General features: G+C 37.8%; 4 protein-coding genes across 5 annotated transcripts; 1 reads left to right on the forward strand and 3 right to left on the reverse strand.

Annotated features, from left to right (window-relative positions):
- Nucleotides 1-726: 726 nt before the first annotated feature.
- LOC113774162 (putative late blight resistance protein homolog R1B-17) lies at nt 727-4,182 on the reverse strand. The gene has a single exon (XM_027318729.1). The coding sequence runs from the start codon at nt 4,180-4,182 to the stop codon at nt 727-729; it is 3,456 nt and encodes a 1,151-aa protein (XP_027174530.1).
- Nucleotides 4,183-23,366: 19,184 nt separating this feature from the next.
- LOC113774163 lies at nt 23,367-27,137 on the reverse strand. The gene is made up of 4 exons (XM_027318730.1): nt 25,634-27,137; nt 24,242-25,575; nt 23,894-24,124; nt 23,367-23,798 (listed from the first exon to the last, which is right to left on the reverse strand). Exons 1-4 carry the CDS (start codon nt 27,135-27,137, stop codon nt 23,367-23,369), a joined length of 3,501 nt encoding a protein of 1,166 aa, XP_027174531.1.
- Nucleotides 27,138-33,915: 6,778 nt separating this feature from the next.
- LOC113774164 lies at nt 33,916-34,651 on the reverse strand. The gene is made up of 2 exons (XM_027318731.1): nt 34,262-34,651; nt 33,916-34,173 (listed from the first exon to the last, which is right to left on the reverse strand). The coding sequence occupies exons 1-2, from the start codon at nt 34,649-34,651 to the stop codon at nt 33,916-33,918; spliced, it is 648 nt and encodes a 215-aa protein (XP_027174532.1).
- Nucleotides 34,652-63,352: 28,701 nt separating this feature from the next.
- LOC113775759 (DNA-directed RNA polymerase III subunit RPC10-like) lies at nt 63,353-65,903 on the forward strand. 2 transcript variants are annotated; one of them, XM_027320762.1, is made up of 4 exons: nt 63,353-63,588; nt 64,747-64,900; nt 64,992-65,085; nt 65,507-65,903. In XM_027320762.1, the coding sequence occupies exons 2-4, from the start codon at nt 64,787-64,789 to the stop codon at nt 65,629-65,631; spliced, it is 333 nt and encodes a 110-aa protein (XP_027176563.1). In that variant the 5' UTR covers nt 63,353-63,588; nt 64,747-64,786; the 3' UTR covers nt 65,632-65,903. The 2 variants fall into 2 exon arrangements, with proteins under 2 accessions (XP_027176563.1, XP_027176564.1); XM_027320763.1 differs by having other exon boundaries at nt 64,823-64,900.
- Nucleotides 65,904-72,089: the final 6,186 nt, after the last annotated feature.

The following is a 72,089-nucleotide window of genomic DNA, read 5'->3' on the forward strand; positions in this document are numbered from 1 at the left end:
AGTCAAAAGAATTTTCACAACTTCAACAGGCCCTACCTAGAGCAGGAGGGATTTGTTAAGTGCAGGTTCGATGATCTAAAACACTATGATGTATCATTATTCTGCTGGATAAGAATCAGCAAAACTGAAAAGATGGTTCAAGGATTGTATGTGACCATTTATGCTCTTTAAACTTAAAGGAATAGCACGTTCAGAACCCCTATACATGCTTAAACAAATTATTGATATGGAAGCATTCAAGCAGTTCCTTTTAAATGTCATCAATAGGTAAACAATATTGGGAAAACAAAAAATTAACAGGGCTTACTTCAGTTCGGACTTGTTCACGTGAGACTAGCTATAATGTGTTGCTAGTGGAGTATAGTCATGGTACAAGACAATATTAGTACACAAGAAGTAATACTTCAGATCATGTAGCTAGAATATGAAACAAAATAAGTTCTTGGAATAAGAAAGATATGCAAATAAGTCCTCAGAGACAATATGAGATATACCTTTCAGAAGAAAATTCTGAAATGCAATTGAAGGCAGATATGCATACCACGGATTTCAGATATAGTACCATCTAAACCCAACTTTTCCCCTTATTCCAACCGATATGCCAATTAGTAGCGCAAATATTAGTTATACAGAGTGTTCATTCTACCACGCATTGACAATGACAAAATTAAAAGAATGAGTTTACCTCTCAACGTTTGACATGGATTCTGCCCTAAAGATTTCTGGCTAGTCAATGATCTTCAGATTCATATTTCCCCAGTCCTTCTGCTTTTTCCCAATTTTGTGTACCAACTTCTTAAGAGACTTCGTACAGTCCCGTACTTCAATCTCTTCAAGAAGTGGAATCCACTGTAAACGGGAAGGGACCTTTTCCAATAGCAAAACCCCACTCAACCTTAACTTCTGAAGACCCAGAAAAGCATCACCACTATCTGTTGCGTCTTCCCATTTGACAACACCCAAGTTTTCCAAAATCAAGCACCTGAGTTCACGGAACCCTCCTGGTGTCAACTCCCATCTTTCTCCGACAAATGACAGCCTGAGTAATACAAGGACCTCAAGGTAGCGTAGTTCCTCAATCACTGAAATTCTACTCCAGGGCAGATGCAATCCTCCAAGGACCAACTCTTTTAAACGTAGGGGGAAAGAAAACTGAACAGGATTCGGTGGTGATGACTCTGCAAACACTTCGAGTGTTTCTACATTTGTAAGGTGGCTTATGTTGCAGTTTCCCGTAGAGCACCCTCCCGCTGAGAGTTGGATTTTCAGTTGGCGGACATTTGGAATCTTTCTCATTATATTTTCCACTCTGTCATCTAAAGACACAATCAAGGTGGAAAAAGTGTCTAAATTCCAGAGGTCAGAGGTGTTTCCAAGATTTTCACTCGGCAAAGAACAACAAACTTTCCTGCCCACCACATGTAGATGCCTCAACTTGGTCATATTCCATATGGTATCTGGCAATGAAACAGTACCAGATTCAGCAATCACAACAAAAGTTTCTAAGTTGGAGAGCTTCTCTATGGAGGGAGGAATGGAACTCACTGCACCCTGAACACCCAAGTATCTCAACTTAACAAGAGCTTCTACTTCTCTAGGAAAGACCTTACACCGCAGAAAAATTTGCTCCAAATCCAACACTCGAAGGCTTTTGTAGATGCAAAAGACAAATGATATATCAGCCATGAATGAATCAGACTCTTCAATCTGACTAAACAATAGTAGACTGCATATTTGTGGACAAAATAGCATTGACTTTTTAAAATGCTCTACCTTGGACCAAATGGACAACCTCTCGATGCAGGAGTGCTCATTAAAAGTGGAAAGTTCACCATAGCCATGCAACACCTGTAGGAAATTTTCTTCTTTGGCTTTTTCCTTACAAAACTCGTGTAATAGACCATGAATGCGACAAGTTTTGACTCCACCAATATGTCTTTGTTTGGCAACCATGACTAGGTTTCTGCCAATAAGATCCATCATGTATTCTTCTGCTAAAGCCTCTATTCTTTTTGGCTCTGTATCTAGCACAAGCCCTTCAGCAGGTACAAAGCCTTCAGCTATCCATAGCCTCATCAACTTCGCAGTTTCAATTTCTTGATCTTCTCGAAATGCTCCGAAGTACAGAAGGCATGGCTTCAAATGATGTGGTAAGCGTCTATAACTCAGCTCCAATGTATTCTTGCACTGGTCTGTAGCATACACAATGGTTGAAGTTAAACTATCTGCAACTTCACTCCAAGCATCATCCTTTATAGTTGACAAAATTTCAGCTATGATGACAATAGTAAGAGGCAATCCCTTGCAATTTGTTGCTATTTTCTTCCCAGGCATACATAGTGGTTGAGGACAATCTGCTTCTCCAAACACCTTCCTCTGAAATAATTCCCAACTCTCTTCTTCAGTAAGTATGCGAAGATTGTAAGGTTCCACAGCAAATTGTACCTCTGAAGCTACGTTAGATTGTCGACTTGTAATTAGGACTCGACTTCCATTCCTATTGTCAGGGAATGAAATGCTCAAGCCATGCCATACCCTAATGTCCCAGACATCATCTAAAACAATAAGATATCTTTTCCCCATTAACATTTGCCTGAGTTTTTGTGCCAAATCATATTCATCCAGAAGTTTGAGCTCTTCATTCACCCTAGACTGTTTACCATCAGAAGATAAAATTTGAACTAACGAATTTTTAGTGTCATACTCTTGCGAAAAAGAGCACCAAAGACGAATATAGAAGTAAGCCTCAACTGAGGGACTATTGTAAACTTTTTTGGCTAAAGTGGTCTTGCCAAGTCCAGGCATTCCCACAATGGGAACAATTTCCAACGTTGCTGATCCTCTTTTGAGTCGGTTAATCACTTTTCGTGCATCATCATCGAAACCAACTACAATTTCATTGGTTATTGGTACTCTACCTCTTGGTGGCTTGAAACGGGTAGTCTTGCAAGCTTCTTGTCCTCTGAAGCTATGATAGGAGGGAAGACTTCCTGAGATGCTTGAACCCCTTAGCTGAGCCACAATGAATGTAACATTCTTGTTGGTGTTGACCAGCATAGTACAACAATCAGCAGATTCTCCAACCACTAAGGAGTCAACATCCACTTCTTTCACTCCATTCAGAAAGAGCGAGAAAATTACAATTCCTGCCTCACTAATGACAGCTACAATTTTATCATTTAGCTCATTCATATTCTCCGGCAGCTCCTTTAGAATGCTTCTCAAGAATCTCAGTCCCGCATAGAGTTTTTGCATTTGATCTTTCACAGAAACCGCGAAGCTGGTACTGGACCCTAGTAGCTCCCAAAGACTACTTCTGAGAGAATCACTAAAATCCTGCAGTATTTGCATATCTGTCTGCGTGGCAAGCAATGATTTTGGGGACTTCGAAACTTTAAGGACTTTGACATATGTCTCATAAACTTGGAGGTCAACGGGGTTAATTTTCTCCAGTAGCTCACTGATTATGGAGCACATCTTGGGATCCTGCATCTCTTCATCTTCCTTGTAAAACAAACACTTGTAAGTGAGACCTGCGGCATTTAGAGCCACAACTTGAATGTGAGCCAACAGATCTTCCAATTCACGTTCTTCAACACCCAGAAATTTGGCAAAGCCAATGAAATTTTTCAAGAATGTAAGCTTGTCTTCAAGGGCCAAAGCACTGTTGTAATCTTCCATGGACTCAAGACACCGACGGCTGAGAAGATTCACCAGATTCTGTAGAACAGAGTCTATGAAGTCCACAAGTTCACAGTCTCTTAAGCGGGAGCGGGACTCTGATGAACTGCAACTCGACAAGGTTTCGTATATGTCGATGATTTCTTTATTAAAGGACTTGATGTTTCCCAGCAAATTAGAGACGACGCGTTTCAAATCTGTGAACACGCTTTTCAAATCGAATACACGTTTTGCCCTAAGATAGAGGATTTTTATATCCATCCCGGGTCTGTTTACAGTAGCTTCAATCTTGGACAAGAAAGATCGAAGCCTTACCTCCGATTGGTCATTGCTCCAGATTCCGGAACACAGAAGAAATGTTTTCAGGAACAGCAGATTCAGCTTGAGGGTCTCAAAATCTTCACGCAGGTGAGAAAATCCAGTTTCATACGAATCAGGTTTTTGGAGGTCGTTCTGGATCAACTCCAGATTATGCAAGACAAATGCAACACCATTGTCCATATCCCTATCTCTTTGCAGGGATCTTCCTCTTGACTATCGAATTTCAGGGCGGGCAAAGGAGAAAGAAATCCCAGCACTACAGCTAGCAAAAGTAGTACTATTTTCTTGCTGAACAAAGAGTGTGGAGTTCCTCATTTTGACTTTTTTTGCCGGCCAAAAGAAGGGGAAATATATGGTGTACCTGGTTTCTCCTCTGCTTAATCAACGTTGGGTTGCCATTATCCAACATTTTGAGAGCGGTTGACTTGGTGAAAACTGGAGTTGAAAAAGGAAAGGATAATTTCAGTCATGGAAAATTAAAAAAAAACAAGGAATTTATTCTGAATTTTTTAATAAAAAATTACTATTGAAATTGACATACATTAGATAAAGAGATGATTAAAAAATATGTTCATAAAAATATAATAAATTTTTTTAAAAAAAAATTACAATTCAAACACACATTAATTTTGCATTTACTCAAGAATAATCCACTTAACCTATTCGTGTTTTTCCTTTTTTTTTAAAACCAATTTGCCTGTTGCAGAATGCCTGGTCCAGACACACCGATCTTTCGTCCTTTTTTTTTTCAAGTAACGCAAATGATGATGATATGTCTACAGCACCTCTCTTATTTCCACACCAAAATTTTGTTAAAATGTAATAATAATTGTGCCCCTTAATAGTCACAGGTTGGATACACTTTAAAAAGCATGAACTTGTTATTACAAAAGAAATTTTGGATAGGAATTTGTTTAGACGATTTATTTGAGATAATATTATTAATGTGTTTGGATTGTCTATTATTTCATTTTATTTATAGATTATTTACGTATATTTATTTGCTTGCATCATCAACAAATTTTTCATTCATCTTTTATCTCACATATATCATATCAAAAAAGTGTTACAGTATTTTTTTCATAAAATTATTTTAAATAATTTATAATCCAAATACACTATTCTATAATATTTTTTGTGATATAATATATGTGAAATAAAAAAAATAATTAAAATTTATGAATTAAATTATTTTATCTTAAATCATTTCAATCAAAACACGCTCAACTGGCTTTGCTATTAAAAGGTGTACCACGGCTACATTATCGCTGGATACCCTCGAAAAAACAAAAGGGTGTGTTTGGATCCTTGTTTTTGGGGCTGTTTTTGAAAAACTGTTTTTCACATCCCAAATGCTACAGTAAATGTGTATTTCTAAAACAACTCCAAAAACACCGGCTCCGTTTGGATTAGCTGTTTTTGGGTTTGTTTTTCAAAAACACCACTGTAGCATTTTGAATCTGAAAAACAAGTCCGTTTGGATTAGTTGTTTTTGGGGTTGTTTTTCAAAAGCTATATGAAAAACTTTTACTGTAGATTTTTTTGGATTATTTTTAGAGGTATTTTTGAAACATATTTTTGAGTATTTTTAGAATATTTAGAATATTTATATTTTTATATAAATATACATTTATGCATTTATAATACATTTATATTTACAAATGTATAGATGTATATTATTATAAATGAATAAATTATAAATGAATATTATATAAATGTATAAATTATAAATTATAAATTTTATATTTTTATACAAATATGCATTTATAATACATTTATAGATATTTATAAATACATATATTTATATATTCATATAAAAATATATAAATGTATTATATTATATATAATACATAATATAAATATATTTATAAATGTATAAGTGTATATTATTATAAATGTATAAATGTATAAATTATAAATGAATATTATAAATATATTATAAATTATAAGTGTATATTATTATAAATGTATAAATTAATATATTATAAATATATATTAATATTATGTAGAAATGTATTTATATAATTAATATAAATGTATATATGTATTGATATTATGTATAAATGTAAAATTAATATTATGTATATTAATATAAATGTATAAATGTATTATATTATATATAATACATAATATAAATGTATATTTAAATGTATAAGTGTATATTATTAAAAATGTATAAATTATAAATGAATATTATATAAATATATAAATGTATAAATTAATAAATTAATAAATTATAAATATATATTAATATTATGTAGAAATGTATTAATATAATTAATATAAATATATACATGTATTAATATTATGTATAAATGTAAAATTAATATTATGTATATTAATATAAATGTATAAATGTATTATATTATATATTATACATAATATAAATGTATATTATAAATATACATAAATATTTATATATTATGTATAAATGTACATTTATATAAATGTATAATATATTATATATTATATTATATATAATTTATATAACATATAATATTTATGTAAATATATTATAAATAAATAAAAATATATTATAAATAAAATAAAATATTTATAATATGTATGTATAAATATATAATATTAGAAATGTATAATATATATAATATACATTATTATTAATATAATTTATGTATAATATACATAATTGAAATATACATATTAATATATATTAATATATATTATAAAACAAAATTGAATAAATATATTAATAAATTTATATATAAATAAATGTATTTATATAAATATATAATATTTATTTCAATTGATATAATATATATAATATTATACATAATTGAAATAAATATATTTATATTAATATAATATATATATAATATACATAATTGAAATATACATATTAAAATACATAATTGAAATATACATATTAAAATATATTAAAATATAATTGAAATATTCATATTAAAATACATAATTAAAATATACAAATTGAAATATACTTATTAAAATATACAAATTAAATATACATAATTGAAATATATTTGGAGTTGTTTTTGATATATTGTTTGGATATGGTGTTTTTTAAGTTGTTTTTGAAATACACATTACTGTAGCATTTGGAATGTGAAAAACAGTTTTTAAAAAATAAGTGCAAAAACACTCAATCCAAACGCAGCCACCATATCCAAACATTATATCAAAAACAACTACATATGTATATTTCAATTATGTATATTATATATATATATTATAATAATATAAATTGAAATATACAAATTGAAAATTATATATATTATATATTATATAAATATTTATATACATTAATATTATACATAATATAATATACATAATATGTAATATTGTATACATAAATGTGTAAATATTTATACATAATATATTATGTACATTATATTATAATATATACATTATTAATGTATAATATTATTATGTACATTATTGTGTATAATAATGTCTAATAATGTTAGGTATAATATATAATATACATAATATGTAATAATGTAATAATGTATATTATATATAATATATTATATTATGTATATTATATTATATATATACAATATTATGTATATTATACAAATTGAAAATTATATATTATATATTATATGAATATGAATATTTATCTAATGAAATATACAATAAATATTACAAATTGAAATATTATATAAACACCATATTTATAATATTATAATATTTATAATTAATATTAATGTATATTATATATATTAAATATTTATATATTTATTTTTACATATTATAAATATTTTATTTTACTTAAAAAATATTTTTACATATTTATAATATATTTATATGAATATTATATATTATATAAATTATATATAATATAATATATATTTTTCATTTATATAAATGTACATTTATAAATAATATATATATTAATGTATATTTATAATATACATTTATATTATGTATTATACATAATATAATACATTTATAATACATTTATATTAATATACATAACATTAATTTTACATTTATACATAATATTAATACATTTGTACATTTATATTAATTATATTAATACATTTATACATAATATTAATATATATTAATAAAATTATAATTTATACATTTATATAATATTCATTTGTAATGTATACATTTATAATAATATACACTTTTACATTTATAAATATATTTATAATATGTATTATATGTAATATAATACATTTATATATTTTTATATAAATACATAAATATATTTATTTATAAATATTTATAAATGTATATTTATATAAAAATATATAATTTATACATTTATACATTTATACATTTATATAATATACATTTATAATTTATAAATTTACAATAATATACACTTATACATTTATAAATATATTTATATTATGTATTATATATAATATAATATATTTATAATATATTTTTATATTTTTATATAAATATATTTATTTATAAATATTTATTAATGTATTATAAATCCATAAATGTATATTTATATAAAAATATAAAATATAAAATTTATAATTTATACATTTATATAATATTCATTTATACATTTATACATTTATAATAATATACACTTATGCATTTATAAATATATTTATATTATATATTATATATAATATAATACATTTATATATTTTTTAGCGAATATATAAATATATTTATTTATAAATATTTATAAATGTATTATAAAAGCATAAATGTATGTAAAAATAAAATTATAAAAATACCCAAAAATATGTTTTAAAAATACCTCTAAAAATAATCCAAAAAACATCTACAGTAAAAGTTTTTCATATAGTTTTTGAAAAACAACATAAAAAACAACTAATCCAAACGGACTTGTATTTCAAAAACGAAATGCTACAGTGCTGTTTTTGAAAAACAACCTAAAAAACAACTAATCCAAACGGAGCCAAAGTGTAGTAATAGCTGAAGCCAGTCTAGGAGTTGGTGGTTGTTTTTGACTTTTTCAGTCGTACTTTAGGTTTTGAATATTCTTTTAAAAATTGCCGCAATAAAAGAAAAAGGGATAATATCAGAAACCACCCTTAAGTTTTTTTCCTAATATCACTTTGCATCCTTAAAGTTTTAAAAATATCACTTACATTTCTAATAATTATAAAAGGACTATATAATCCCTTACTTTATATTTAATTCACATATCAAATAAATGGAAGTAAAAAAAATAAATAAAAAGAAGAAAAAAGTCACTATCTGCTCTTTTCCTTTTTCTCCAATATTCTTTTTTACTCAATTTTTTGGATGACTATGTAATTTTTCATTTTTTAATTATAGTAAAATAAATTTTGTTTATTGTTTACTCTTTCTGATTATAATAGAGTGGGATGTAATTTTTTTTATGTATTTTGAATTGATTTTTACAATGATTATTATAATTTAAAGACTCGAGCATTAGGTTAAGAAGATGTTGAAAAAAATATAAGATTCATAAGAAATCAATTTTCAGCATATAGATTTAAATTGATGCCAGTATATTTCTTTACAAATATCTTTTTTATTTTTCAAATATATATTTTTAAACTTTATGCTATAGTGGTACCATTATAGTTTTTTTTTAGCTGGTGATTTTTCTTGGAGTAAACATAATGTTTTAAAAGTATTTTTATTTAGCGAAATGAGCAAAAGATTAGTTTAAAATTTTTTAAAATGTTGTTACTTAGAAAACAAAAGTAAAAGAGTTAAGTGATATTTTTAAAATTTTTAAAATATTAAATGATATTAAGAGAAATCCCAGGACAAGTTATGCAAAGGAAGAAAAGGTTCCCCGCAACCCTCTGTTTTTAAACTCGGACCGAACTTGTTGGTTCGACCGATCAAACGGGGAATTGGCCAGTTGATCGGTTCGAGTTAATCCTAAAAATCGAAAAATAAAAAACTCGATCAAATCAGGTCAAAACCCGGTCACGATGGCCCAGATCGTGGATCTAACCCAGGCCCATCTGCATCCCAAGTGGGCTACAATATTTCTGAGGAGCAGTTGGGCCATTTTGACCCGATTTGACCGGAAAAATGAACCCGATCTATCTTTTTTTTTTTTACTTTTTTTGAAAGGTCAAAATATTTTTAATATGATGTTTTGATCCTTAAGTTGTTAAAAATTATTAACATATCTCAAATATTTTATACTTTATAAATGTTGTCTTAAAGTTTGGTGTTATTTTTCAATTAAGTCCATAATTTTAATTCTAAACTTGTTAATGCTTATTAAATAATATAAATTGCTACTTAATTGCTCTAATTTATTTGTATTTTTATATTAAATATATTTGAAACCATCAAATATATATGAATATATCTTTATTAATATTAATATGTTATTAAGTATTTTACATATAATATTTTAATTTTTAAATAAATTTTATTTATGACATCATCTGGTTCAACTCCTATTGAATTCGATTGAACCCATTAACTCCTGACTCCTGAACTCGATCGCATTGATATCCGGTCGGGTTCTGAAAACATATCCGCAACCAACACGTGATAGACAGGAAAGGCACTATGGCTGCTGCTGAAAAGCTTTACTACACCTGCGTTAAAAAAGTACGGAGACAGGACATGGAGTTGTCACGTGAGAACACTTTTTGGAATAGGCTACCTGTAAAGCTAGTTTTAAAAAAATTTTCAAAAATTCCCAATTCATCTCTCTTCCACCCAACACCTACGCCTCGAAGTTCCTCCCTCTTTCAAAAATTTTTGTAATTATTTTTTTATTTTACATATATTAAATTATTATAAAATAAATTATTATAAAAATTTTATAAAATAATTTTCTATAAAAATTCTAGAAAATAATAATACAGACTCCTCTAAGTTCTGGATATGGATGCCTTCAAAATTGTTTTGAAGGGATTACTTTGGCGCACTAAGGCTGGATGGGTGTTCAATTTGTTGGGATATGCGCAAGGCAGGCTGAAAAATTTTTCGATCTTTTTGCCTCAAGGGATCGATTATGACCTCCTATTTATTGTCAGAGGGTTTCAATTGAAGACAAAAGAAGGCCGTAATCATGAATAGAGCGAAATGGCAAAAAAAAAAACGGTTTCCTGGGCAAGAAATAGCCTGATACGCGGTGGCAAGTGGTGATGGAACTTGGGTGACTGTATCTGCTACAGCATCAAAAGGGAAGATGACTATTTCTCAAAATTGCACTTTAACCTACTAAACTTATTGGTCAAGTATTATTTTGGCCCAGAAAGTACTCAACAAATTGCATCTTAACTCCAAAACTTAGTTTCATTCAGATATGATGATTTTAAAAATCGCTCGTGAGATATTTAAAATCTTACTTACTTCTTCTGTCAAGGTTGACAAGACTAAATATTTCTATATATAAAGTATGAGCAGGTTTGGTGTTAAACATAAGTGTCATTAATTAGTTTTCTGAATATATTCTTCCAATATTCACTATCATTTCATCTACATCTTATTTGCTAAACTTTCCACTCCTACATAACTATCACTATACTCTGTTACCCTCTATATCACCAATACAGTTTTCTCTCATTATTTATTTTTCCCTAAAGTATGCACACACATTAAGTATGCCTCACCCAGTAGTCCCTATTAAATGTTGCAAATTAAAAATGAGTATTTTTGGATAGAAGATTATTTGGGATATTTTTTTTTGAAAAAAAAACTGTGGCACTTTTTTATGTGATGTATGTGGGATAAAAAGGTGATTGAAAAATATATTGATGATACAAGTAAGTCAATATATGTAAATAAGGTATAGATAATGTGCAAACCAAACACACTCATTACTCTTGCACTCTTAATAACTATTTAACCAAAAAATAAAATAAAATAGAATGTTTAAACAAAAAATGCAGAACATTGGTCCATATCTCTTTGTATCGAGGTGGTTTTTGAGCGGCAAAAAATGTGTGTAAATTAAATTAAGTCAAAGTGAACTACATAGAAGAATTTTGTTAAGTCATTAAGACCTCGAAAAATTTCATAGATAGTTATAATGAAGTCACGAAATTTTTATAAAAATATATTTTAATATAAGATGAAGTTTAAGTTATATTGAAAATTAAAATAATTTTTTCATACATGTGATTTGTAATATAAATCATACTTATAGAAGAATATTTTATAAATAAGTCAGAATTAAAAATTTTAATAAAAAATTATCTAAAGGAAATATGAGTCTGTTGACATTCCTCTTAGACATATAAGAGGAATGTCATTTTAATGGTTAACATGTCAAAAACCAAAATAAACAACGAATGACAAGATAGTATTGTAGATTTACTTCATGATATCTTCGAAGGCCTACATATAGTATTATAATTTGTTGTACTTGTAAACACGTCATTACGATCTTCATAGCCTAGAATTAATAAATGTTTTTGAGGGGAGGGGAAATATCTAATGGTTCACATCCAACATATTAACATATAATGACACATTTATCATCCTTAAACTTGCTATATAAACACACTTGCCAAATTGGTGAACCTAAAAGATATCAGGGATGCTTTTGAAATATTTTATTGTAATAATGTAAGTGAAAAATTTTTACTATAGATATTTTTAATGGTGTTTTTGGGACGTTTTTGAAAATAGATTTTGAGATATTTTTAAAATTTAAAATTTTAATGAAATATTTTTAAAATTTTATAAAATCTTACAATCACCCATTACTACTCCACCCTTCCACTTCCCTCCTCCCCACCCTCTCCTGCCACCCCTTTCCCCTTCCCCCTTCCCCTCCTCCTATCTCTGGTCACAGGTCATGACTAGAGAGGGGGAGAAGGGGAGAGGGGTAGTGGGAGAGGCGTGGGGAGAAAGGAGAAGGAGAGGGGAGGAAGAGGGGAGGAGAATGAATGAGGAAGAAGGTGGAGGAAAAAAGCGAGGAGAAAGAGGAGGGGAAGAGAGAGGAGGAGGGAAGAGAGAGGGGGAAGGGCCAGTGGGTGGTGGTGTGTTTTTGGTGGTTGGTGGGGGTGTATTTATATATATATATATGTATATATATATTTAGAGTTGTTTTTTTATATATTGTATGAATGTAATATTTTTGGAGTTGTTTTTATTTGTGTATTACAATATAATTTGAGAAATCCAAATGAAGCTTATAATAAGAACAACTTGATCAATTTTTTTATGCCAGTACTTAGGTGCTTGTTTTAATACATATAAGGATTTAACAAGTTTACACATCTTGTCCTCTTGACCATGCGTAACAAAACCTTCTATGATTTTGAACCAACTAGTAAATTTACCAAACTTTCTTTAGCCTATTTGTTTGTTTATGAACGTCGAGTTGATCAAAGAACGGAGATTTCTTGTATGATTCTGTAATCTGGTCTTTTTTTTGGGAAGCATTCTTCTCCTTTTAATATGTTATAGTATATGACTACGAAGTTACAGTAAATTGTTTAGATTTAAGTATCAGTGGGAACTACATTATGGTGTTTGAATTCTGAACTTTTTGGTTGCTAAGTGAGTGCATATTCTGAAAATATAGTGAGCTTTCCTAGATAGTTGATGTCAGTAAAGCCATTGGCATTGATGTTAATGATTTTTGTGAGCTCTTCTTTTGTCCCTTGTCCATTACTGGGTTGTCGGCACGACCCGCCGTCACTAAACGATCATTGACGAGTCGATCCTCAACCCCAATAGGACGGGTTTCTTCTTTTGTCCCTTGTCTTTTCTCTTTTTTTTTTTGTTTTAATTTTTGGCTACATAGTATACAAGAATTTTGGAAGGAAAGCATTAGCAGGTAACTACTCATTGTATAGAACTAATCTATCATTTTTAGCATCTCTTAGAAAACATGGCTGGCAAGCTCATTTGAAGATTGAGCACCTATGGAACAAGTTCATCCGGAATTCTGGAGTGTAACTTTTGAGTGTTGGAAGGTCTTGCTGTAGAAAATTATTGTCTTATACTTAGTTTATATTGTAAAAGTGCACCGATTTTTTGGTCTAAGGTTTAAGAAACAGGCATAAGTTCTTTTAAGAAAATTATTGTCTTATACTTGGTTTATATGGAAGCACTCTATTTTATCCTCAAGGATATTTCTCCTTTTATTGCACTAGATAAGGGACAAATATAGCTTTAAGGAAAGTGTACATAATACACAACTTGGTTATAATTTTCTTCTACTGGCATACATATTTAAAAAATTCCCTTTATTTCTATTTTCCAACAATCTTTAAGACTATATTTGAAGAACTGCTAGTTCTTTGAAAGAGTTGGCAACCAACATCGTGAATATGGAGATGAAGGAAACTCCGTATGTTGACAAAAAATGATGAAGGTTGTATGTGTCTTGACAATACCACAACTTAGCACATAAGAAGACGAAAAATCTCTAAAGAAACTAAAAAGAAATAAAAATGGGACAATGATTATTAAATTTAGAGAGGCCACATCCTTAATGAAATGAGCGATGAACTCTTTGATATTTACCACACGGTGACAATTCAAATCCAAATACATGCAAGAGGATACTATAATTAAGATCAGTTCTTTGTTTCTCCTTTTTAACAATTATAAAATAGTAGATACGAGACCTTTTATGGTACAATTTGCAGAAAATTTGAGAAATTTTTGAACCGTTTTACTTAATAATATATGCATATGGATGAAATCATTGCTGTGAGTTCCATAATAGACAAATTGTTTCCAACATGAAAAGATTTCAAGAGAAGTTTGAGATATAAAGAGAGAAGACATCTGTCTTGAAAGTGTTGCCAAGTCCATAAAGAGTCGAGGGGGAATTTCGCATGCAAAGGAGGAAAGATTCTCAAACACAAGATGAGAACCAAGATTCTTCTACCAAAATACAAGTCTTAGCCTATATGCTTTAGGCATTTTTAGAGATGAGGAGAGAACTTTTGCTATTCCTTAAATGTCGAGGTACACGTTGTATAGTTCTTTGGACCGTTTCTCAAATACTATAAGTTTTTTATCAATACAATCACCTATCATTTCCAAAAAAAAAAAAAAAAGAAGAGGGACACTCGAGCAAGTCTCGAGGCAAGAAACTTGATCAATACAAGAATCACTAAAATAAAGAGAAAATGAATAAGAGAGGAAACTGCTGCCATTGCAACAAACCTGCACGCTGCAAGTCCAAATATAAACTTCCTAAGAAGGCTAAAAATGAGAAGTAAGAGACTTTCAATAAGAGAAAAATCCACTTTTCGTCCCCAAACTTTAAGATAGAGACGCATTTTGTCCTCAAACTTTTAGATGTATCACATTTAGTGCATGAATTAATTATTTTTTGCCACATTTAGTCCAAAAACAGTAAATTACTTGATTTGGATGGAGAAAGTCACGTGCTTGGCATGTGGCTGTTAAGTAAAAACAATTTCTTAGTCAGTCAAAATTGAATGACGAATGTGGCCCAAAATAATTAATTCATGCACTAAATGTGGTGCGTCTAAAAGTTTGAGAACGAAATGTGTCCCTAACTCAAAGTTGGACAAAAAGTGGATTTTTCCCCTTTCAATAATGCAAGAAAAGGGCTGGTTGCAATGATCTTCAAGGTGAACCTTATGGAAGATGGCTTTGCTTAGTTGGTTAATAGTACTAGGGCTATAAAACATATCTGCAAAAATAAAGAATTCTTCAAATCTATGAAACAAGCTCAAAATGGAATAGTTGCTTTACATAAAATATTCAGCCACAGCTCCCATTGTAGGAATAAGTGAAGTTGAAATTGGAATTACTTGTCAAAATATTATAACTCTTATTAATGTTCTTGATGTACCGAGAGTTAGGAAGAATCTTGTTTCCTATGGTCTGTTAAACGAGTTTCATTTCAAATTTCTATTTGAATACTGATAAGTTTATACTTCCTCAGACATGTATGTATGTAAGAAAGGGTTATCTTTGTTATGGTATGTTCAAACTTAATCTACTGCCAATCTACAATAATAATAAAGGAGAATTGTAGTTTGAGTCCCCAATGTTTAGCATATATGTTAAATTAATCCCTAGTATACTAGCCAAAACAAATTTGGTCTCCAAAATTTCTAATATTAAGCAAATTTGATGGAAATTCAACAATGACTAATGGTCAAAATCAAATTGCCATTAGTCAACAATTTTGAACTTCGTATTTTTGGTCCATAATGTTTGAAATTTTAATCATTTTAGTCACTTAAGATTTCAATAGTGATATTATGGGTTTCAGGATAAAATAAGATGCGAATTAAAAGGAAATTGTGTTAAATGGATACTAGGAATTTTAATTAAACCTTTTTTTATTTTTGGCACTAATTTCTCATAAATTTCTTCCTTTTTGTATAATCCATCCCAATTTTGGTAATATATATATATAATTATTGTTTTACGCTATTAGTAATTAACTGATAATTAATTGATAATGATTAAAAGCACTTGATATAGTATTTATCTTTACTAGATTTTATACTTACAATTCCTAACTATAGCAATTTAAGTCCTATGTACACAAGTCATGCAAGAACTTGTGTAGTAGACTAGCAATGTAATGATAATAAATTTTTATATTAATACTAGAATGATCTCCTTTTATTTTTTATTTTATAAATTATTCATATGTTGTCATCCGATTGTAATGTATTCAACAAAATTTATACTTTTTTACTTAAATGATGTTCTTGTGTTGATATAAAGTGTTTTCGTCTAGCTCTGAAAAGAAGTGTTGTCATGAAATTTTATAGGCATTTAGGAAGACATTTGTCATATATGTAATTGAATTCACATTTCATTTTGTCTCTAAACTTGAAATTTTATAGGCATTTAGTAAGACATTTGTCATATATGCAATTGAATTCACATTTCATTTTGTCTCTAAAGCCCGAATTATAACTACTTGAAATTTAAGGGACCACATTAATTGAAACATCAAACATTAGGGACTAAAAAAAAATGTCAAAACATCAAACATTAGGGACTAAAAATACAAAGTCAAAACTTTTGACTAAAGCCAACTTGATTTTGATTGTTAGTTATTGTGATTTTTCATTAATTATCCTAAATTTGCCTAAAATCAAAAGTTTTGAGGACCAGATTTATTTTGGCTAAAATATTAGAGACCAATTTAATATACAGGCCAAATATTAAGCACCAAAACTATAATTTGCCCTTATAATAATAATAATAATAATAATATTTTTGTTTATATGGTTGAGTCTCCTTAACTAGCCAATACAAACATGCAATAGGCTGAATTGATAGGCATTACAATTTCGCACGACATTGGTACATACATTGCACTAATTTGGCTCCGTTACGTCCGATCTCCAGTCCTTTCGTTGGCTAGAGTCCATGTTCAACAACCTAGAGTGAAACTTTTTGAGTAAAAGGTGGTCAGAGGCTCAGAGCCCCTTCATAGATACAGAATAAAAAATCTAAAAATTTTTGCACGGCCAAAATGCTGCTTTTGCAATGATAATATGTGATATGCAAAACAGTATGTGCACCTGATGGAGGAAAATTTTCGATCCCTTTTGAATTGTTATTTACTGTAGTGATTATATATATATATATATAATAAAATAATAATTAATATAAGATAAAATGGTGATTAAAAAATGTTTTCATTAAAAACGTAAGAATGGTGATATCAGTTTAATAAGTATCCCCGCCAAAAGCCAAAAGGGTAAAAGAAACATAAAGAAACACAATTGACGTCGGAAATGGTCAATGTGACGGCCAAGACCTCCGCTGTGAAACCCTACCTGTTGCCATTTCAGCACACTCAGTATTATTCGACATAGTCGCCGCATCCATATTCCTCCAATTGTTGCCACAGGCACTTGTTTTATGGAGATAAAAGCTTTTTCTAAGCCTTTTTTTGTCGCATTATTATAAACCACACTTATTTATGGGTGTTTTGGAGGAGATATCTGGAAAATTTGAACAAAATTTGGACTTGATACGAAAATGTTTTCGAGAGGCTTTGACTGAATTGGAAGCTAGAGAGAATCATCTGAATGGAGTACAAGGATCTCTTTCTGAAAGTTCTAGAGAACTTGGTCTAATGCTAGAGGCCATTGAAGCTCGGTCGAAGGAATTTGAGGAGAAGGAGAGAGAGTGTCATTTGATTTTGGAACAAGGGTGGAGTTTGATAAGAGATGATATTAGAGTTAGGGAAGTGAAATTAAGCAAGCTAGAGAAGTTGATAGGAGGGCTTTTTGAGAGGATATTAGAAGTTCTATTGATGAGGCAGGTAGCGGATCGTTGGAGAGAGCTCGAGTTGGTTGAGAAACAGATTGAGAGTAGAGAAAATGAGCTTGTTAAGAAAGAGGAAAAGTTCAAGAGTTTAGAGAAGGAGATTGAGGTGAGGGAAAAGGTCTTGGGTTCAAAACAGGGGATGCTTGAACCTAGAGAAAGTGAGCTAGAGGCTAGGGAAAAGGTTTTGGAATTACAGACGGTGCTTGACTTGAAACAAAAAGATCTTGATTCTGCTAAAAAAAGCAAGGAAAGTTGTTCTAGAAAACCTGATTCAATAAATCCAGTCCCAACTTGGGGAAGGGCAAAGAAAAGAAGGGAAAATGGAGACAAGGATGCATATGAGAATGACTCTGAACAACATGCTATCATTGATCAGATTCTCTTGATCAGGTCATTCAGGTTCAGGATGTGATCTAAATGATTCCCATTTGTTAAAGTGGTGTTGTCCCATGAAGAAGCGCGGAGCTTCCCCGGACCGAGCTGAACTGACGAGCTCGGGGTGTCGATGGGAGAGCTGATCCAAGACCTGCAAAACAAGTAAAAGTGATCTCACGATGGGGGCCCGAGGGTTGTCCCCGAGGGCACTCCGACGGCCAAGTTAGTTCCCCGGCGAATAATGTTCACTGGAAGTAGGGACAGTCGGAGGTTAATTGCCAATAGTGAGCGTACCTTGTACAGTTGATGTGTGCTACTATTTATACCTGTGAAGGAGTCCGACCTCCGTACGTTTCGGGACTTGCCCAGAATAGTCGGTATCCCGCACTCAGGGGGATTATCCCCGACCTCCTCGGGATGGACCCTCGCCTCCCCTGAGAGCCCTAGTCGGTTCGGCCCAGGGCTGCTGCCAGGGGTCTGAGGGCCGAGGCCCAACTCGGTTATTCCTGGGCTGCCACGTGTCCGGGCCCAGAACGGGGCCTCTGCACTAGCCCCCTAGATTAGGTAGGACTGTCAGGCAGACCTAATCTACCTCCGCCACGTGGGAGGCCAGAGCCGCGCACTACTCCGCCGAGGTCACCTCTGGTACAGTGCTGTCATAGGGACGCTGCGCCCGCGTCCTTTCAGCTGTCACGCCTCTTCGGTTTCCGTACCAGCATTAAATGCATTCACATGGGGGCCGGTTCAAATTCACGCAACCGTTTTCCCTCCACTCCTCCCCCTATAAATAGGGGCTGCCAAATTCTCATCTGTCCCATTTGCCCTTTCCGCTTCTTCTTGTGCATTTCAAGTTATCACTCTCCCTGTGCATCCACATTTCCATTTTCCAGCAACTTCCGGCGTCCTGTGCCCAGATTCCGACGAGCCTTCCGTCCTTCTTCTGCCATCATCAGTAAGTCCCTTTTCGCGATTCACCTTCCCTCTTTGCAGTGTCTCTTTTGCCTTCTGCCACCTCCCACTTTTTATGTCGGATCATTCCTCCTCCTCTGTTGCTGTAATTTCAGTCCGCCGCAGAGCCCCCCGAATCATCGTTCTTTCCTCGCCCTCACCTGCATCCTCATCACCATCCTCTCCTCCTCCCCCTTCCTCTTCTTCCTTCTCTAGCCCCAGCTTCCACACCTCAGACCTGCCTGAGCCTACCGACACCATGAGCTCTCCTTCACCCCAGTCCCCTTCATCCCATCCTTTTTCTGCCCGCGCTCTAGAGGAAGCGGCCGAGCTCGACGCCTACCTCGAGCGGGAGGCCGCAACCATCCCCTCCCCCCAGTCCCCTCACGACTCCCCCGGCGGGGCCCAGGGCGGAGCTGGAGAGGACAGGGACCCCTCTGAGGGGACCCCTGCTTCGGAGCAGGGGGATGATCCCGAATTCTCCTATGGTTATCCCGACCTACAGGAGGCCACCCTATTACCCCCGGATGTGGCCGAGCTGGCCCAGTCGTACTCCATCCCACCGGCCTTCGAGCCGAGGGCGGCCGGGCCCGACGACCGAGCCTGCTGACCTCCCCCCGGCTTCGTAGCCATCTACAGGGAGCAGCTCATCGCAGGGCTCCGTCTCCCCATTCATTCAGCTCTAACCGAGATTCTGACCTACTGGGGGCTCAGAATCACCCAGTTTCACCCCACCTCCATCAGGATCATCACTGGATTCCTGATCTACTGCCTTCTCTGCGACATCCCCTACTCTCTCTCCCTCTTCCGAGCCGCCTTCATCCTTAAGGCCTCCCTCCCAGGGTGGTATTACTTCTCCCGCCGTGGCCCCCAGACCAAGGGAGGGAAAGGGGCCCAGGAGTTATTCTTTGGCCTCCCCTCCTCCGTAAAGGATTGGAAGGAGGACTTCTTTTTTGTCAGATCCACACATTTTCCCCCTAATGTGTGGAAGGTTGGGGGAGTCAAGGCCGACTCCTATCCGGAGGACCTGGACTACGAGACCCTCGACCAGCTGTTGGGCTCCAAGGTGAAGCTCGATGTCACCAGGATCTCCACTGAGCAGATCTCCGTAGCCGGGCTGATGGGGACGTTGTCCGGATCCTCTGGGAAAGTGGCGGCCCCCCAGCCCCAACTCGACACCTGTAACGCTGGCCTTGCCCCTGTCACATTCATAGTGTATAGATTTTTTCTTTTTCCCTTTACTGTCTTGCATTTGGCTGATCCGGGTGGTGTTCGTTGCAGTGAGGAAGCTCTCCCAGCTGCTGGGCGCACCCCTCGAGGAGGTCACTCCCGATCCCCAGCCCGAGACTGCTCGGGGGGCCCCAGGTGGGGCTTCCACCCCGAGGGGCGGCTCAGCCCCCCAGAAAGAGACATCACAACCATCCCCCTCCAAGCAGGCCGCCAGCAAGAAGAAGGCGGCCGGACAGAAGAGGGGCAGAGGGGACGAGCCCTCTCAGGCCGGGCAGAAGAGGCTCGCCCTGGTCTCCGCACAGCCTCCTCCTCTTGCGCGGGTCTCCGAGGGACCAGTCCACCTGGGCGTGGGCTCTGCCGAGGAGCAGGTCCAGGAGTCGACTCCCCCGAGCTTGTGGCACTTCCGCCACATAGCTCCCCTGAAGCCAGGCCAAGCCCCCACGATGCACGACCCCCGCCACTTCTGTCCGTCCTGGAAACTCTCCATCAACGACCGAGCCCAGTTCCCCGAGGTGGCTCGCGAGCTGATGGTGGGCTCGGTCCTTCCTAGGGACAGGAAGTGGATGGAGCTGGCCAGCCCCTCCGAGCTCTTGGACGCGTACTACACCGCCCAAGCCCAAGTAAGTATCGCCCATGGGTTAATTTCACCCCCGTGTCTGAGTTAAGTGATGTGGCATGCTGACCTGCTTTCTTTCTTTTCCAGTCCAACGCTGCCGGTGCCGCCCTGGCTACCCACTTCTCCGAGCTGTCTCCCGACCTGAAGAAGTTGCGGAAGAAGAACCTGGAGGCGGAGAAGAAGCTGTCCCAGACCCTCAAGGAGGCAAGCTCCCTCAAGGCCCAACTGAGCAAGGCCGAGAAGGAGCTGGACACCGCCCAGGTCCAACTAGCCTCCACCAGGTCGGAGCTCGACCAGGAGAAGGCCGGTGTGGCCAAGCTGAAGGAGGAGCACGCTATCGAGCTCTCCGGCACCGTCAACCGGGAGCGGAAGAAGGCTGTTCGGGAGTTCCTCACTTCCGAGCAGTTTGAGGAGGACATCGCCCACCTCAACCTGCCCATCCTCCAGGTCGGCTGCACCCGGGCCCTGGACCAGGTGAAAAAACTCGATCCTCCCGGCCTCGACTTGGCGAGCTTCAAGGACTACAACCCCGCGGCCGAGGCGAGGCTGGACTGGCTCTTCGACGGGTATCGCAAGGGGCACTCCCTGAAGGAGCTAGCCGGCCGGACTGACACTGGGGCCGTGCTGGAGGAGGTTCCCTTGGAGGAGGGCGGGTCTCCTGGCCGAGCTGCCGGGAAGGAGCCAGTGGTCTAGGGCGGCGGCTACTCCAGGAACCCTTTCCGTCTTCTTATAAGGATGTGACCATGCTCCAATTGAAAATGCTCTTGGAGGTCCATCCAGGACGGAAGGGCTCCCCTGCTTCCGGGCTCCTGAATAGCCTTCACCATACGCCTCTCAACATGCTTAAGGTGTACCTTCAGCCCCCACCCCGGTCGGGCCACCAGCAGGTAGAACAGACATCGAAGGAGATGGCCAATTCGGAAATTTTGCGGTAGATAGGCAGGGCGCTTTGTAATAGATAGGCGGCTCAAAGACTCTAGGAGCCTTGTAATAGATAGGCTTTGAATGCATATATAAAACTCGAGGAGACTTACTTTGCATTTCTGGCCTGCTCCCAACTCCGCCGTGCCGACCTCTAGGGGTCGAGCATCAGCTTCCATCCAAGTTCTCAATCGTGCCGACCTCCTGGGTCGAGTACTGACTTGGAAGCCTTGGAGGGCTTAACCCATGTTGACCTCGTGGGATCGAGCACCAAGTAAGCCCCCTAAGAGGGTGTGCCAGCCTCTTGGGGCTGAGCACTTTAAACGCTAAGGACGCACCTGCCGACCTCCTGGGTCGAACACCTCACACCTCACCCCTTGGGGCTGAGTACTTTAAACATTAAGTGCGTTCGTGCCAACCTCCCGGGTCGAACACTTCACACGCCACACTTCACCAGCCTCTTGGGGCTGAGCACTTCAGACGCTAAGTGCGTTCCTGCCAACCTCTTGGGCCGAACACTGTAACTTTGATCGGCTGGAGGACTTAACCCATGCCGACCCCTTGGGGCCGAGCACGTCGGGCGTCGAGCTCCTTTCCGCCGACCTCCTGGGCCGAGCATGCATCGAACTCCTCTTCCGCCGATCTCTTGGGTCGAGCGTGCATTAGACCTCCTGGGTCGAGCGGGGAGTTTCTGGCATCCTTCCAAGCTTCCAAGTTTTCCTTCATCGTGCCGGCCTCCTGGGCCGAACACTTGACCTCCTGGGATCACACATCATGTGCCAGCCCTTTGGGGCTGAGTACTTTAAACATTAAGTGCGTTCGTGCCGACTTCCTGGGTCGAGCACTTCACACTTCACCCCTTACTATCTTGAGTACTCTAAACATTGAGTGTATTCGTGCCGACCTCCTGGGTCGAGCACACCTTACTACCCTAGCCCCCCACTAGGACATTGAGCGAGGGAGTGCTAAATGTGCTAGTGTAAGGTGCATATTTGAGAATTGTAAAATGAAATAAGTACAGGTGGAAATGAAAATTAGCTTTGATTGCATGAGAAAACAAAAATTCGGATTTCAGAGAACAGGCAACTGAACACCCTGGTCTAACCTATGCTACAAACAATCGTAAATTGGAGAAGTGCCAAGTCCGAGGTACTTCAGATCCATCCATCTTAGCGAGCCTGCAGTAGCCAGCTCGGCTCACCTCAAGGACCTTGTACGGACCCTCCCAGTTTGGGTCGAGCTTGTTGGAACTATGAGCTCTGCTGATCGAGTTCTTTCGCAAGACCAGGTCTCCTGGCTGGTACTGTATAGTCTTCACTTTGGCGTTGTGATAGCGAGCAAGCTGGCTTTTATACTTAGCCATTCGAATAGCCGCTTCCTCACGCCTGACTTCGAGCATGTCCAAGTTACACCTAAGCTCTTCTCGTTGGATGCTGCCACGAAGTTCTGTGTTCTGGGTGAGGGAAGACCAACCTCTGCGGGCACCACAGCCTCTGCTCCGTAAGTTAGGGAGAACGGGGTCTCGTGAGTAGCCGTCCTGGGCGTAGTGCGGTAAGCCCAAAGGACACTGGGGAGCTCATCCAGCCAGCTCGATTGGGCGGACTCCAATCTAGTTTTCAACCCTTGCAGAACCGTTTGGTTAGCGTTCTCCACTTGACCATTGGCCTGGGGGTGGCCAACCGACGCGAAGTGTTGGTTGATTCCGAGCTCAGCGCACCAGCTCCGGAAAGGGTTCTCGGCGAACTGGCGGCCGTTGTCGGATATCAGGACGTGCGGAATCCCAAAGCAACAAACTATGTTCCTCAAGAAGAATTTCTGAATCGCCTTTCCAGAGATAGAGACCAGGGGCTCCGCTTCCACCCACTTTGTGAAGTAGTCTATTGCCACTACGAGGTATTCATATCTTCCCGGGGCTCGGGGGAAGGGGCCCAGGAGGTCTATCCCCCATTAAGCGAAGGGCCAAGGACTGTGGATGGGAACCATCTCCCGAGCTGGCTGATGGCGCAGCGAAGCGTGCACCTGGCAAGCTCGGCATTTTTGGGCCAGATCTGCTGCATCTCGGAAGACGGAGGGCCAATAGTAGCCCAAAAGGAGGCACTTTTTGGCCAACACCCGGGACCCGACGTGTGCCGCACATATACCTTCATGGATTTCGCGCAGAACGTAGTCACCTTCCTCGGGCGTCACGCACTTTAGCCAGGGGGACAAATACGACCTCCTATAGAGCGTTCCCCCGGCGTAGGCGTATTTGGCAGCTCGGATCTGGATTCGGCGAGCCTCGGTTTTGTTCTCGGGCAGGGCACCCGAGCTAAGGAAGTCAATAAGGGGAGCCATCCAGGTGGCCGAGCTGTCTATCGCCAGGACCCGGACCTGGTCGATACTTTTCTGCTTCACCACCTCTACCAAGACCTCCTTGCTCAGGTGGGCGAACGAGGAGGACGCCAGCTTGGACAAGGCGTCCGCGCGCTTGTTTTGGGACCTTGGCACCCGCTCAATCTCAAAGGTCTCGAACAGGGCTACCACCTCTCGTACCTTAGCCAGGTATTTCTTCATTACCTCGTCCTTGGCCTCATACTCCCCACGGATCTGGAGGACGACGAGCTGAGAGTCGCTCCGAACCCGGATCGCGGTGATGCCCATCTGGTGGGCTATCCGCAACCCCGTCAACAAGGGCTCGTACTCTGCCTCGTTGTTGGACGCAGGGAAGTCGAACCTAAGCGCATAGGTCAGTTCTTCCCCCGCGGGCGAGGTGAGCAGCAGGCCAGCTCCGCTTCCTTCCTTGCTAGAGGCACCATCTACGAACAACACCCAGGGCTCCTTCGGCACTGTTTCCTTGTGCAGGGGGCTTAGCTCGGTTAGGCTCAAGCTAGCCCCCTCAGCAAGGAAGTCTGCCAAGGCCTGGGCCTTGATAGCTTTGCGAGGCCGATAACCGATGTCATGCTCGGCTAGCTCGACGGCCCATTTGGTCATCCTGCCCGAGACCTCGGGCCTGGTGAGTATCTGACGCAGGGGCTGGTCAGTCAGGACTATAATGCTGTGAGCCTGGAAATAGGGGCGGAGTTTGCGAGCAGCGTGTACCAGGGCCAGGACCAGTTTCTCCGCCGACGTGTACCTCGTCTCTGGTCCCTGTAGAGCTCGGCTAACGTAGTACACCGGTCTCTGAACCCCCCCATCCTTCCGCACCAAGACTGCGCTGATGGCCTCGTTGCAGGCGGATAGGTAAAGGAACAGAGTCTCCCCTAGTTCCGGGGCGGTCAAAGTGGGCAGCTCAGCCAGATAGGCCTTCAGGTCGATGAAGGCCTTCTGGCACTCCTCTGTCCAGTGAAAATCCTTAGGCGCTTTTAGGATTCGGAAGAAGGGCAGCCCCCTGACCGCGGAGCGCGAGAGGAACCTGCTCAGGGCTGCCATCCTCCCCGTTAGCCGTTGAACCTCCTTTACGTTCCATGATGGCCTGGAGCTTATCCGGGTTGGCCCGAATTCCCTCCCGGGACACCAGGAAACCCAAAAACCTTCCTGATCTGACCCCGAAGGTGCACTTCTTCGGATTTAGGCGCATCCGGCTTTCCTGTAGGATGTCCAGGATCTCTCTCAGGTCGGGTATGAGCCGTTGGTCAGTTCGGCTTTTGACGATCATGTCGTCCACATATACCTCCATGTTTTTGTCGATCTGATTTTGGAACAACTTGTTGACCAGGCGCTGGTAAGTGGCTCCCGCGTTCTTCAGTCCAAACGGCATGGTCCTATAGCAGTAGGTTCCTTCCTCGGTGATGAAGGAGGTCTTATCGCGGTCCTCCTCAGCCATCTCGATCTGATGGTATCCCTTAAAAGCATCCAGAAAGCATAAAACGTCAAAACCCACAGTAGAGTCTACTAACCTGTCGATTCTAGGCAGGGGAAAGCAGTCTTTCAGGCAGGCTTTGTTAAGGTCCGTGAAGTCTACACACATCCTCCAGGTCTGGTCGTCCTTCCTGACCAGAACGGGATTGGCCAGCCAGGTCGGGTAGTAGACCTCCAGGATGATCTTGGACTCCAGCAACTTGCCAACCTCTGCCTTGATCACCTCATTCCTCTCGGGGGCAAAGCTCATTTTCTTCTGTTTCACTGGTTTGAAGTTAGGGTCCACGTTGAGGTGATGGACTGCCAGGTCTGTAGGGATCCCCGGCATGTCCTCCACCATCCACGCGAAGACCTGGGAGTATTCTCTCAATAAAACCTTCAAGCCTTCCTTCTCCTCGGGGGGCAGTAATGCCCCGATGCGGATGACCTGATCGGGTCGATCCTCCCTTAGGGGGAACTCCTCAATCTCATCCTGGGTGCCCAGCTGTTGGGCCTCATCTCCTGGGATGTAGGGCTCCAAACAGGTTGTCTGGGCGACCACCTTCTCCTGCCCCCGGAGCGTGGCCAGGTAGCAAGCCCTGGCTACCTCTGGGTCGCCGCGCACCTCGGCTATCCCTCCAGGGGTGGGGAACTTGATGCTGAGGTGGAAGGTAGAGGGAATAGCCCGGAGGGCGTTCAAAGCAGGTCTCCCCAGGAACACATTGTACGGGGACGACTGCTTGACCACCACAAAGTTAACGGGAACGGTCCGGCATTTGGGAGCCTGTCCTACTGTGACCATTAGGGTGATCATCCCTTCCGAGCTGATGGGTGGTCCGGTGAAGCCTACCAGAGGTGTCCGGACCGGGGTCAGCTGGTCATCCCTTAATCCGAGCTCCTTGAATACCCGATAGAACATAATGTCCACCGCGCTACCCTGGTCGATATACACCTTTTTCACCCGGTAGTTGTTGGTGACAATGTCTATCACGATGGCTTCGTGGTTCCCGGAAGCCAGGGGGACGGCATCCCTTGGTCTGAAGGTAATCTCCTCGTCCATGCGCAAGCGCTTCAAGGAGTCGTCCCCTTCGGGGGGCGGTCGCTTGTTCTTCCGAGCTGCATGACTGTCCCCCCCGTGGGGCCTCCAGCGATGGTGTTTATCACTCCCGCCAGGTTCTGGGTGTCCTGGTCGGGAGAGTGGTTCCGAGGAGCGTCACGCCGCTCGGGGCGGTCGCGACGCTGTCCCTCGCGCCTATCTCCGTAGTGGTTGCGTCCGAACTCCTGACCTGGTGGGCGTACAAACCGACCCAGAAAGTCGCGCTTGATCAGGTCCTCGATCTCCTTACGCAGGGCCCAGCATCCCTCCGTGTCGTGTCCGACGTCACGGTGAAAGGCGCAGTACCGGTCCTGGTTCCTTTTGTTCCGAGGCGTCCCCATCTTGGGCGGCCGATCTCCCAGCCCTTCAGCCTCCATAACGGCCAAGATCTGGGCTCTAGGCCGTGTTAGAGGGGTGTAGGTCTTCTCTGGGAGTGGTGGCAGAGCAGGGGTCTTCTCCTTCGAGAGCCGATCAAAGACGTTTTTCTTGGCCGGGGCCGCCTTACCCTCTGGGGGGTTGGTCCGGCCTTTGCGATCTCCGATCTCCCTATCTGATTTTTTCTTTAGGCGTCCTGCCTCCTCCGCATTAGCGGCCTCGTGCGCCCTGCGTAGGAGCTCTTTCAGGTTTACGGGAGGTTTCTTGGCCAGGTCGTAGAAAAGCTCCTCCACCCTGAGCCCGTTTGTGAAGGCGGCCATCACCAATTTTTCGTCCTTGTCCCTGACCTGCAGGCTCTCCGCATTGAAGCGGGTCATGAAATTCCTCAGTGATTCGTCGGGCCTTTGCCTGATGGACATCAGGTGGGTTGCGTTCCTCGCGTAGACCTTCGAGGAGACGAACTGGGCTGCGAACTGCCGGGCCAGCTCGGGAAAGCTCCGTATAGACCCCGGTTTCAGTCCCTGGAACCAGAGCCGCGCCTTCCCCTTTAGGAACATAGGGAAGGTTTTGCAGTGAACCTCATCCGCGGCGGTTTGCAGGCGCATATGCGTCAGGAAGACCGAGAGGTGGTCTTCCGGGTCTGTAGAGGCATCGTACATCTCGATGCTCGGAATCTTAAACCTCCGGGGTAGGGGATAATCCTCTATCTCCCGGGTAAAGGGCGAGGTTGCATAGTTGTCCTCGTATGGCCGGGGCCTCAAGATCTGCTCGAGCTCATCCCGAGCGGGTTCCAGATAAAGGGGGTCGCGGGGCCGGCTCTTGACAGACCGAGCAGGGGAACGTTCGTACCCATTCCATGTGGGCCTCCTCGGAGAGGGGTCTCTGGGATGGCTCCTCGCGGACCTGTCGCGGGAATACCTCTCGCTGTCCCCGACCACCGAGGCTCGCGGGCGGGGAGGAGTCCGGGGTCGCTTCCTCCTAGGGGGCTGGTCTCGCGACTCATCCTCCGAAGGATCAGGGGGTGACTCCTTCTCCTTCCCCTTGGCCTTGGAGGTCTGCGCACCCCCAGCCCCCTCTCCCTCTCTCGCCTGTCGGATTATATCCTCCAGCATGGGGAGATTCTCCGTCACAAACTGGAAGATCTGCTGCCTCCGCTCCCCTGAAAGGGCTGAGCCACCGGCGCCCTGGGACGCCTCAGCCTCTTTTCGCTGGGACCCCTCACCGCCCCCAGGGCCGGTGCTCTCTACCGTGCGCTTGGATCACGTCCTGGCCATCAACACAATCTTACTTACCTTACCTTACGTTCCCACAGACGGCGCCAACTGAAGAAGCGCGGAACTTCCCCGGACCGAGCTGAACTGACGAGCTCGGGGTGTCGATGGGAGAGCTGATCCAAGACCTGCAAAACAAGTAAAAGTGATCTCACGATGGGGGCCCGAGGGTTGTCCCCGAGGGCACTCCGACGGCCAAGTTAGTTCCCCGGCGAATAATGTTCACTGGAAGTAGGGACAGTCGGAGGTTAATTGCCAATAGTGAGCGTACCTTGTACAGTTGATGTGTGCTACTATTTATACCTGTGAAGGAGTCCGACCTCCGTACGTTTCGGGACTTGCCCAGAATAGTCGGTATCCCGCACTCAAGGGGATTATCTCCGACCTCCTCGGGATGGACCCTCGCCTCCCCTGGGAGCCCTAGTCGGTTCGGCCCAGGGCTGCTGCCAGGGGTCTGAGGGCCGAGGCCCAGCTCGGCTATTTCTGGGCTGCCACGTGTCCGGGCCCAGAACGGGGCCTCTGCATCCCACATCACCTTTTGTATAAGGGAATATTTCCCTTAGTTGTCTATAAATATAGTGGGTCTGTGATGGAGTTAAGTGCATCAAACCAAGAGAGTTTTAGTGGATTATTTGGGCTTTTGGGTCATTAAATCTTTTATTTAGTCAAATATTTTTGGGCTCTCTTTTGTTTTAAGTATTAGGTGTTTTGGGTTTAGAAACACTTTTCTAAGACATTTTTGTATTCTTTTTTTCATAGTAAAATATTGCTCTTCTTTGCCTGTGGGCGTAGGTCAATTGGACCGAATCAAGTAAATTTCTATATTCCTATTTTATTTATTTCTACTTTGTTATTTGTCTTTTGGGAGTTGCCAAAATTCTTTCGTCAATTTCTTGGGGTCAAACCTAATAAACTGGTATCAGAACTTCTTCGGAGATTTTGAATTTGTGGCAACAATAACAATAATAAAAATTATTGTCGAAAAATTCGACAGGAATGTCAACTTTGGGATGGGGCAGCTCAAGATGGAGGCCGTTTTGGTTCAAAACCAGAATTGATTATTTTAAATCTCTCTGACGAGGTTTTGCGGGAGGTAGCCACTGAAATTTCGGCAAAGACCATGTGAGACAAACTTAAGATCTTGTACATGAAAAAATAGTTAAAAATCGACATTATTTAAAGCAAAGTTTGTATATGCTTCGCATGAGTGAAGGTACATCCATACTCTCAAATCTTGATAAATTTGATTCCATTATTATGGATTTAGAGAATATAGATTCGAAAATTGATGATGAGGATCAGGCCCTATTACTTTTGTGTTCCCTTCCCCAATCTTTTAAACATTTTTGTGATACTATGATTTATGGAAAAGAAACAATTTCATATTAAAAAATTAAATTTGCATTAAAATCTAAGGAGCAGATAGACAGAGATATCATTGAAAAATTTAATGAAGGTCAGGCAGAAGATCTGGTTGTTAGGGACAGAACTGAGAGAAGAGAATTTGACAGTAGTAAATCTAAATCTAGACATAAAAATGTGGAGTGCAATTATTGTCATAAAATGGAGCACATTAAGATAAATTGTTTCAAATTGAAAAATAAATTTGAAACAAAAGGGGAAACCTGATGAGAAAAATATTGAGACTGCCGAAACTGGTGTTGCACCTGATGAGAATGAAGGAAATATTTTCTTTGTGACTGATGACAGATCAAGGTCTAAAAATGCATGAATTTTAGATTCGGAGTGCTCTTATCACGTGTCACAATAGGGATTTATTTTCCACTTATGAATCTTATAATGGTGGAATTATTTTGATGGGCAATAATGTAGTTTGTAATGTTGTTGGTAAGGGTACAATCCGAATTAAAATGCATGATGGTATTGTGAGGACGCTCACTAATGTTGACATGTTTTTGATTTGAAAAAAAATTTCATCTTTTTAGACACTCTAGAGGCTCTTGGATACAAATACACAGTTGAAAATGGCGTTATGAAGGTTTCTAAATGTGCTCTCGTCGTAATGAAAGCTTGCAGGGTTAATAGTTTATATGTTTTACAGGGATCTACTGTCACAAGTTTGGTTACAGTTTTGTCATCATTATTTTTGTCTGATTCTGACATTACCAAATTGTGACATATGCGTTTGGGACATATGAGCGAAAAAGGCTTGGACATATTAAACAAAAGGGGACTTCTTTGCGGTCAGAGTACTGGGTCACTGGAATTCTGTGAACATTGTGTTTTTGGAAAGCAAAAAAGAGTTAGCTTCATTTCTCCAACAATCCATAAGATGAAAGGTACTCATGATTATATACATTTAGATTTTTGGTGTCCATCTCGTGTTTCATCTAAGGGTGGTGTCAGGTATATGTTGACTTTCATTGATAATTATTCAAAAAAAGTTTGGATTTATTTTCTTAAATATAAAAATGATGTTTACCTCACTTTCAAGCAATGAAAAGTTTTGATTGAGAAACAGACATGTAAACAAATCAAGTGGTTTAGAACAGATAATGACATGAAATTTTGTGAAAGAGAATTTGATGAATTTTGCAAGAATGAAGGAATTGTTCGGCATCATACTGTCAAGATGACGCCTCAACAAAATGGTATGACCGAACGTATGAATAGAACACTCTTGGAGAGAGCGAGGTGCATGATCTCTAATGCAGAATTGACAAAAGACTTTTGGACAGAGGCAATTTTTATGGCCTGTTATATTGTCAACCGTGCTCCTTTTGCTGCTCTTAATTTTAAAAGTCCTGAGAAAGTTTGGTCAGATACTCCTGCTGATTATTCTGATTTTAAAGTTTTTATGTGTCCAGCACACATGCATGTAAATGATGAAAAATTAGAATCTCGAGCTAAAAAGTGTATTTTCCTTGAGTATGTTTTTGAGGTGAAATGATACAGATTATGGTATTCTGATCCCAAATTTCTAAAATTTATAATCAGTACAAAATATTACTTTTGATGAATTCTCTATGTTATCTTCAAAGAAGGAGTTTTCTAGTTCTTGCCAAACAGATGATAGTATGCAGAAGCAGGTGGAGCTTGAGATTGGTAGTTATGATCCTTCTGTTCAACAAGCGCCAGTAGACACATCTGAATCTACTGATGAAAATAATTCAGAAGAGGAAGAATATTCCATTGCCAGAGATAGACCAAGAAAGGATATTCGACCACCACAAAGATATGCAAATTTGGTTGCATATGCTTTGTCTGTCATAGAAGAAACTGATGTAGTTAAAAAGGCTACTACCTATTCAGATGCGATTTCTTGTGATGATACTGCTAAGTGGTTGGTTGCGATGAATGAAGAAATTGAGTCTCTCTATCGAAATGGAATTTGGGTTCTTGTGAAGCCGCCTTCAGATAAAAAAATTGTTGGATGCAAATGGGTCTTCAAGAAGAAATAATGTATTCCAGGGGTCAAAGATATAAGGAACAAAGCACATTTGGTTGCAAAGGGTTATAATTAGGTACAAGGTGTTGATTATAATGAAGTATTTTTACCTGTTGTTAAGCATAGCTCTATTCATATTGTGCTTGCTTTAGTTGCCATGTATGATTTGGAGTTGGAGCAACTTGATGTTAAGACAACTTTCTTGCATAGTGAATTTGAAGAGAAAATTTATATGAAATAACCTCAGGAATTTGAAGTTGAAGGAAAAAAAGATCATGTTTGTTTGCTAAAGAAATCATTATATGGATTGAAACAATCTCCAAGACAGTGGTATAAGAGGTTTGACACTTTTATGTTAGGTCATGATTATTCAAGGAGCATGTATGATAGTTGTGTTTACTTCTGAATGTTAGATGATGATTCTTTCATTTATTTCCTACTTTATGTTAATGACATGCTCATTGCTACAAGAATTTGTCGAAAATTCATACTTTGAAATTGCAGTTAAGTAGTGAATTTGAAAAGAAATATTTGGGAGCAGCTAAGAAAATTCTTAGCATGACCGAGAAGCTAGAAAGTTATTCTTGATTCAAGAAATTATCTTGAGAAAGTCTTGGAGAAGTTTGGTATGAAAGATGCTAAACCTGTGACTACTCCTTTTGCTAGTCATTTTCGACTATCTGCTGTTCAGTCATCACAGTCAGTTGAAGAAGAATAGTATATGGCACTGGTTCCTTATTCCAATGCAGTCGACAGCATTATGCAATAGTTTGTACTCGTCTAAATATTGCATAAACAGTTAGTGTGCTTAGCAGATATATGCCTTGTTCTGGAAAAGCATATTGGCAGGTTGTAAAGTGGATTCTCAGATACTTGCAAGGAATTTCAAATTGTTGTTTGGAATTTGGAAGAAATAATGACACTTTGGTTGGTTTTGTAGACTCTGACTATACTGGAGATCTTCATAGGAGAAGATCACTTTCAGGTTACGTATTCTATGCGGTTGTGCAGTTAGTTGGAAAGTTAATTTACAACCCGTTATAGCTTTATCTACTACGGAGGCAGAATATATGACCATAACCAAAACAATCAAAGAAATCTTGCGGTTGAAGAGTTTGTTTGGCGAATTTAGTCTGCATCAACGTGTTACTACTATTTACTATAATAGTCAAAGTGTCATTTATTTGACTAAAGGCCAGATGTATCATGAGAGGACGAAATACATTGATGTGAAATTTCATTTCATTCGAGACATTATTGCTGAGGGAAAAGTCCTTGTTTATAAAATCAGTACCAAGGAGAATCCTGCTGACATGTTCACGAAATCTCTTCCAGTTTACAAGTTTGAACAATGCTTGAATTGGGTTGGTATTCGTTGTTGGTGATTTAGACCCATTGGGACTTATGTGGAGAAGGTGGAGCAGATTTGTCATATCGATATTGGGGACACGCCAAGGTGGAGATTTGTTAAAGTAGTGCTGTCCCACATCGCCTTTTGTATAAAAGAACCTTTCCCTTAGTTTTTTTTTTTCAACAAACGATAACATTTTATAGCAATTAACACTTGATTTTACAAGGATTAGTTACAAAAAGAGGATACTACCTTGCTGTCCCTCTTTACTAAATCAACCAGCCATAATGGGAAATCATTTTCCCATTCAATATCATGTACTAGCTTTACTGCAAACTATGCTAATACATGGCTGATTTCATTTTCTGTTCTAGGAACAAACACAAAAGAGCATCTGTCAAATCCTGTTCTAAGATCCTGTACATCTTCTAGAATAGTTGCAATGTTTGAATCATTTTCACTGCATTTGTTAGTTTGCTTAACTACTGATTTGCAGTCTGAATAGACTATAATTTTTGCCCATCCAGCTTGTTTAGCCATCAGTAATGCATTCCTTATGGCAAGTGCTTCTTCTTTACTTGCTATTCCCTTTCCCTGGAAGACTATTCCTTTAGCTTTTAGTAGTATTCCTTTCCAGTTCCTTGCTTATTCCTTGCCCAGTCCTGATCCTTTTGGCTGATACAGCTGCATCCGTGTACAACCTTATCACTCTCTCCCTTGGCATCTCCCTTTTTGAATTGAGTTCGGAACTTGTCTGGATTATAATCCCCTCCTGTTCTGGCTCCCTCTCTTGCTCAAATTCTAACCACTCAGCTTGTGCTTTCCGTAAAATTTTGAAAGGTTCCTGGTTTGCATCTTCAAAAACTTTTTTATTTCTGGCTTTCCAGATTTGCCACAGGATGTTGATGGTAAGGTTAACTCTATCCTGTCCTTGTTCCAACGATAGTGCTTGAGTAACTTGCTCCCACCAAAGCCATAGATTATGTTGCTTGTCTTGTAATCCATCCCATCTGACTGGAGCCATTTTCCATACCTCTGCTGCGTTTTCACAGGAGAAGAACAAGTGTTCCATTGTTTCCTCAGCTTCCCTACAACAGCCACATCTACCTTCACCCTTTCTTAGTCGTTTGGACAGTACCTCATTGACCGGTAAACAATTCTATAAACATTTTCACAAGAAGTGTTTGAGCTTTGCCTTCACTTTCATATGCCATAACTTTTTCCACACACTGTGCTTTGTTATCTCCCAACTTGTTTCAGCATCATTTCCTCTCGGTTCACTTTGATTTGCATCAAACTGTCTTGCAACTGCATAGCCCGTCTTAACGGTGTACGTTCCAGATTTTGAGTAGCATCAGATCAGTTTATCCTTTCTTCTTCCTATGCTAGTTGGGATATTTTTTATGAATTCAGCATCTTTTTTCCTGAACCACTTCTGGAGTTGTTCAGATTTCCATCTCCCCTCTTCTAGAACTCATTTACCCATTCTAAGGCGCAATCCTCTGGCTTTGAGCCAGACACCAAGCCTTTTTCAGATCCAGTTATCCATCTGTCTTTCCATATACTAACCGACCTGTCATCCCCAATTCTTTTCCACAAGCCAGCTAACAATAGTGATTTTGCACTGTGTATGCTCTTCCAACACTAGGAAGCTGATTGTAGGGGATTTTTTCCATCCAGTTTGGGTCTTTCATATATTTTGCCTTCATTATCTTGCTTACTAGCAAATTTGGAGCTGTTAGGAATCTCTAAATTTGCTTTGCCAGCAAGGTTGTGTTGAAATCTTCAAGGTCTCCAAAACCTATCCCCCCTCTTCCTTTCACTTCTGAAAGCTTCTTCCAGCTTGCCTAATGTACACAAGTTCTTGCTCTCCCTTTCCCCACCAGAATCTTGCAATCTTAGCTGTGATTTGTCCACAAAAGCCTCGACGGAGTCTAAAGCAAGCCATCACATATGTTGGCATCGCCATAATTACTGCTTTGATGAGTATTTCCTTGCCCCCTTGACTCAGTAGCTTTTGTTTCCAACCTTGAAGCTTGTTTTCGATTTTGCTCTTCACAAATCCAAAAACTTGTGTCTTTGATCTTCCAATTGCCATTGGGAGCCCCAAGTATGTTCCATTCCTTGCCTCCTTCATATTTTCCAGTTTGTCTTGCACTTCTTTCTTCCTCAGGTCTGGAGTATTTTTGCTATAGAAGATAGCTGATTTCTCAAAATTTACTACCTGCCCTAATGCTTTGCCATATCTTTCCAGAATGCTTTTTACCTTCCCCGCCTCCTGCTTGTTTGCTTGGCAGCAAAGTAAAGAATCATCTGCAAAAAATAAGTGAGAAATGGTCGGACTATCCTTGCATATTTTGATTCCTGTGAGTTCCTTCCGCACCACTGCTTTGTGTATAAGACTGGACAGCCCTTCAGCACAAATAATGAACAGGTATGGTGATAAGGGGTCACCTTGTCTAATCCCTCTACTCGGTTGGATATAACCTACTTTTTGGCCATTTAGATTGAAGGAGTAAGATACAGTAGACAAACAAGTCATGATCCATCTGACAAAGATTGGACAGAAACCCATTTTCATCATTAGTCTCCCCACAAACTTCCATTCAACTCTATCGTAAGCTTTTGACATGTCAAGTTTTAGTGCCATGTATCCTACCATTCCCTTCCTCCTATTTTTCAAAAAGTGAAGAATTTCATGAGCTACCACAACGTTATTAAGAATTTGCCTGCCTGGGATAAAAGCTAACTGAGAGTTACTAATGCAGTGTTGCAAAACCATTTTCAGCCTATTTGCTATGATTTTGGAAATGATTTTATACATGACAGTGCACAAACTGATTGGTCTATAATTCGCAACTGATTTGGGAGCCTCAATTTTTGGAATTAAAGAGATAATAGTTTCATTCACAACTTTGAGCATGTACCCCGTATGGAAAAAACTACTAATAGCTGCCACTAAATCCACTTTGACAATATTCCAGTAATGTTGAAAAAAGAGAGGAGACATACCATCAGTCCCTGGTGCTTTGTTTGGATGCATGGAGAACAAAGCTTGCCTAATCTCATTTTCCTCCACTGGCCTTATCAGCTGCTCATTCATTTGGCTAGAAATAGTGCTTGGTATCTCTGCGAGAATATCCTCAAAGTTGTCCGGACTTGTAGTGGTGAAGAGGTCTTTATAATATTCACTGAGTTCCTCCTCTATCTCTTGTTCATTCTTGCACCATGCCCCATCAATTTTCTGCAGCTTACTAATAGTGTTTCTCCTCCTCTTTGCCATTACCGTTGAGTGGAAAAAAGTTGTATTTCTATCTCCTTCCTTGAGCCATTTGCTCCTTGATTTTTGGCTCCAGTATAGCTCTTCCTCCTTATATGCTTTACTCAACTGGGATTTTAGCTCAGCAATTTGTCCACCCTTACCACTATCATTTCTTTCTCTCACCTTAACCAGTTTCTCCTTTAACTCCTTGATTCTTACTTTGGAATTACCTTGCACTTTTTTCCTCCATTCCAGAATTGTAATGCGACATTCCTTTATTTTCCTAGTCACTTTGAACATTTTGGATCCGAGGTGATCTTTTCTCCATGCTCCTTGAATCACCTCCTTTGTTTCTGGATTTTTGGTCCATCTTTGATCAAAATAAAATCTCATTTGCTTCCTTTTGGTATCTGGATTAGTGTCAACAATAAGCATGAGATGATCTGATGCCTCTGTTTCAACATGATTGCACCTTACCTTCTCATATCGTTGCACCCATTCTGTACTACATAGGCACCTGTCCAACCTTTCTTTCACCTCACCATCCCCTTCCCAACTATTGCTCCATGTCCACGGCACACCTTGATATCCTAAATCAATCAGATTATTAGCTCTAATAAACCTGTTAAACTCTCTAAAACTACCTTCAGCTCTATCTCTTCCTCCCCACTTCTCCTCATTCGATCTCAAGTCATTAAAATCTCCCATTATTATCCAGGCCTCCCCCCATTCCTTCATCCTATCCTCTAAAAATTTCCATTGCTCTTTCCGGGTATTACTGTCTATGCTTGCATATACACCCACGAACCACCAGTAGCTATTTGTTTCCTTATCCTCTACTTGAGCACTAATGTATCATTTCGTGTTTCTTATCTGATCTATCTTCACCTCATTGTTCCAGAATAACGCAAACCCCCCTGCTCTTCCATCTGAGTTAACAAGATGACAGTTCTCAAAACCAATTCTCCTTTGCACCTTTCTCATAAAATTTTCCTAATTTTTTGTTTCACATAAAAATACCATATTAGGAGAGTGGAAATTTAGAACTTCCTTCAGCTGGGGAATTGTCAAGGGGCCTCCTGCACCTCGACAATTCCACATCACAGCCTTCATTTACACTGTGGAGGCATATGGGGGTTAGCCTCCAGTTCCCCAGTTGTTTTCTCCTTGATTAGATCCAGCTTCATGACTTTTACTTTTGGAATATTATCCTCATCCTCCTCCATTGGTTAAGTCCCTTGAAGCAGACCTGCTACCTTCCTTTTTCCTCCCAATTCCCTCATTTCCTCTATGTTTGTAATTATTTGGAGAAGGGTCCTAGCCGGCCTCCCTCTTCTTTTGAATGTACTCCTTTTTTCCTTTTTGTTTTCAACTTCATCAATTACTTCTGCTTTCCTCTCTATCCTTACGTCTGACCATTTTTCTTTTTCCACTCCTATCATCTCTTTTCCACTTTTCTCATTTGTGATCTCCACCTCCATTTCCTCATTCTCTGAAGGTTGTAACGGTATGTTCCCTCTGTTAATTTCTTCATTTTCCATTTGTTTCTTTTTTTCCTTCCCCCCAGGTGAGACCCTAACCATGGTTCCCCCCCTCTTGATTTTCCTTATCCACACACCTCTGGTCCTTCAAAATCTCTGCCCACCTTTCTTCATTCTGCCTCCTCATTCTTTGTTCCTTCCTCTCCATTTCCTTACTCTCCAACTCCAACTGATTTTTTCCACCCCTTATTATAGTGGCTTCCTTATCCTTTGTTCCTGTTTTTACTTGGTAGCTTGTGTTCCCTTGTTCCCCCTTCCTATTTTCCATTGCCTTTTCTGCTTCCACTCGTCCCTTTAAGGGGGACACCATTATATTTCCAGCTCTCATCCACGCTCCATATTGTTCCTCACATTCTGCTGTTCCATCCCTTCCCCCCACATTGCATGTCCTGTCACTATGCCTAATGATGCCACACCTATAGCAGAAATCCGGACATCGTTCGTATCTGAACTCAACCCACACTGCTTGCTCTTTGCTGTTAACTTTTGTCCCTCGAAACAGAGGTCTAGTGACGTCCACCTCCGCCAAAATCTTCATGTGTTTCCCCTTTTTCCCACCATTTGCTGGGATAATCACCTTCCTAACTGACTTAAATATCTTGCCTAGTTTAAAACCCACCGCTCTGCTCATCCAATGGACCGGCATGTTTCATAGTTGTATCCAGAGGAAAGCATGCTGGAAAAAATTGTTGCTCCTTTCACATCCTGCTACCCATTCCTTAACTATCAGTACCTGATTATCCTTAACCCATGGCCCTCCTGTCAGGATCTTTTTCTTTTCCTCTTCTTCCTCCAGATGGAACTGGAACAAGTTGGGGTCTAGTTCAGTGACTTTCATCTTTTTGGGATACCCCCATGCGTGGTTTGTGAAATTTTTTATCCCTGTGAAGTTTGCAATTTTTTCCCCCACCAGCCTTCCTATTAAACTTCCATTGCACCCCACAACACCTTCCCCTATATCTTCACCACTCAGATCTACTCCTCCTATTTCTGTTTCTGACAGTTCAAATTTTTGGAAAGCTCTAGCTAGGGCTTCTTCTATTTCTGCGTCTCTTGACTTCCAGAGGAACCCAAGCACTACTTCTGAGCTTTAGAAATGCAGCTGACTGACCTGTGTTGAAGACACTAGACAAGGCAAACAATGTTATCCGAAAATCCTAACTAAGAACACCAAAAACTGAGATAAAAAACTACTGCAAATAATAACCACAAGACTCAACAAAGAAAAACGAAAAAACAGAGAGATGAACCAAACAACTGTCCAGCTTCCAACCAAGTTAATGCTTCATGAAACTGTTTTTATGGGTCATGTTTAGTCCACTGTATTTACTCCCCCAATAAATTAACCCTACTACTCTGGCTGTGTCCGCGATCAAGATTGCTGGGTTTCCATTTGTTTCTGGTTTGGTGGCAAAAGAAATGTTGAGATTGGGATTTGTGTTTGAGTTTGAAATTTTGAAACTTTGAAAACTTTTGGGTCACTTTTCCTCACCCACTCTCTTACACCGAGGAGAGAAATCTCTAAAGTTAGAGAGAGAGTCTCTCAATGAGAGAGAATTTTGATTTAAGTAGCTGCCTTCAAAAGATATAGGATACATGCGCCACTTACCTCGGTCCAATGGATACCCATGCTTGTTCAAATAATCGGAATAATAGCTACCTTCCTTGCCTAGACATATTAAAATCATAACCTTAAATCATACCAAGCAACTCCAAATTGTCATAAAAAGGAGCCTAATATTACCCTTAACCACTAATTCCTAACAAAAGATAATTTTCTCATCTTTCCTAATATTGATAAATCCTTGACAAAGATTCTAAAATTTTCCAATAGTCGGTTACCAACTATTCTACTTATCTAATATAACAATATGGGTGCTATGATGTTCTATTGCCTAATTTACTAAATAATAAGAGATTATCCTACATAAAATCATCATCCAAGGTTCAAAATGGTATACACAAACTTAATAGGTAAATATACAACCCACAAATACATTTACTTCATGTATAGTCAAAATAACTAAACTAAATTCGAAATAACATTAAAAGCCTAGCAAAGTCTCCATTAACCTCTCCAATTCCATTTCCGTTATAGCCCAACAAACCCAAGTGAAACTAATGATGAATACCAATGTTTAGTAGTTTTAAGAAACTAAAAAAACCTCCAATAAACTAAATTTAGGCAAATATAATCAAAGCCCTGAAATTCCAAGAAAACAGAAAAGTTTGACTAATTTTTAAAAATTTATCTTACATCCAAAAATCATTAAAATGTTACTGAAGATAGCCCATAAGAATTCGAACAAAGTGATATTTTTACTTTTCCAAATTCTAAATATTTTGGAAGAAAAGTTGAAAATATTAAACTGTAGTGAATAGTAACTGCCAGAGCTTTGACCGGCAACTCCGACGACCAAATGCCATTAAATTTGATGAGGAGGTGATTGAAGTCATGGGCAATCAGATGATGGGGTGCATCCATAGTGTCGATGCTCCAGTGATGGCAAATTAAACCTCTAAATTTTGGTATTTTTTGGAGGCAATAGAAGGAAGAGAGAGATATAAAAGGGATAAATAAAATGAAGAAGAAGGTATGTTTGTGGGTATGGCTGATTAATAAATGATGTGGGAAGATATTATATTTATTTACTTCATAAGTCCCTCAGTTTCTAACTTATCACATTATAGCCCCAACTAATAAATCAACCAATCAAATTGCACTAAAGTATTGGGGTTGGTTATTACTTTCTACCCTCCTTAAAAGAAAGATTCATCCTCGAAATTTAGCTGACAAGATCCTCAAGATCATAATGCCATCCTCCAAGTTTCATAAAATATAAAACTCTAAATGCACAATTAGCAATTGCGTATTATTTACTCCAAATTATTCTTTATATGTTTTATCATCTTTTCTCCAATGCCATAAAAATATCAAGTACTTATTTCCCATTACATTTCCCTATTCCAACATGAACTACAAACTTCCAAAGTATTTTCAATCAATTAACTCTATGTTTAATTAGCTTATATATATATTCTACGATATCAATTGTGATTTCTACATTGACCTTACATCTCAAAGGTAATTTGTACTATATATTAACCCAATGCATCTAAGTACATTTTAGCAAGAAGTCCTATTAATATCCTCAATCAACCATCCCTTTCAATAGAATCATCAAGTCATGCCTTCAACATTAGTTTGTCCTCACTTCCAAACTTCAATTTGACCGGATTAGGGTGACTTATGAGACGATCAATAGATCAAACTTACTAAGTCCTTGCTATCAATAGATCAAATATTATGTCACACTATTCTGCTTCATGGTATCAATAATTGTTATGTCAAAGTCCTTGTAAAACATCTTATGGTAGGGATTTCCTTAAACCTATAAAACTGCAATAGTTCACTATAATATTACTGCCCGAATAATCATGCCCTACTCCACAAATTACATCTTTCTGAATTTCAGTACAAAAATACTTGCTCTTCTTACTCTCATCCATCAAAGTTTTACCATAATAGTTAAAGCACCATTTACCTGAGTCGTGTCTTAATAACTACAACACAAGTTTGAGTCTTGTCTTAATTTCATCCATCTTATTATTTGATGCACTATCTCCAATATCTAGGTATCATTAACCTTCAAACTAGTTTCTTATAAAATTTTAGAATATTTCATTGCAATGCCCAACGACTTGCTATCATATCTGAAACTAAAAACTTAAATCCGCAGTACAATAACTTCCAAAAGTCAATAACAATCCTATAGAGCAATCAACACTTAATGATAAATTCAATTTGACATCATCAACCAAACTATTATATCCTGAAAGACTTGCACAAGTTCTACGTAACAAAATCAATTTTTTTTTTGAAATTCTAAGAAAATGCCATAAAAAATCATCTAAATAAGTCTAACAAGAAGAAATTCTTAGATTCTAAGTTACTTTTAAAACCAAACTTTTAATCAACTTTAAAGATCCATAGCTAGGATGCTGAAGAAATAAAATATTTGATTGAAAACTTTTTGAGTCACATTTTTGAGTCAAACTTCACACATAACAAACAAAACTTGATTATGATGCTTAAACAAGAAGTACCAAGTATACTCCAAAAGTCGGGTAAAACTGGCTCCATTAATGAAAAATATGTTAGAGTTCTTCCAATAAGTGATAGCTTATACCAAATATTATAAGAAAATATCTTACATTCCTTTCAATCACGGATCCTTAAGTCTTAACCACTAAACATACTATAAAAATCCTTCACTACCCACAAATTAAATAGCTTATAACTATTAAACTATCATGATCTACATCTATACACAATTATAATCAAGTCTAGATTTAGCACAAAATCAACATCCACTAATACACTTCATGTATAACAAAGAGAAAGTTAGCCATCAATCTTACATCAAGTTACTCCAATAACTTCAAGAGATATTCAATACTATTAATCATCGTGTCCTCTCTATATAACTAATATTACATACATTAAAATATTTATAAAATAAATCTCTTCCATTGATAAAAGTCCATTTCATACTAACTATCGTGCATGATCATTCCAATATAATCAAGGTGACAATCTTTTCAAATGCATTTACTAATTCAAATACATCATTAATCGAACCACTCACTGGTAGCAAGGATATTCTAGTGAATTGTAGATCTGCTACTTCCAGTTCTAAACCAAATAGGATAATCATTACCTAAATACATCAAAGGCCCTTAAGTATTCTAAATGAAATCAAATATCTTGTACATTAGGTTTTATAATAACTTAACAACTAAGAATTTTTTTTATCCTATTGGACATTAGCTCCAAATAATCCTACAAAGAAATTAAGATGCCACACTTAATCTGAAACTCAAAAAATCATCTCAAATTGCATACAAATGTATAATACTATCAAAACACAAAATGATAATCCTAAAACTCAATGATATCTTATATGAGTGCCATAGTTTACACTGTTAAACCCATTTATATCAAACTACTACCTTTGTTCAAAGTTCTTAATTGCTATGGATGAAGGGATCAAAACTGGTCGAAGTCAAAGAGACGCATTGGTGGACATTCCGAGTGGTCCGATGACTAGAGCTCATGCGAAGAAAATTAAAGATTCACTTCAAGCATTGGTATGCGTGGTTCAAGGACAAGTGGGACAAGCTAGTGTGATTGAAGACCTTAAAGATGAAGATCAAACACTTTACACCTTGCTTGAGGTCCACGAGAATGACGGTGAAGAGCTTGAGCTTGTCAAGTTCAAGGGTCAAGCTTAAGCATTGGTTCCATTGAGTATTAGTTTTAGTTATTTGATTAAGTGTTTCATTATTTGTTAGTATGGCCAGAATGGTTAGTAAGGCCGAATTATTCATTGGAGTTGTAACTTAATTATTTCAGTTTCTCAAGACTTTGTAGGCTATAAGTAGCCAAACTCGTTCATTTATTCGATAGATAGAAATTTCCATCTTCTTGTGAGTTTACTCTCTTTGCCGATTGGCTTTTCCACTTGAATACTTGAGAGTCAACCTCGAGAGTGTTCAATCTAACTTATCAACCAATAATCACAATTGGTTGTGGCGTCTTCTACCAACAAATCTTGGTTCACAATTCTGTTGAGTTGTGGGTCAAATTAGTTTCAAGGTTCATAATTTTGCGGGTTAAAGGGTTCGAGGTTCTTCCGCAATCCAACTTCGGGGTACGAGTTCATGCTTTCTTGGTGGGTTCGTAGCAGCTTGGCAGCATCAGAGCTAGTTGATGGTATCAAGTATATCCCTTTGTTTTTTGATTGATCGTTTGTTGACGGTATCGTTTGATTGTGGGAGTCGTTTCTTGTGCAGCAAAATTCTAGGGTTTTTTGAGTTTAATCCTTGTTCAATTCTTTGTTTTGTGTCTTACAAATTTGTAGGGTTTTCGTGTTTACATTCTTGTGTCATTAATTGCTCTTGTCAAAAATGCTAGGGTTTTGTTTTCGTTCTTCGCATCTTGAATCTTCTTGTTTCTGTTAGTTGTTTTATTATAATATGTCTGAAATTTGGATCACTTGTGTCCTTGTGTTTTGTGCCTAGATTATAGTGTTAATTTGTTGTTCATCTGTGTCATTTGATTGTGAATCAGTCCAACAAAAAATATATATATTTTCCAGCTGTTAGGTTTCTTGGTCACGTATCAAACTTGGGTTTATGTTTCTTGTATTGTCCGAATTAGTTCTTGTTGATTTCCTTCATTTTTGTTTCCAGCATCCATATTATTGTTGTTTCGTGAATTTTGTTGAAGTCTTGAGTTAAAAAAAAACCTCAGTCATTAGTTCTGGGAAACAACTTGTTGGTCGTGACTTTCTTGAAGAATCTGATTCCTTGTTCTAGGCTTCTTGTTTGTTTCGTTTGTGAAATTGGATTTTTTGGAATAAAAGAGGACTGATCATGTATAATTCTTGGAATCCTAAATTGAAACTTCAAAATTCTTGAAGTTCTTGATTGTTTGAAACTCAATCTTGAGATTTTTGAAACCTTAGTCTTGATTCCTGAAACTTTGTTTCACCCAAGAGCTGACTTTGTTAAAACCGAGGGATATTGAGTTGTTTGGGGGGAATAAATCTTCAAGTTTTGTTGTTTCTTGATTTCTGGAAAATACCTTCTTAAGTTCTTGAAAGAATCTCGAAAGTTTTTAGGGTTTTGGTATTGAATCTTGTGCGATACAAAGCTGCAAAATTCCAGCCGTCAAATCCTTGTTTCATTGAAGTTCTTGGCTGAAATTGTTAACCAGAATTTGATGCAATAAATATGCTGTTACAGCCATGAAATTTGATCCGTTAAGAGACCAAAATCACGCCTTGTTCATGTTTTTGTGAACCTTCAAGTCGGTTGAATAGAAATAAACAAAACAGCCACCTTTTACTGATCCAATTCCATTTCGAATTCACCAAATTGCATCAACCAGCTGTAAAACCGATTCCTCTTGAGAAAAAGTCATTGTTTCCAGCCAAATTCCTCTTGTTTCATTGGAAAAGGGAGTTTGATTTTAGTTTTCCAAGATAAACCAGTCCAAATTCAATTTTCCAGATTTTACAATTCACAGACAGTCACGAACTAGCGTTGGTTAACTTCGTCTCCAATAGTTCTGGCATCGAGTCTTGTTTCCAAATTGTTAGACTGATCAAATCTACTCATCTAAGTTAGTTTCGGTCATCAATCCGTGTCTTTAAGTCCCAAGAATAGCCAATTTTCGAGCAACAACCAGAAGACTACCTCTTAATGGTGTGGTCACATCAACTTAGTCATTTGACACCCAAGTGAACCAAGTGAAGTACCACAATCAGACAATTACCTCTTGTAAAGCGTGGGCATGTCAACATAGCCATTTGACATCCAAGTGAACTAAGTGAAGTACCACAACTTGAGTTGGTTTTTGGTGTTAAGTTGGTTGATATTCTTGAGGAAATATTTTGATTTCTTCAAGTAGGATAATCCGAGGCATTGAGAACTATCCGGTGAGAATATTAGAGTGCTCAAACACTTGAGTGATACACCAGAGTGAGTGAAACATGTAAGGGAGCGAGTGAGGTAATTTCGTTTATTGTTAATAACATTTTCTTGCAGGGATTACTTAAGCTATGTCAAACGAAGGAGAAAATCCTGTCATTGATCCAACATTGAGACTAGAATCTATCTTGGGAGACTTCCAACGGCAAATAAACATCAGCATGGAGTCTTTGCATGACCGGATAGATCGATTGGAGAAATTTCAAAGCAATCCAATAGGACGCTAGGAAGAAAGAAAGAGCCATGGAGAACGATAAATTGATGAATTTAGTGACTCTAACTCCGAGGATGACCTTAGACAACGTCAATCAAGGAGAAACACAAGACCAGTGGGAGATGTTATAAAGGGAATCAAGATGAAAATACCACTTTTTAGGGCAAATCCAATCCTAATGCTTACCTTGAATGGGAAAGGAGGATTGAATTGGTGTTTGACTACAACGACTACACTGAACAAAAAGTGAGATTGGATGTAGTGAAATTCACAGACTATGCCATAGTCTGGTAAGACCAAGTTCGTGCAAGTAGGAGAAGGAAAGGGGAACCAGCTATCACGACTTGGCTTGAATTAAAGAGGTTGATGAGAAAATGCTTTGTACCAAGTCATTACCACAGGGACTTGTACCAAAAGCTCCAAACCCTCAACCAAGGTAGTAGAAGCATTGAAGACTATTATAAGGACATGAAAATATCAATACTTAGAGGAGACATTGCAGAGGATAGGGAAGCAACCATGGCACGTTTCTTGAATGGACTAAGGCCAGAGATTATTGATCAGTTAGAAATTCAACATTACATCGAGCTTGAGGATATGGGGGAGAAGGCTATCAAGATTGAGTGAAGGCTCAAGAGGAGGGGTCAAGACCAAAGATACTCTTCTTATACACCCTTTATCCTGTGAAACGCGGCTCCTAAAAGAGAGGAGAGAGCCTCAGGTTCATCAACTAACCCAAGGCCGAGACTAGAGCTTGCTAAAACCAAAATGAAAAGTAATTCTAAGCTGACTAATGATGCATCCAAGATGAGGAATCGCAACACAAAATGCTTTAAGTACCAGGCTGAGGACACATAGCTAGTCAGTGTCCCAACTCAAGAGCTATGATTGTTTTGCCTAGCGGAGACATCGTCACAAATGACGAGTAGGAGTATGCGGACATGCCACCATTTGTAGAGGAGGACGAGCGATTGAAGAAATTCTTACCAATGACAAAGTTGGGCTGGTTGCAAGGCGCACCCTAACTACACAAGCTAGTCACCAGGAACTCCAAAGAGAAAACATCTTCTACACTCGATGTCACGTGAGAGACAAAGTGTGCAGCTTGGTGATCGATCCAGGGAGTTGCACCAACGTAGCTAGCATCCTAATGGTGGAAAAACTTGGCTTGTCAACTGATGAACACCCTCGACCATAAAAACTCCAATGACTCTACAACAATGGAGAGGTACGTGTTCTAAAGCAAGTCTTAGTTTCTTTCTGAATAGGTAGATACGAAGATGAGATTTTATGTGACGTTGTGCCTATGCAAGCTGCTCATATTATTCTAGGATGTCCATCGTAGTTTGACAAAAGAGTTAGTTATGATGGTTTTAGTAATAAATACTCTTTTGCCCATTATAATAGGAAAATAACACTTGCACCACTTACACCACAGCAAGTGCATAAAGATCAAACTCAATTGCAAAAAGAATGCGATCTTGAGAGTGAAAAGAGGCAAAAGCCGAAAGGGAAAAGTGAGTTAAAGGCCGAAAAGAATAGAGGGAAAAAAGGCTTAAATGAATCAGTCATAGTTGAAACCAAAGAGAAGAAAATAACATAATGGCAAAAACCAGAGATGTGAGGAGAGCTTTATTTTCTAATAGACCTCTTTTGAAGATCTGGTGTAAACGTATTTCATTAATCACTAACGATCTTGATATGTCTCTGCCTAGTAGTGTCACTAACCTTTTGCAGGAATACCAAGATGTGTTTCCTGAAGAAATACCTAGTGGTTTGCCACCCTTACAAGGAATTGAGCATCAAATTGACCTCATTTCGGGAGCTTCATTGCCAAACAAGCCTTCTTACTAGACTAATCCTGAGGAAACCAAGGAGCTCCAGCATCAGGTCGAAGAGCTATTAGCAAAAGAATGGGTCTAAGAGAGCTTGAGTCCATATGCAGTGCCTGTCTTATTGGTACCAAAGAAGGATGGCAATTGGAGGATGTGCACAGACTGTCGGGCCACAAATGCCATTACGGTAAAGTATTGTCATCCCATACCTAGACTTGATGACATGCTTGATGAACTGTATGGTGCAATTATATTTACTAAGATTGACTTAAAAAATGGATACCCCTAAATTAGAATGAAAGAGGGAGATGAATGGAAGACGGCTTTTAAAATAAAACATGGGTTGTATGAGCAGTTAGTCATGTCATTTGGCTTAACTAATGCCCCTAGTATATTCATGCGTTTAATGAATCATGCCTTGCTTCCATTTCTTGGTAAATTTGTGGTTGTCTATTTTGATGATATCTTGGTATATAGTAAAAGTGTAGAACCAAGTTGATACAAACCTACCAAGAAAGGCATGAACTCATACCCCACATAGCCCCGGACCTAGATACAATATCAAAGTTGGATTGCTGAAGAACCTCGATCTCTCTAACCCGTGAAGTTATGAACCTTGAATCTAATCGTGACCCACAGCTCAATAGAATAGCAAACCAAGATTTGTTGGTAGCAGAAGCGACAACCAATTGTGATTATTGGTTGATAAGTCAAATTGAACACTCTCAAGGTCGCTCTCAAGTATTCAAGTGGAAAAGCCAACCGACAAAGAGAGTTTAGAACTCACAAGAAGCTGGAAAATCTATCAAATAAATGAACGAGTTTGGCTCCTTATAGCCTATAAAGTCTTGAGAAACCGAAATAATTAAGTTAAGACTCCTACCTTTACTTGGACAATGACTAATTCGGCCCAACCATTCTGGCCGTTCTAACAAATAATGAAACACTTGATCAAATAACTAAAACTAATACCCAATTGAACCAATGCTTATGCTTGACCCTTGAACTCGACAAGCTCAACCTCTTCACCCTCATTCTTGTGGACCCCAAGCAAGGTGTAAAGTGTTTGATATTTATCTTTAAGATCTTCAATCACACTAGCTTATCCCACCTGACCTTGAACTGAGCATACCAAGGCTTGAAGTGAATCTTTAATGTTCTTCGCAAGAGCTCTAGTCATCGGACCACTTGAAATGTCCATCAATGCGTCTCTTTGCCTTCGACCAGCTTTGATCCCTTCATCAGCTACATTTCATATCAACCATTTACACAGTGTTTCTCTCACCATTATTTTTTCACCAACCCAATACAATAAAGTCACAAATAACAAAACATGAATAACCATCAAGACACATTATTTTCAACAATTCACCTAATATACAAACTAGATACACAATAGTGATTCGAACCCAAACTTTGATACCACTAAATATCATGCCCCGTACCTGGAATGTAACACCACCACGCCCTAAACAAAACTAATGGCATAAGGTAACAAATTTTCAAAGCAACTACATTCACCTTTATATAAGCTTTCTAAATCTGCAAATACAAGATCATGCATAATAGCAATTCTGCATCTTCCAAAACAAAAGCAAGATCAAACCTTCTACAATATATACAATATTCAAATCTTATCATAAAGTATCTTATATAGAAGTACAAAAGTCATTCTCTAACCAAAAGCCATCTCCATCTCCATTACCACCCCCACGAGCTATCAAGATCTATCTCAATGAACACATCATTAACTGCATAATAACAACAAATGGTGAGTAAAATCTCACTCAATAAGCAGCGCATGTATCTCATTATTGGTCTGAGCATGTTGCATACATAGTACATTTCAAACATCTTTAACTTATATATATAACTTTATAAGAACATGATCATTATAAACATTTCAATGGCATATCATACATCACAAACATAAAGGAGCTCAAACCATAAGACAACAATTGATCTTGGATATCCAGTTGTTAACTTAACCGATTAACATAGTTCATAGTGCTAACTATAACACGGGCCCATTTCATATTACTAACTACAATGCGGTTAGTCTATTTCATATACCAACTACAGCTGGGGAACTAGTCCTGTCAAAAAAAGTTATAAGCAACTACATTTATATAAGCAAGTGTTTTTTTAATGACAAAAAAAGAAGTTGCTTATACAAGAGCTCAACAAATGTAGCATTTCATCTCACAAATGACCATGGCAAGAGTAATAACAAATATCACAAGTTATACATGCTCATGATACTTTAGCAATTAAACAAGTAGCTTTCAAAATCATCTTCCAAAAGATATAGAATACATGCACCAGTTTCCTTGGTCCAATGGATACCCACGCTAATTCAAGTAATCAGAATAATGGCTACCTTCCTCAACTAGACATAATAATAAAATACTCAATCACAACCTTAAAAGATACCAAGCTACTCCAAATTATCATAAAAAGGAGTCTAAGACTTCCCTTAACCACTAATTCCTAGTAAAAGATCATTTCCTCATCTTTCCTAATACTGACAAATCCTTGAGAAAGATTCTAAAATCATCCAATAATCAATTACCAACTATTCTACTTATCTAATATAATAATATGTGTGCTAAGATGTTCTATTGCCTAATTTACTAAATAATAAGAGATTATCCTACATAAAATGATCATCCAAGATTCAAAATGGTATATACAAACTTAATAGCTAAATATATTACCCACAAGAACATTTACTTCATGTATAGTCAAAATGACTAAACTAAATTTGAAATAACATTAAAAGCCTAGCAAAGTCTCCATTAACCTCTCCAATTCCATTTCATTTATGGCCCATCAAACCCAAATGAAACTAATGATGAATACCAATATTTAGTAGTCTTAAGAATCTAAATAAACCTCCAATAAACTAAATTTAGGCTGATATAATCAAAGCCCTGAAATTCCAAGAAAATAGCAAAGTTTGACTAATTTTTAAAAATTCATCTTACATTCGAAAATCATGAAAATTCAATTGAAGATAGCCCATAAGAAGATGAACGAAGCGGTATTTTTAGTTTTCCAAAATTCTAAATTTTTTTTGGAGAAAATTTGAAAATATTAAATTGCAGTGAATAGTAACCGCCAAACTTTTGACCGGCGATTGCTAGCAACTCCAACGACCAAATGCCATTAAATTTGATGAGGTGGTGCTTGAGGTCATGGGTAATCAGATGGTTGGGTGCGTGCATATTGCCGGTGCTCCAATGATGGCAAATTAAACCTCTAAATTTTGGTATTTTTGGGAGGAAATAGAAGGAAGAGAGAGATAAGAAAGGGATGAATAAAATGAAGAAGAAAGTGTGTTTGTGGGTATCGGCTCCTCAGTTTCTAATTTATCACATAATAGCCTCAACTAAGAAATCAACCTATCAAATTACACTAAAGTACTGGAGTTGGCTATTACAAGAAAATTGTCCACGAGATGGAACTACGGCTAATTAAGTGAATGAACTCCTTAGCTAATAAATAATCTTTGAAAATCTATGTAATAGAAATAAGAAATATGCCGCAACAAGCAGAGGTGTCAAAATAAGTATAGCTTAACACCCTTCCCCTTTCCTTACTGTAGCCTGTAGGTGTGCAAAGTCTTAAGTCTCAATTTTGCTGCTACGTTTGCAAAAATATCATCATCTTCTGGTCCTTCTAATCCCTCTTTCAACCACTCAAATTCTTCTAAACCATCAGATTTGGCATCACTATCATCATCTTCACTTGCAGGCTGTTCTTTAGCTTCATCTTGCTGCTCCACAGCTTTTTTGCCTTTTTCCTTTGCTGATTTTGTGATTGCTTTATTATGTTTTTTGTTTCTAGCTTCTTTGGTTGGTCTTCTTATAGACTTTTTTTGACTATTTGTTTCCCCTTTTTGTTTGCCGGCTTTTTGGGGTAACTTTATCAAATGTCACATTTTTTGCCCCACTACCCCCTCCCATGTTCATGCCTAATAGGTTGTTTATATTATCATCATGACAATTCACAAGATGTGGGGCATTAGTGGTGGCACTTTTAATAGACTTTTTCCTCTAGCAGAAGCAACTTGACTAGGTATTTTATCATGCAATTTAGCATATATGTTGACAACATCTACGCCTTCATGCATAGCTAATATTAACTCTACATCTTTATCTCCTTTGACTTCAACTGCTCCAACATCCCACCCACATATTGGTATTTCAAAATATAGGTTCACATCTAAGGCATCACCATACCTAGCATACATTTTACACAACATATCCCTGGACAATTTTCTTGTCTCACAATTTTTAAATATGGCAACGTTGTTGCTAGTATAGATAGTTTCTGGTTCCTATATGAATATACTACCAAAATGCAATTTTATAGTGATTCTTTTTGAAGTTATCATTTTTTCAAAGCCTGCATTAGAAATACTGAAAACACGTGATAAGAAAAAGACACAATCTGATAAAGAAAAAGACATGTAGTATATTACATACTTCAATGGACCACATGATGGCTAACAAGCTGGCAAGCAAGGATTAGTCAATGGCCAAATTGCCAACACTTTATTGGTAGCCAAATCACTCTATATTATTGGCAACCAAACTGTGAGGACCCACAAAATTTTCTTATTTTATATTATTTTATTTTATTTCTTCGTATGCATTTTCTTCATTATACTATATTATATTAATTTCCAGAGATTTTTATAAGTGAATATAGTTTTTAAATCACTGTTCTGGTATAAGTTAGTTCATGTTAATTTTGAAGTGCATTATGGACGTGGGACCCGCTAGTGCGGTAAGTGCGATAAATTTTGACGACTAAGTGAAGTTTTGCATAACGAGATATTATTTTATAAGGTGTTAGGAGATAATTAGAGATTAGCTATATCGGTTAGTCTTGAAAGACAAAAGGATGAGAATAAACATAGGAAAAGCCAAGTGTCATGAAATCAATGGATGTTGGACTTTGACCTAACTTTCCTTCACCTTTACTAAATACAAATTTGACCAAAAATCATCCTCATTTTCTTGCATCTTGGCCGGCCCTCTTGAGAGAAAAACCAAGAGAGAAAACTTCATTTTCCAACGTCAAACTTGCTTCAATCTTGAGTTCCAACCAATAAGTTTACAAATTTTTCTATAAAAGTTGTTTACTAAGAAAGTTTAGAGGTTTTGGTGGAGTGACCTTGGAGAAGAAAGCACTAAGCTTCCATTTTTCTTGGAGGAACAAGGTAACATTGGCTAGAATCTTCCCTTTTCTTCAATTAATTGTCAACTAGTGGTTTAGGGTTGTGATTTTTGTAATTTTATGGAAAAATTTCAAGGAGAAAGTGGTGACATGAGAAATTTCAGTTTTATGGTGAATTTTCTGCTCTTATTTGATGCTTGAGCATTGGCCATGGATTGATAGCTTTGTTATGTGTAATATTGAGCTTTTATATGCTAGTTTTACTTGCCTACGAAAAATTCCAGCTTGTGTGCCTAAATTTCAGTTTTACGGTTTCTAATTTGAGCATGATTAGGGTTAGTTTTGGAGCTACCAATTGGTTGTATTTGAAGGGTATTGTGGCCCTAATTAAGTGCATGTAATAGCTTATGATTTGTGGTTGCTATTGAGGTAGAATTGCTATAAGTTTTGGTGTTGATTGTAGGGTGGAAAATAAGGAAATTTAGGGGAAGTGCTGTCCAATTTTGGAGTTACTTGATTCCTTTGAGTTTGGATTGATTTGAGCTAGAAATGAAGGGCTTTGGGGTTGTTCATGTTTCTAGGACCAATCGCTACCTTTTCACTCCGAAGCCACCCTTTTGTACCCTTGCATTCGTAGTTCATTTGGATAGGCTTACGACCCGTAATCGAGTTGCACTTGTGAATTCCGTTTACTAGGTTTCGGTTGCGGGAACCATAATTGTTTTACCTTGGTTGTGCGTAGGACGTGCCGGTGATTCAAGGCGTATTTCGGGAGGAAACATTTGAAGTTGTTTTGTTTAAACTGGTGAGTATACCATTCGCATGAATTGTTGATTCGTTGATTTATTTGTACTTGAATGACTGTGATTTCCGTTTATTCTGGACGAGACGAGGGTGTACTTTATCACATACACTCGTCTCTCTTGCTTATTTGATTGTTTGCTGTATAAACTTGAATCTGTTACCTGTGCCTGATATGATGTCGTTCAGAGGCTTGTATCCAACGACCTTCCTGTTAAATCTGAGCTGAACCTCATGGGTAATTAATTGAATCGAGCCAGCAAGGGGCTTGGTTGAGGAAAATTGACAAACCATAGGGGTCTGTTTCTTTGGAATCTTTGAGTATTGGAGACTCTCGATTCCTGGTATACTCGAGTATTACCACCCCTGTTCCTATTGAGGCGTTCGGGCCCAATAAGGGGTATGTTTGGTGGACGGAATTTGGTGTAAAGTGGTATTCTACTGGACTAGATTTTTTACTTGAAAGTTGACAGAGTGTCAACTACTACCTGATCAAGCTCTCGTAAAGCAATGGGAATTCGCTCTTGAGAGCCATCTGTATCCTTCCTATTTGAGATGTTTATTCATTTCCTTATTTGGTATGTATATTTGACTGATTAAAAGTAAAGCTCCATGATTTTTGACTGCTTGTACTTTTGGTACTTCATTGGGCGAAAGCTCATCCCCGTTACCTTTGTTTTCCTTACAGGGGTCAATATTTTTGGGAACTATGATTTTGAAGATAAGCGTTGAGTTAGTTATAGACATTTTGTTCACGCTCCTCTGTAACCGAAACCCTAACTGTATTTTGTATAAGTGTGGATATTATGGCTTGTACTTCAAGTAATTTGTTGAAGACTTCAATGTATATATAAGTGTGTTTTATCATGTATCTTGAGTGTATTTGTTTGAGTTTGTACTTTCCTTTGGCTTTGGTGAACTTTTTCGGAACCCGTTGGGAAATCGGGCATGAGCGAAGCTTGAACAGAAAAAAAAAAGTTTTGGCGGGAAAATTCTTCAAGGAATCCAGCCATATATCCGGCCAAATCTTACCCCGATACTTGGCCGGATTGGCAGGGCAATTTGAAAAAAAATTTGGAAAGGCTACTGCCATGAATCCGGTCGGATTGTGACGTGGCAGCTGTCCTTGTGATTTTCCGTCGGAGTGTTTAATCGAAGTTCCATTGTTTCGTTTGACTTGATAATCATGTGTTCGGCTTAGTACATTAAATCTCTGATCGTTCGTTTCTCGCAGTTCTATCGCATTTTGTAGGGTTCATTTTTGTAGGGTTTATGTATAATTTGACTCCGTAGTCCTGACAAGAGCTGGGCAGGCAGTTCGCTAACTCTTGGGGTACGCCCTAGAGGAAGGCGGGGCTGTCACATAAACCACCCAAATCTAACACTAATCAACATTTTTCAAACTGACATAACCATATTTTAACCATATTTAGCTGTAATTCCAATGATTTTAGAACTCGTGTATGCATTTTTTTTACCCTAATCTTAACACATAAGTTGAATCCTAGCCAACAAAAACTCTGCTTAAACATGATAATACAGGTTATCCCAAATTAGAAAAATTTTAAATTAATCAACGCTTAAGGGTCATAATCACTCAATTTATAAGATTTCCAACGCTCGATAGTACTATTTCTATTCAAACTGCTCAAGTGCATCCCAGATTCTAAAGTTGATGTCAAAATACGTACAGGACACAACAATAGCTTTCGTGATAGTCTTACACAACTACCTTTTGATCTTCAATGGCAGATCTAGGGTTTTTTATTTTGTGGGTTAACATTTTTGTGGGTTTATAGCCATTGTCACTCCTTTATTCGTTGGTCTTTTTTCTCTCTCTTTCTCGCGACAAAGATTAGAGCACGAGAAATCTGCCTTCATCTACTCCTCCTTTTGTATTTATATTGTGATGACCCCACCTCCCCCTAGGGCGTACCCAAGGATTTGGCGGACCGCCTGCCCAACTCTCGCTAGGACTCACTCACTCACTCAATCAACTCTCAGGATTAATCATTCAAGCCTCTAAAATAACATTAAACTTCTGCAATTCAACCAAAATGCAAACTTATTTACAACCCAAAAACCAAATGTATGATACAACGTCAAATGGCAAAACACAACCTATCAACCAAGAGTACAAGAGGGTTACACACTCTAGTTCATATTCAATTGTTCTGGACCTCCATTCCTGTAAGGAAAACAAAAACTAAAGGAATGAGTTAAAAGCCAAGTGAGGTTCCTAAACAAGCAATCAGGTAGATAAACCATGGAAGTATGGTATTTAACAGTTTGAACACTTTGCACAACAATAAACAGTCATTCATGAAATAAACATTCATTCATTGGAAGGATACGTGCTCACTTGGAGGCATTCATTCAGTCATTCAGTCGCCAATCATTTCCCTTATTCCTCCATCATTTGGAAACATTTAACAGTGAAAACTCCTTCAGTATTGATTGTTGACCTTGGTTGATCAGTCCTTGGTTTTGATGATTAACAAACCAAAATGTAGATTTGGACTAATGTTTTTATGTGAGAAATTTGTTAGAACAGGTCATTGATCCAAAAGAGAATCGAAAAGATTTGAATCAAAGAGAAGTTAAGAAATATGAAGGTTCGGACGTAGAGGATCGGACGCTCGATAGAGGATCGGTCGTCCGACTGACGACAATACTCTTCGGACGCTTGGATCGGACGCTCATTCATTGCTTCGGCCGTCCGACACAAAAAGAATGAACGTTGAACATTCTGACTTCTATCGGACGCAGGGTTCGGACGCAGAACAAATGGTTCGGACGTCCGATAGGTGGTTCGGACGCATGGTTCGGACGCAGAGCAAATGGTTCGGACGTCCGACAGGCCAACGGCTAGTTTCGACAGCATTTAATATTTGACCGTTGGAGAGCCTTTTGGAGCCATTTCTCACCTTCTATAAATACCCCAAAGCACAAGAAGACACGGACTTTTGGCCAACACTAAATACAAGCTTACAAGTGAGATCTTTGAGTAGAAATATTCTTTGTTGGTTGTATAAGGGGTTCGGAAAGTTGGGTTGTGAGGTTGCTCAAGTGAAGGTTATTCTCTAGGAGTAGTAAAACCTTGGTGAAGGTGAACCTATCATTTGGAGTGGTAAAACCTTGATAAAGGTTGCCTCACTTGTATAAAGTAGTTCTTAATTGAATGGGTAAGCTTTCAATTGTAGCTAGTTGAGGGTTTACTTGGAGAGTAGTAAAATTCCTTTGCTCAACCAAAGTATGTTTGGGGTGAGGAAGGAGTGAGCCTTCACTTGTACAAGTTGGTTAGCACTGCCATCAATTGAAGAAACTATCTGGTGGATTCAACTCCAAGTTTGGAAGAAGCTTGGGAGTTTGATTGGTTTGAATTTCTTTTACTTTATTGTTACTCTATTTTTGTGCTTTAAAATTGCTTATATTCTTTGTCATTGTATTTACTTGACTACTTGTCTGGTTGAGTATTTTGGTTGTATTTGGTTGCATCGGGGCTTACAATTGGTATCAGAGCTTGGTTCCTTTTGATCAAGCTTAACCGCTTAGAGTAAAGATCATGGCAACCATAAAAGTTTCCTTTTTAGAAGGGCAATCTATTGATAGACCACCTATGTTTAATGGTTCTCATTTTAGCATGTGGAAACAAAGAATGATGATTTTCTTACAATCTGTTTATATTGAATTATGGTATGTGGTAGAAGATGGTCCTTATGAAGCTAGAATAGTTGACTCTACCACTAATTTGAGTAGATTAAAGACTAGACAAGAATTGAATGAAAAAGACAAGAGATACCTTTCTTTGAATGCCAAGGCCATGTATATATTGTACAATGCATTAGATGTAAATGAATCTAGTAGGATTAAAGGTTGTAAATCAGCTAAAGATATTTGGGATAAATTGTGTGAATTTCATGAAGGTAACCAAGATATTAAAGAACAAAAGAAATCTTTGCTTGTTTCTCAATATGAATTTTTCAAAATGCATCCTCTTGAAAATGTTGATAAGATGTGTAGTAGATTTTGTGACATTATTCAAGATCTTAAATTGCTTGGAAAAGAATATTCTTTGGGTGAGAAAAATAGAAAGATTTTGAATGCCTTGCCAAAAGAATGGGAAAACAAAATAAATGCTATAGAAGAGGCAAAGGATTTAAATTCTATGTCCATTGAATCTCTTGTGAATTCCCTAACCTCTTATGAATTAAAGCTGAAATTCAAAGTGCAAGAGGAAGAAAATGCAAGAATGTATAAGAGAGGCATAGCTTTTAAAGCATCTCAAGTGGGGGATAACCCATCCTTCATGGGTAATGAAAACATGGAAGTGGACAATAATATAACTCCTCACATCAAAAGTTTCAAAGAAGATCTTCAAACAGAGAAGTCAAGAGGAGATTGCAAAAATTTGAGGAATAATGCAAATTCAAAAAGAGAAAAAGAAGAGTTTGGCCCAAATGGCACTAAATTGGGGGCCCCCCTTGGAGAGATGAGGTAAATTCTTATCACTCTTTCTAGTGATGAAGATAATGAAGATATGAGTGCAAACTTATGATTAAAATGCATAAAAAGTTTTGAGAGAATCTTATGCTAATAAAATAAAGATTTGAAACAAAAATAAATGATTTTTTTGGGAAGAAAACTCCAAACTTTTTTCAAGAAAACAAAATGTTTGAGAATGGAAAATGATGAGTTTAAAAAAAATCAAAAAGGTGTTTTTGATTGCAAAAATAATTTGAAAAGGTAAGTTGGAAGAGAAACAAAGTTTTATGAAAAAATGTTGGAGGAACAAAATTTGTTAAAGAAAAGAATTAATGACTTGAACGAGTTTCTCCAAAATGAAAAACAAAAGTTTTCTCAAACAAAAGAAAGCAAATTATGTGCAAAATACTTATGTGCAAAATACTTCTATCACGTGTCACTTTTGTTGCCAATTTGGACATATGCAAAATGATTGCTATGTAAAGAAAAATATGAGAAAAGGTATGAAATCCATGTGGATTGCTAGATCATGTTGTACTAACTCCCAAGGACCCTATAAAAAATTACAATTGATTTTTTGAAAGTTTTGACATTCTATATGGTCTTGATTTGAAAAATAAAGGGGGAGTTTGCTTTTTGATTGATGCCAAAAGGGAGTAGGATTTATTGAAATTTCTTTGTATGTTGGCATTTTCTAAGGGGGAGTTTTATTTGAATTTATTTGATCAAAGAAATCTTCATTTTGTTTGTCATCATAAAAAAAGGGGAGATTGTTGACCTTGGTTGATCAGTCCTTGATTTTGATGATTAACAAACCAAAATGTAGATTTGGACTAATGTTTTTATGTGAGAAATTTGTTAGAACAGGTCATTGATCCAAAAGAGAATCGAAAAGATTTGAATCAAAGAGAAGTTAAGAAATATGAAGGTTCGGACGTAGAGGATCGGACGCTCGATAGAGGATCGGTCGTCCGACTGACGACGATACTCTTCGGACGCTTGGATCGGACGCTCATTCATTGCTTCGGCCGTCCGACACAAAAAGAATGAACGTTGAACATTCTGACTTCTATCGGACGCAGGGTTCGGACACAGAACAAATGGTTCGGACGTCCGATAGGTGGTTCGGACGCATGGTTCGGACGCAGAGCAAATGGTTCGGACGTCCGACAGGCCAACGGCTAGTTTCGACAGCATTTAATATTTGACCGTTGGAGAGCCTTTTGGAGCCATTTCTCACCTTCTATAAATACCCCAAAGCACAAGAAGACACGGACTTTTGGCCAACACTAAATACAAGCTTACAAGTGAGATCTTTGAGTAGAAATATTCTTTGTTGGTTGTATAAGGGGTTGGGAAAGTTGGGTTGTGAGGTTGCTCAAGTGAAGGTTACTCTCTAGGAGGAGTAAAACCTTGGTGAAGGTGAACCTATCACTTGGAGTGGTAAAACCTTGATAAAGGTTGCCTCACTTGTATAAAGTAGTTCTTAATTGAATGGGTAAACTTTCAATTGTAGCTAGTTGAGGGTTTACTTGGAGAGTAGTAAAATTCCTTTGCTCAACCAAAGTATGTTTGGGGTGAGGAAGGAGTGAGCCTTCACTTGTACAAGTTGGTTAACACTACCATCAATTGAAGAAACTATCTGGTGGATTCAACTCCAAGTTTGGAAGAAGCTTGGGAGTTTGATTGGTTTGAATTTCTTTTACTTTATTGTTACTCTATTTTTGTGCTTTAAAATTGCTTATATTCTTTGTCATTGTATTTACTTGACTACTTGTCTGGTTGAGTATTTTGGTTGTATTTGGTTGCATCGGGGCTTACATTCATTGTCACTCATTCATTGATTTTATTGCATTGAATTCACTGGCTAGTTCTCCATCAGACTTCGTAGTAATACTCGAGTATATCAAAACACTGTCTCAGGGTCACCAGCCGTCCGACCGAGTCCGCTTCTGGCTTGAGTCGACTGGCAACGAAGGGCAAGGGCCCAGTTCAGCCAAAAGACTTACATTCATGTAGAAGTAGCATTCAATCATTTAATCATTGAAAATTTCACGTTCACTTAGATCGAGTGCGATAAAGTACACACTCGCCTATCGAAAATTCATTTAACAATCATTGAAAATACATTTAACATTCAAGCAAACATTCACAACAATCCACATAGTCATTGAAAGCACAACATGCAAAGAACACTCACCAGTTTAAGCAAAATAACGTCAAAAGTTTCCTTCCGGGCTATGCCCTTGATGATCGACAAACTCTAAGAATAACCAAGAGAAAATATTATGGTTCAACCATTCAAAGTTTAGGTGAACCAAAGAAAATCCGAGTAACTACTAGTACAAAGGTGCAAATATGGTTTTGGAGTGAAAAGAGAACATTTAGACCCAAGGACCATGAGGAATCAAGAATTTCCTCATTCCAATCATAAACCAAGCTCAAAATGGTTTAACAACTCCAACTTAAAGTTGGAAATGAAAATAAGAACAATTTTAGGAAAACAGAATTTTTCCAATTTTTCACGATGCTATTTGAAAAATCATATCTCAAGCTTCTTAAGTCCAAAATTTATAAACTTTATACCGTTGGAAAATAGATTCAAATAGTTACAATTTCTTAGAAGACAACTTTGCAAGATTCTGTCCACAAATCAGTCAAAATTCAATCTCAAGTGGCTGCTTTATCCAGTAGAAAGACAGAATAGGAATGGAAATTTAGTCAAATTTGGAAAATCACAGATATTCATAGGAATTGAGAAAAATTCTGAAATTTTCACGATAGAAAGTACTCTGAATTTAGTTTCAAACGCAAGAAGCAGAACTCAATTTGGATTTTCTACACCAAGATATGACAGATTTTCCAAGACTGCTCAGAGTCTCTTGCGAAAAAAATTTCAGCAGCACTTCCTTTGTGTTTACACTTTCCAACCATGTCAAGGCTACACTTTCACCACAAGACAGCCCCAATCAAGTTCACAAGATATATGATATAGAGAGTACTTATTTTAACCACAAAACTAGCTATAACCAACATATATCTAGGCTGAAAATTAACCAAACCCTAGCAACAACTTCACCAAACCCTAGCAAAACCATGAAATTACCATAAAACATGCTTCCTTCAACTTCAATCACAACATATCTTTCTTGCATAAATCTCAAGAAACAAATAAAAAGAAATGTTTTCTTGAAATTTTACCTCAAAACCCCAAGATAACAAGCAACTGAAGAGCTTTCTTCCTCAAGTAACTCCACCAAAAGCTTCCCTCTAAGGTTAACTCAAGATTAATCAGTATGGACTAGGGTTAGTGTTTGGATTTTTCACAAATCAAGCAATAAAATCAAGATGGAATTTGGAAATGTTTTCTCTCTTCTTTTCTCTCTCAATTTCATCTATCATGGAGCGAGAAAGTGATGGTTTATCTTCAATTTTTCCAAGATAAATACAAAGACTAATCTTGGTCAATATTTGGTTGAAGGGTTGACAAGTGTCACCCAACTATTTTGTCTTTCTTTTCCTTTTTCTTAGTCAATAATGGTGGCTGACTTAAGGATTAATTTAGGGGAAATTAAATGAAATAAAAACAAGGAGATTAGGGTAAGAAAGTATTTGTCAAGCGGTGTACTTAACCGCTAACAAACGGCGCACGTCAGTTCAAGCCTATTTCCCTTAACTCCCTTGTACTTTTGTTTTAACTTATAATTCACTAACTTATGATTAGCACTTCTAATCACACACTTCCTCTTACCTAATACTCACTCTTATCCACCAAATTTAGTGCACACACTTTACCAATTGATCATACTACCAAAATGCACCAAAACCCTAACTTACTCTAATTTTAAAAGTAAAAATAAAATTCTTGACTCAACTAATGAAATCACCATGAAAATTAGGGCTAGTAAATAGTTAAATAGCCTAGTAAAGAAATATAGAAGGAAATATAAATTAATTTTTCAAAAATGGGAAAAAATTCTAAAGGAATTTTCGTGTCTTCACATATATTAGGGTAATTTGGACATTTGGCCCACGAAATATCACGATTGATGCTTTCCATTTGTTAGACATTTCAACCCAAACCACAGGGGAGGTTATGTATAGCTTTTAGAATCATGTGGGGGGGGGGGTTATGTGGTTTATTGAGAAACCATTGGAGGGTAAAGTATAATTTGCCCTTAATTTTTTGAATTGTGATTTTAGGAGGCTGCTTTGCAATGGAGATGAGAGATAAAGAATAGAACAAAAGGAGTTTGTTAGGGTTTTTTTTCCCTTCTTAATCGTGATATTGGGAATATTTTTTCCCTTTTCTTTAGTAGTGACTTTTGGAAGATTTTTATGTTAATGGGTTTTAGTTATACAGATTTTGTTTCTCTACTTGGTTATTTGGTTGGCTATTCGGTTAACTTAATGTGGTCTGAGTGGGTTTAGGATTGATTTATTAAATGACACTTGGCATGATAAGAACAAGCGAGATAGGAAGTGAATCAGGAGGGTTTGAGACTGAAGATCCATTGGAAAAAATTAAAATTATACATTTTAAGCAGTTGGAAAGGTAAAATTTATCAATTAATAGTTGAATGGACAAAAGTTGAACTATATAATAGTTTGAGGGCCACTGCTATACACGTCATGCTATTTTGTTAAACATAATGACTCAATTTGATGAAAGGGTTAGAATTATATGTTTTGATTAGTTGAAGTGTTAAAAATTATTAATAAATAGTTAGTGACTTGAAAGTTAAATTGCGTAATAATTTGAGCATCATTGGAGCATTTTGCAAAAAAAAAAAAAAAAAAAAAAAAAAAGAAAGAAGACGACATAGCTTGCATTATGTTATGTTAAGGAAAAAACCACCATCGGCCTTTTAGCACCGAAGCCTTCCCAATTTAAAAGCCTAAGGTTTACACCAGCGAAATTGAGAACACAAATCAACCCCAAATTGAGCCCAAATTCATCATTAAAATGTCTACTTATGCCGAAGCCATCTTGAGCTGCTACAATTTAGAGAGATTTATTTTTTTCGCTTGATCCGACAAGTGCGAAACAAGAGACGAATTGGGTCAAACCCATCGCCGAAAATAAGTGCCACCAGCGTTGCTGCTTCGTCCAACTGCGGGAAATAGGTAGGTCTAAAAGTTGGTCATTGTTGCTGTCCGATTGTTAATGGTTTAGATGAAGAAAATTTTTTCCCGTAGCTTAACTCCATTGCTGCTGTCCGATTGCTAATGATATTCTTCTCCATGTTAGCTTTCAAATGATGACTAATTATGGTTGATTTGGCGTTATAATGTGTGCATTGTGAAGGGTTTAGGATTTTGTGAAACCATCATGCACAGTTGTTCTCTCTGCTAAATTCTAAATACCCAATAGTTTGGTTTTGGCCCTTTTTTTTCAGACTTATTATGCAAAGGGTTATTCCATGGTGATTCATGTTCTTTTTGTAAATTCAGGGTTGACTTGTCAAATATCTTCTGCCTTTTGTGTCCCATCTGATTTTTCACTCTTGAATATGATGCTGCATGTCTTGTACATAAAAACACATAGCTTGTAATCAATCAAACAATGAGGAAATGAGGAATTGAGTTGGCATTTAGTTTGTTACAAAGGGTAAATCCCAAGTATTGCATATTCTCCCCATCTCTTGCTGACTGAATCTTTAACCCTCAAGTACCAGCTCCTCAGGCCCGCAAGTTCTCTCTCCACCCATCCAAGCAATTGCAAACACAAAAGGATGCTCTTTCCTTTTGCTTTTGGATCTATAGATGCTGGGTTTTGTACAAGGAAGGATAAGAAGATCTCATAACCCAATGTCAACTTTGATTCTGACAACTACAAAAAGCCGTTGAATGACTGATTTACATCAGTGATTTTGTGTATATCTATTATCCCCTTAATGTAGATATACAAGATTAGAAACTTGTGTATATTCATATTGAGTGTCTTAAATATTCATTCAGTTGCGCATATACTCTTCTGGGATTAGGGAGAAGAGAGAAAGGAAGGGAAAATAAAGAAGAGAGAGAGTGTGTGAGGAAAGGTAAACAACAGAAAGGAATGAAAATGCTCATCGTTTTGAGTCAAATCAAAGAGTTTGTTTTCTTTTCTAATCATCTAGATATCTCTGTTTTCCTTTATTTATGGCCACTGTGTGTTAGTGCTCCATTTTTGTGCATCTTGCATATGTATTACTTCTTTATTTTAAGTTGTGAAGTTAAACAACCGAGTGAGTATTATGTTACTTTGATACCTTCTTTTTTTTACCCCCTTGTTTTAACTTGTAGAGACATACATAAATAGTGGATTATCCTAAAAGTGACTGCAATGGAATTTTGTCCAACTTGTGGGATGTTATTGCAGTATGAATTGCCACATATGGACCGCCCTGCCAGATTCTTCTGTCCAACATGCCCGTATGTATGTCACATGGATAGTAAGGTAAGCCATTATAAATCCTTGTTGAGGGTTTATTTACTGGCTATTCACAATGTCTACTGTGTCATTGCTGAGTTATCAATGCATGCGGCAGGTTAAAATAAAAAGAAAGCATCGGTTAGTTAAGAAAGAACTAGATCCTATCATTTCCAAAGACGACGAGCTTGACAATTTACCAGAAACTGAAGGTTCGTTATTTGCTGTACTCTTGTATACATCCTCTGTTTGATTGACTGGTGCATGCTTGAATTAAGAAGTTTCATAGAGCTTCAGGTGTTGTTTTTGGATCCATTGCATGTTTCTTAAGTCATTTCCAGCATAACCAATATCAAGTTCTCTCTAGTTTGCATTTCTGCTTTCTCATTGCCCTACATGGGCAGGTAGGGGTTTAATTAGAAATCTTCTTGCTAAAGTTACTTTTCAATGTATGTTTAGATCCAGAATCATGTCTAAGTGCTGTCATGTTCCCTGAATGCTTTATTAGGTTGGTGTAGATTTAATCTGGGCAAAGCAAGCTTGAGCTATCTGGTTGAGGTGCAGAAACTGCTAAAACTTCCATAGGATTAACATACGTAATTTGGAACTGATTCTTTATTTCTTTTCTTCCAGCTCCGTGTCCTAATTGTGGTTATCTTAAGGCAGCCTTTGGTCAACAACAGACCAGATCTGCTGATGAGCCGATGACAACCTATTACACATGCAAGAAATGTAGACACAATTGGAAAGAAGACTAACATTGCTATTCAAGCAAAATCTTTTGGCTTACTGCTGGTTTTCCATGAGGTTACTCTTTTTAGGGGAAGCATTACTCGTTGATTGGGTTGTATTTCTATCAATTCAGCATTAAGCATCTTGGTGTTTTTGCAGAGGCTCCGTGCCTATGACTGTTTGTTGTGCTACCTGGAATGATCTATACTTGCCTCTTCTTTTCTCATAGTTCTGTTAAGCTAACTGAAAACCAAGAGCTAACCTTCTTTAATTAGTCATAATTTTCACCATCCTGATAGATGTGCTTGGGTCGTTTTATGTCTGTTGAAAGTTTCTGCTTTGCTATTTCTTTTTTGTTGACCATTTGTTTGAGAATTAGACTAACGGTCTTCCTCAACTGGAGTTTCCCTGCAGTTGGCAGAAAAACTGGGCCATTATGTGGATGGCTGGAGATTGAGTCAGGCCTGATCTTATCTTCCTCGTTCTAAGTATAAAAAGAATTCTCTTAAAAGAAGGGTCTTCCTCAACCTATGCCAAGTACATTGTTTGAGTTGTTCAAAAATAAATAAGCAAATGAAAGTCATTTTGCTATGCCTGGCATTATTGCATTGCTAGAGCAGAGCAATTTTGCTCTAAAATATTGAAATGCCCTTCACTAGGCAAACTCAAAACTCCCACTAAACTAAAGGGTTAATGCCAATGCAGCTTCCTCTCTCCTTGTGTATCGAATACACTTTTGGGGCCTCAGATATGGTAGAAAACAGCTACCCCAAGTATGGCTATTGAAAGAGGGTTAAAATTATAAAGCCAGTTCATGTTTTCTATGGCCTTCACTGTTGACTCCATGGAACAAACCAAAAGTCCAAAACCAATACGGTGCAAATAGCACAGATCCAACAAAGGAACTGATCTAGAAGATAATGAGGATCCTTGTCTCCCGCTTCCAATCTTGAATGCATAAACTTGTTTCTTTTGAAGCAATGACATGAAATTGCGAATGTTTTCAAATGCAGCCCTCCATAATTAAGAGTGCCTTTTTCGTAATATTATGGTACCACGAGCTCTGTCCATCATCTTATTTATATGCCAAACATCGAGTAACGAAAAGGTAAGGAATCCGTCCATGTATCCATGGTGGATACCAAGTAGATGTGTTAAGGACAAAGTCATGGGCTGATGAAGAAAAGGCTAGCCTGCATCTACAAATTGTAGCCTTAATTGGGAAAGCCGAAAAGCCAGTAGAGCTTGGAAGGAGGAAATGTGAAAAGGGAGAAAAAGGCAATAGTCACTAGGCTTGCTTTTGACCAACCGAGAAAAAATTGAGTGTTCAAAGCAAAATCGCTCTAGCAGGAAAGTTTTACGCTGACAGTACCACCAACTTTTTGCTATGACTAATGCATGAATTTTACTCCTTTTTTTTTTTTGGGCACTGTGGGTATCCGGGACCATCCGACTAATCCCACAGCGCTCAGGCAGAGCAGGTCCGACCGATGCCTAGGATGGTAAACAATTGGATTGCGGACTAGAATCGAACTCAAGCAGATTTGGAGTAATGATCCCGCCTTCACCATCCGAACAACCCAGCGCGGGCGCACGAATTTTACTCAACATCACAGGAATTGGTATGTAAAATGCACTTTATCAAATGAACGGAAATCAAAGGGTCAACTAATGTGATATCTGCAATTTTCACATGCTCATAAGGACTCGCATGTTAACAAGGAGGTGATATTGGATGATATCCTTTAAGTTCTTAGAAAGGAGGTGAGATCCAATACAGGAGGTTTCAGTCTGCACATTCACGAGCCTTCAGAGATGGTTTTGCTTGGTACTGAAAACCACAATAATTTAAAAAAAGAAATAGAATACACAAATCAAATGCATTGATTTTCTTTTTCCTTCAATAATCTGCTAATTTCTTTTTTGTCATCCATCTTTTGCTGGTGGCTTCAATTGCCTTCTCTCATTCTAGATAGTTCTTGAAGCCACTGATGTTGTATGTCGTTGCATCTAACTCTGTCTTTAACTCAGTTTCCTTACTACAAAGATGAATAGCTTGTTAGATTTGTTACTTTAGAAGCTTTACTTAGATTTGTGAAACTTGTTACATAATTCTTTACAACTTCATTCCAAGCTACATGTTCTACACCACCCCAATCATTTTCTTGCATCTTACATTCGTCATTATAGAATTCCGTAAAGCCCATCTTAGAAGTGCTATAACATTTAGAGACCTCCCTAATATTATAATCAAGAGATTCAGAAAGTTCTCATTCCTAACCGATGTATTTTCTCCCATTACCTCAGAAGTTATTGATCCACAGGATACTTCACCATCTTATGTGGCAGGTTGAAGAAAGTCAAATGCAGTGCAAGGTGACGTATCACTTGGATTTGTATTGGTACAAGAATTATCTTTATTAGCCATGATATTCATTCGAAAATTGTTATTAACCATAGTATGACTGTCTAGCTTGAGTCCCAGCTTGGCCGGAGAGCCACTTGGAGTTGAAAACCATATTCTTGCTACTAAGTTTGGGCATGCCGTTGAAATGCCTTCATACATCCTTTTCTCCCCACTTCAATAATCATAAGACAAGGGTACCCAACTATAAAATTCTCAACATCAAATAGTCAATAAAATCAACAATAAAAGCTACGTCATGATTTGCCAATGACAGTTGTTCCACCATCTCTCTTGCAACAGAGAGTGCGGTGTCTGTATCAAGATAGAAAAGAAAATATATGTTCTTGACTGGACCTGCAGCTGAAACAAAAATCAATGGAGACAAAAACCTATTATATTGTCAAAAATAATATAAAGCAGTAGAAACAATAGTTAGGCAATTACCACGCTGGTCCGCTATTTGTAGAGTTAACGTGTAAAACCCACGGTTTTGGGTTCAATTTTTTATTCTTACCCAATTAATTAAATGGTAATTTACCATGAGTAAAAGTAAAATTAATTGTAAGATAGGTTGAATGGTTAATTGGGGGATAGGAATGAGATAAGATAGGGTAAAAGTTCACAACAGTTTGAACCCTTATCTAAACCACCAAATGGTGGGTGGTTATTAGGGTTTAGCACAATTATCAAAAAAAAAAAAAAAACATCATTCCTCCTTTTCATTGTCTGCCTCCCCTTAGAGAAAGAGCCGTCAGAGAGTAGAAAAGGAGAAGAAGGCATCGCTGTCAATCAATCAGGTAACTAGGCACCTAGACCTGGAAGTCCCAAATTCACGTGAAAACTCCTCTTTTAAGTTCTATTAGTCGCATTAATTATTTTAAAGATTTTACAGATATATATTATGTTATGTATATATATATATATATAGATATATGCTTGTATAGGAGATTTAGGAGGATTCGTATCTGGATTAGTAGGATTAGGGTATTAAATTTTAATTACGGGATGAATAGGATTTACCCAAATCTATTGGAAAGTTATAAAAAAAAAGAAGGAAAAAAAAAAAGAGGGGGAAGGGGAGAGCAGCAGCGCTAATTGTGCGCCATTGCTGAAGCTTAATGCGAAAAAAAAAAATTAGGAGAAGAGTCGCTAGCAAGTGGCTGGCGATATGGATCAAGTAGGAAAGGTTGGCCGAAAGAAAACAAAAAAAAAAGGAGCCCCCAACAAGTGCTGGTGACAGAGGTTCCATTAGAAAGGTTGGCCCAAACCTTTCGACCAATCAAAGGGAAAAAAATTATATTAATAATAATAGATTCTGAAATATATATATAGTATGGGTTTAGTGAATGTCCAATAATTAAATTTTAGGTATATAGGAACTAAATTTCAAGACCCAACCTAAATTAAGTGAATATTTTAAAAGATTTCGTCAGTAAGACTTATTTAATTAGCCTAAGGTATTTAAGTAGAAATCTAAGGCATTTTAATTTATCACTATTAGATTAAGTTATAAAATATAAGATAGGTTTCAGATTTCTTTTAAATGCTTAAAATAATAACAATAATAATAACAATATAGATATAGATGAAGTAAATTAAATATAAAAATGAAAATATAAATACAAGTGGAGTAAACTAAGTCAATAATTATAATAATAAACCAATATATATACATAAATAGTAATAACACCCATACATGCGCAAAAATGGAAGTAAAATAAAAGATAATAGGAATTAATCATCAAATATATAAATGGTAATAAATAAAATAGCGATGACAAGGACAATAACAATAATGATGAATAATAATAAAATAAAATATATACATATATATATGCATAGTAAGATAATAGTCAAGATGATAAATATGATTATGAATAATTACTTTCTTTTAAAGTTAAGAAACTTTACAAAAGGGAAACTTTCCAAATTAGGAAACATTCTAAAAATGGAAGCCTTCCAAAAATAGAAACGTCCAATTTAGAAATACGCTGCTAGGATGCATGTAATGGTCTAGACATGAATTTTCTACTCGCTCGGAATTTGTATATTTATTCATTAATAGGAAATAATAACTAATTAGGAAACCTATGTATTTGATAGGTACGATACAAGTTTAAAAGACCTAAAATAGTTCCACTCGAGCAGCCAGACAAAGGTAGGTGATACTTACCCTTCTGAGATTTCAAAAGTTTAAAGTGAAATTTTTGTCATCGATTATATTTTTACGTGTTAATCTGAATTGTTTTTGGTTGAATGATTTACTTGACTGTTTAAACAAGTTCTATTTTGACTATACAAAAATGGATCATGTGACTTATTTGAGACTTCTTGATATGTTATTATATACCAAATGAGCTGTATCTTTTATGAAATCAAGACCTATGCATGTGACGTATGAAATGAATTAATATCAAGAAAATATCAAAATTGCCATGGAATAGACGGTAGGGGCTATAATCCTGTCTAATGGTTAAGGTAGCTTGTAAGGATCGAAAACAACCTAAGAGGAGGGGTGAATTAGGTGGTTTAAAAAACTAGCCAAAATATGAGTCACTTTTTGAGAACTTGTCCTCTTTTTTTAAAGGACAACACAATGGAGCAATTGATGAGGAAGCACAAGTGCTTGGGAGTAGAAGAGATAGATAATTTATATTGCAAGACAGTAACTAAAAGGATAGAATAGCAAACCAAGTTTCAAACTCCACTTGAGTTTGAATACCACTTTATATAGCAAGGTTCTTCAAGTTGATCAACTTACAACCAATCTCTTGTGTACAAAGGAAGGATCACTTCCTCCTCGCCCCAAGCAGCACTTGGTCAAGCAAGGAAGTTTTACTATCATTCGGATAACCCTCACAAAACTACACTATTGAAGAAATAGAAACACACTTGAAAATCTTATCGAAAGTTACACAACTAAGAGTACAAATCTTCTTTAAAGAGTATTCTCACACTTGAATCACTCAAGATCTGATGTAGTCTCAATGCGCAAAAGTTATCTGAAGTGATTGACTTTTTCCTTTTTATAAGAGGCCAAAAAATTCTTCAATTAATGCTACCAACGGATAGAAGGCAACTGAAGAGTCAACTAGCCGTTGGTGGTGTCGGACATCTGGTAGGCTAGTTTTCTGCGTCCGAACGCAGGCAGTGAGTTCAAGAAGTTTTCTTGAAATATTTAGGACGTCCGGTACCTCCAGAATATGCGTCCGAAAGTATGATGTAAAACTGGGAATTCTCATTCAATTCGTTCGGACGTCCGCTGCCTCCAATGTTTTGCGTTCGAAGTGTCGCAACGTTTTTCGGACGTCCGATACTCAGGTGTTGTACGTCCGATCGAGATCAATTAGCTTAGAGGACTTGGCTTATCATTTTCGGACGTCCGAGAGTGGGTTCTTCATGCGTCCGAAGTTACTCAATGGTTGTCGGACGGCCAATGCAGTCTTTATGTGCGTCCGACAGCTATTTCAGCATATGTTAGCCTTTGAACCTGTTCTGCTCCAATTCTGAAAAAATCTAATCAGAGAATATTAGTAACATCTATTTTTTGTAATCATCAAAAGTTACGGATTGAGATAAACAATCTTCCCCTTTTTGATGATGACAAAACAATGGATAGAGTAAAAAGGTTTTAGGTACAGCTCCCCCTAATTTAATGCATTCAAGGAGTATACACAACTTCCCTTTAAAATAATGTTCACTCATGATTATTCACAACTCCCCCTTAAAATGACTCCCCCTCACATATAGATTACATAACCATTTACATATCCATATCTCCCCCTTTTTGTCATCATTGAATCAACCAGTAAAATTATCCATATTACCAACAATGTGGTCGTTCATTGGCTCACCAATATTATCACCAGGTATTATCAGCACGATAAAACATAGCAACACACATCCAAACTGAATTTAGCAAAACAGTAAAATAAAACACAGCAGAACAGCAATATCATCCATCCAGTACCAAAACCAAAACATCATCAACCAAAAACTAATATTGGCAGATAAACTGAAATAAGCAATATTCAACGGAAAGGATAACTAAATAGTTTTACAGACTAGTAGAGGAGT

This window comes from Coffea eugenioides, chromosome 6 (genome assembly GCF_003713205.1).
Source record: "Coffea eugenioides isolate CCC68of chromosome 6, Ceug_1.0, whole genome shotgun sequence".
NCBI lineage: Eukaryota > Viridiplantae > Streptophyta > Magnoliopsida > Gentianales > Rubiaceae > Coffea > Coffea eugenioides.

Coding starts and splice junctions, on each gene's coding strand:
- LOC113774162 (XM_027318729.1), bottom strand. CDS start 4,182: ATGGACAATGGTGTTGCATTTGTCTTGCATAATCTGGAGTTGATCCAG.
- LOC113774163 (XM_027318730.1), bottom strand. CDS start 27,137: ATGGACGAGGAGATTACCTTCAGACCAAGGGATGCCGTCCCCCTGGCT. Junction 25,576..25,633: donor GGTTCCTCTCGCGCTCCGCG/GTCAGGGGGCTG, acceptor TTCACTGGACAG/AGGAGTGCCAGAAGGCCTTC. Junction 24,125..24,241: donor ATCAGCCAGCTCGGGAGATG/GTTCCCATCCAC, acceptor TACTTCACAAAG/TGGGTGGAAGCGGAGCCCCT.
- LOC113774164 (XM_027318731.1), bottom strand. CDS start 34,651: ATGGAACACTTGTTCTTCTCCTGTGAAAACGCAGCAGAGGTATGGAAA. Junction 34,174..34,261: donor GGTTGTACACGGATGCAGCT/GTATCAGCCAAA, acceptor ATAGTCTTCCAG/GGAAAGGGAATAGCAAGTAA.
- LOC113775759 (XM_027320762.1), top strand. CDS start 64,787: ATGGAATTTTGTCCAACTTGTGGGATGTTATTGCAGTATGAATTGCCA. Junction 64,901..64,991: donor TATGTCACATGGATAGTAAG/GTAAGCCATTAT, acceptor TGCATGCGGCAG/GTTAAAATAAAAAGAAAGCA. Junction 65,086..65,506: donor CAATTTACCAGAAACTGAAG/GTTCGTTATTTG, acceptor CTTTTCTTCCAG/CTCCGTGTCCTAATTGTGGT.